Here is a 72,089-nt window from a genome sequence, read left to right as displayed (position 1 = left end):
TCATCTGTGGAACTTGCAGCTAATTCTGTGTTCTGTACATTGTGAAATTAGATTGATACAGAGTTTGAATCTAACATTGGTCAACTAATGTGACCATGTGTACTGTCACATACAATTGTTTCCATGACACAACCTGTTAATATAAGCTTTCAGTTAGGAGATGAATTTTCATTGGTAGACTACCCTATAAATCTGTATTACCCCATGCAGTTACAAGTTTTGGACATTCTTACATTATGCGATGATAAATGAACTACATCACAGTGCTATTATAAGTTATCCTGTGACACTGGCTGTTGATACTGTGTTTTATAGATTGGGTAAGTACAGAGGCAGAAGGTTTGAATCCAGCAATGATTGACTACTGTGTGTGTGTTTGTCTGTTATGCCGTGTAAAAAAGGCTTCTAATTCATGTGGTATGTGTAGCTGTGTAGTGTTCAGTGCACTTCTACCACCTTCATGCATTTTTATAAGAATATCTATGTATGAAAGAATGCTGATGTCATCCATTCAAATGTGCACTGTCACAATTGTAAAACATCTTTTGTGGTGTTTTGAGACAGTGTTTCATACCTTGTGACTACCTTAGGTACCTTAGGTCTGTTCAAATCCAGCCATTACTCCTTAGACTCAGTTTTGTCAGTATGTCTGTGAATGTGCAGGTAGGTAACAACATTGCAGCCAGCTATTTGCTGTGTGCATGTATTGCTGGGGATTTATGAAACTTATGCTCATTTTTCACACAGAAATGCTTTATTGCATGAAGATAATGTCATGGGATGGCATTTTTCTTTCCAAATAGAAATACTAAGGCTTTTCCTGTGGTGTAAGGACATGAGGCAATGTTCTGTATTCTGTTGCCTTAGAAGGACATGGGATCGAATCCAAGATTATCCACACATTGTGCATGTGTGCCATTCTCACATCACAGTTATGAATGCATTAAACATCATGTGTGTTTGGGTATACCTAGCAACAGACAATGTTGTGTGAGAAAGACATGTATGGAAATAGTCTTTTAAAGAAATTACAGGCACACATACCCCTTGCAGCAATAACATGATGTCATAGTTTCAAAGACCTAAATATCTCACAACTGTTGTAGCACATGCACAGTGGTGCTTTCATTCTTCCCAATATCATGTCACTTCTGTCATCACACAGTCGAGTGTTCAAAATCCACATTGACTAAATATAAGCATTGTGTGTCTTAATGCTGTTATACATGAATGACATCCATAAATGCTATGATGTGTACAATTACAGTGGGAGAAACTTCCTCAGTCCTTTTATCTCATACAAATTGCAACACTATCATATGATCTAATGACTGCACATAAGTGAAGTCTCACAGCTTTGTTAAGACTTTCAGTAAGGTGTATGTAATTTGTGCACTTCAGTAGTCAGAGGGCTTACCTAGCTTGCTGTTCAATTCCAACAAAGGCAACATTCTGTGAATGTGCTGACATTACACAAACAACACTGAATGAAGTATTATTCTCAATGTGTACTTTGTGGAAAGTTTAATAAGTCATTTTGTAATATCCTGCCAGTGAAACAGTTATTTTGCGAATGTCGTAGTGAGTGCTCCTGCATCACATGCATTCATTAATGACTTGTAAAGCATTATCTATACAAATACAGTGGGTTTCAATTCTAGGACAATGTTGTTGATAAAAACAACAGGAACAGCTTTCTTGGGTATGAAACATCAATATTGTGCTAATCACAATTGTGTGAGCATTAACATTGTTACCTCCTTGTCATCATTCTGACAAAATTATATCGTCCAAATTATCCTCAAATGTCCTTTATTACTTTATACATAAATTTCATTTATTTGTGGCAAGATCCATTGCTATGTTGTGTGGCAGACACAGTCAATACAGAGCTCTATAGTGTGTAGTATCACAGGCATGGGTTTGAATCTGGTAATATTTGTCTGTCACTTACCTGTGTCACACAGGAGTGGCTTGGGGAAATAGAGTACTTATGGCCCAGTTAGATGGCAAAGTTTTTAGGCATCACCCTCCACAGAAGGGGATCCATACCCATTACAATAGGGAAGTGCTGTAAGCCCTTCAAATCTGCTCATCATGACACACACAATATGCCTTTTTCTGTGGTGTCACAGGTTGATACACAACTTTCTGATATCTCTTCTGGCATGTGCTCAAGTCTGGAAAGATGCAAATGTTGAATATATCATTGACTGTTCACAAGCAAATTTTAATTTCCAAATAAAAATGCACTGTATTGCATGTCTTCCTCCAAACAGGTATGTATTATTGTAATTTTTTTCTTCACACTGTGCAGCTTTATAGTATATGATTACTTACACAGCATGTCATCCTGTATGGCATGATACCACATCATCATAAAGTGGGATTAGGCCTACATTCGGACACTTTATTGTGTGTTAGTGTTGTTTACATGGTAGTGTTCACTGTAACATCTTCTGAGCACATCCAGTATAGTCACGTAGTAGATGTGTTGATTTATGATCGGAGACCTTGAACTGTTGCAAAATCATCAGATCTGTGTTGCCATTTGTCATGTGTATTTTGAGTACTATTTATTATATTGGTGTTTATGATGCCACATCATCATAAAGTGTGATTAGGCCTATGTTTGGAGACTTTCTTGTGTGTTTGTGTTGTTTACATGCTGTTATGGTAGTGTTCAGTCTAATTTCTTCTGAGCATGCCCAGTATAATCATGTAGTAGATATGCTCGATTTACAAATGGAAACCTTGAACTATTGCAAAGTCATCAGATCTGTGTTGTCATTTGTCATGTGTATTTTGAGTACTATTTATTAAATTGATTTTTATGATAAACATGAATGTAAAACACATTCTTGCCTAATAAATGTGTTAAAGAAATATATCCCACCATCTATGGTTGTCCAATGAAAAGGGATGGTAAAACATGACCCATTCTGTTGTGCATGACACAACAGCTATATGGCTCATGTCTTGTTTATATAGGAATAATTGAAGGATACAGCACAACAGTTAGTTATCACACATACATTTCTAGGATATAAATGTCACATTCAATAACTACAGTGTATGCAAATGGACACTAATGGAGCCACCTCCCTTGCTGTTTCTCCACTTGGCATGTTATGAACATTTATATCACATTTACTCCTTTTTTTTACAATGTTGCATTGTGTCCCTCTCATAACCATTGTTAGCGTGTGCGTATTTAGTTATGTACATGGGTAAAAAATTAGAAACAGGATTATTTATTATTACTGTAAATATGGATGTCTTTCTGTTGAAAAAAATTCTATGTGATTTCATCACATCTGAATGCATTAACCAAGTCAATTTTTTCCATTTACCATCCTTTCCGACTTGCTTCTGTACTATTAACATTGTATTCTGTGTGCATTCCCCCAGTTTCATGTCCCCTGCATCTAACTTTTATAATCTACTTGCATTACTTCATATAAGCTGTCTGCACACGTTTGCACAGTACGTTTGCTTGTAGGCAGGGAGTTTTGTTTACACTATGTGCTCATGCTTCCCATTGCTATTTCATGGCCGCCAACATTGCTGCTGGTCATGATAACTCACCGTAATCATGTAGGCTTTGTTAATGAATCCCAGGGATTATAAAATATCAGGGTGCCCCAATAACAAATCAAATATCATCAGCAGAAAAATGTTAAAAGACAAATACCTATATACAAAATGATATCACTACATCATTTAAGTGATAAAATTATTCAACCTCCCATTTCTTTGTATAATAACCACTTTCTAATACAATTTAATATATCAAATATATTCTACTTCTTATTAAAAATATTTTCTTTATTTTTTGCTTTCAATATTTGACAAATAATTCCCATACATAATATATCTCTGCATTCAATACCAGTCAGATAAATACCTGGATAATATCCATATAATCCATTCTCCACAGTTAAATTCTCCATTGTTGTAATGTAGTTCATAACAACAGAACTTTAAACATACAAAACAAACAGACAAACAAAAACATGTTCAATCATTTCCAGTGCATTACAATCATTACAATTTCTGGATTCTACAGCTTTATACTTTATATCACCCTTAACAGGTCATTTTTAAGCATTAAGTTCCATAAAAATTCTATCTTCTTTCCAAAGTTTAAAACATTTTTGTCGATATATAATTGCTAGTAATATTTCATCAAATACTTTTTCCCCAAGGATAAATGTAGAAAAAAACTCATCATTATGTTTGTGTAACACATTTATCTGCTATGCTCAAAATAATATATATATATTCATTTTCCAACTTTTTATCTTTTGTCCCAATTCTTTAATTTCATAACTAGAAGTACTTTGCATATGCTTCCTTTGTTGTAATTTAATCCACCAATCCCGATATTTACATTGCACTAACTGCAAAAATATACTTTAGTTTGTTTCAATCATAACATTCAAAACCCAATATAAATAGAAAGGTGCCAAATAAACTACTAGGTTCTTTAAATTCAGTCCCAGTTTTTCTTTCTTATTCTAAATAATCTCTCTTCTAATAGGAGTTTAATCTAGATTCCTAGAAATCAGACACATTCTTTGTATAAGTTCTTCATCCATTTTACTTGGAAAAGCTAAAATTCCCCAAGACAGCTAAGTTTACCTAAAGCCATTGAATTTAAGAAATTGACTTTTTTCTGATAACTCAAAGGAAAGTTTTACTTACATTAGTTTTACATTGTATCTGATCTAATAAAATTATCCATTTTTGTTTCATTCTTTTAAAATCACCTATTTATATGAAACATATCTCCATCATAGATAAGATATTCAACAAATCCTCTACTTTTACATCTATCTATATTTCAGCTCACCTCAGATACTTCTCCAATGTCATTATAACTAATCGCATCATATGTATTCTTTCACAATAAGCATGTCATCATCATAAGACATGATTAAAGGTAATTGGATTTTATCTTGATATATATATATATAAGTAGCCACAGATGACTGCTGTGTAACTTCCCCTATAACAGCATTCATTACTAATGCAAATAATCTACCACTTAAAGGGACAATCTGTCCAAAACCTTTTTGAACATAAACAGTTGCTATCACCCATGCATTTATTAAAACTAACATTTTTTAACATTAACATTTTTTTGGACTCCCTCCTGCTGGGGCTTACTCTGCAACCAGTTCCATCCGCCAAATCTCATATTGCTGTTTGCTACCTCCTCCTCCTCCACCTGAGCTATTCTCATAGGAGGCTATATCAATACCCACTCCTCAGGTAGTAATCTTTAAAATGTAGTGTAGTCCTCACCTGCAGAAACTTCCCTTAGTCTGCTGTCTGTGCTCACTACAAGCCTTTTTTTCTTTTTATATGAATATGCCTTTTTAGTGTTTTCTGTTTGATGTCATAATTCACAGGGATTTTTATACTGTTCTATGTTAGTGCTACATTTATTATTGCTATTTAGAGTGCATAGTGTGAAAAATATGTGATGCTTTTTTTACTGCTCATCGTATATGTAGAGCTTAGTGGTTACTACAGTGTGAATATGTGTACTTGCATATCTAAACTTACCTAGGAAGCTAGAGTGGCTTTATAGACAGTTTCTTTATTGATATTTGATCCACATTATTCTATATTTAGTATTTGTAAGCAGAAACATATAGTTGCTGTTTATTTTGTATATAAATAGCAGAAACACAGCATTTGTTACAAATTCTAATCAGTAACTTACTTAACTACAGTTCTAATTGGTATTAGTTAGCACAAAGATACCTGCTATAGTAAGGAGAAACATACAGTGTATTTATTTATCTGAAAAGCAGGAACAGCATTTGTTGCAAACTCTAACCTGCATCTTACCTAACTACAGTGCTAATTGAGTTTAGTAAGCAGAAACATATGTGGTGTTAGTAAACAGAAACCTACAGTTTGTTTATTTGGTATTTGAAAAGCAGAAACACAGTGTTTGTTACACATTCTAACCAGTATCTTACCTAACTACGGTGCTGCTTTAACCTATTACACTTAGTACATTGTTAAGTATGTCTATTATGATCTGCCTAGACCCGGTTTCCTATTCTTTGGGATTCTTTACTCTTCCCTGGACAGTGACCACTGTAGCTACTTACTGTACTATTTCTTGTATTCACTTCTGTGTTCTGATAATCCTTCCCTCACTCTTTGACTAATATCCTCTAGTCTCTCCCAGTTTATCTCCATTTCTCCTAAAATTGTAATATTCACTTTCTGCTCACACTCTTGTCTCTTTTTTCTTTTTTGCAGTGTGCTCGGGCCATCCACAAGCCTTGGGATTCATGCCCCCCACCTCCAGTTCTGAAGCAAAGTTTCAGCAAAAGCTCAAATCAGCCCTGTGAAATCTTAACTTATTTTTATATACAAGCCTTCTTTTACAATTAATCATTAGGTGAATGCCACTGAATTGTTTTAACAATTTTCTTTTACTTTGTGACTATCATTGAGGTGAGCACAGCTGCATGGCATGAAGTTGGCCACTAAGTGGCGACATACTCTGCTAATTGTATAAGATCTCCTATTCCGCCTGTATGCAAACAGGTTAGCTCTAGAGTCTAAGATCAAAACTATTCCAAAACTAAACTTTAGTTCAGTCGCAATTCCCCTAGCTCTACTCATCCTTAAAGAGCTTGCTAGCAGCATCTGTTTTCTGTAAGATTAAAAGCTCTAACATAGTGCATTGTCTTACTTACATTTCCTGGCTCCTGATTTTTTTTTTTGGACTCTCTCCTGCTGGGACTTGCTCTGCCTGCTCCATTCACCCTTCCAGCTCACTCCGTTCCCCTACCCTGCCCCCCATATCCCACCCATCCCTGTGCTTCTACTGTTATTCACTAGGCTGACACCCCCTCACCCTATCCATCCAATTACACACACTTCCTGTTATCCTGGTTACACCTCCTAGACCTATAACATGCTTATTCTTCACCTATCACTTCTTACTCCACTTGTATTACTGTCTCACCTCACTACCTATCACCACAAGACATTCCAGACACCCGCATTTCATCACACCACTAACCCACCTTACCATACAACTCCATGTACATATTTTACCACCTCTCCTACACTTATCAATATTACTAGCCTCCAATATTTTCCATGTAAAATAATACCTATTAAAGATAGTCACTAAAAACACTCAGTTATCCAACAATGAGCTTATCAAATGATTGAAATTACTTACCAACATTGCCTCTAGGGTACTGCTTAGTGGTAACATCCACCCAAACCCTAAACCACTCTCAAATAACACCCAGTCCTCTTAGTCACGCTAGTCTCAACACCCCTACACTTCCAGTCCTAAACAGAAAAAAAAATCAGACCTATTGCTAAAGAACATTAATATTAGAAGTATAACTGATGACTGCAAACTAGGAGCCATAATCAAATCTCCTAACGATGTGGACATCCTACAAAAGGTCCTCACTGAGACAGATGCCTGGTGTCAAAGCCATGGCCTCAAGCTCAATGCCAAAACAAACTCTGTAACCATGAACTACCACATAGGCAGTAGTCTATTTAACACCAAAAGTGTGATAAGAGACCTTGGGACACAGGTGGACAGTAGTCTCTCCTTTGATAATGACATCACCACAGTAGTCAGGAAATCCTTCTACGTGGCACACCTCATCACAAAAGGTTTCTCATCCAGGAAAAAAGAGGTCATTGTTCCCCACTACTCATCACTCATTAGACCCATTATAGAGTACAATGCCCCTTTTGGTATGTACCTCACAAGACATCTACAACAACTGGAAAGGCCACAGAAATACCTCACAAAAAGGATTACTGATCTCGAACAGATGCCCTACGCAGACCGTCTCAAAAAACTCCAGCTTTACTGTGTCACATATCGCCTACTCAGAGGCAATCTCTGCCTAACATACAAAGCTATGTCAAACCCAGAGCTGTTGGATATGCTCCACGTAAAGAAATCCCAATCCATCCGAGCTACACGCTATAGGGACCTAAACCTTGTCACCACAATAAACAGAACATGCATCACCCTGACAACCCATATAAAGCTTCTTGGATTGGAAATAGACAATTACCTAAAATTTGACTTACATGTCTCCCTAACAGTTAAAAAGTCCATAAGAAACTTGGAAGTCTATATAGGCACAAATAGTTCCTGACCAAAATGGCCAAAAGTACATTAGCACAAACCCATCTACTCTTCGCTCTATTATATGCCTCTCCAATTTTAACTAATCTTAGGAAAACTGACCTATCTAAGCTAGAAGCATGTTATAATAAAAATTGCTAAGTTTGTATCTTACTGCCCATATAAAACGCATCACTGTACAGCTTTAAGGTTACTAGACTGGCTTGAACTTCCCAACATTATTCTTTACAACCAACTCTCTCTAACTCACAAAATTGTAACACAATCAACCAGAATCCCTGCACTAAAATCTCATCCTTACTTACAGTTCCAGCAGACAACTTCGCTCTAACAATAAGAACTTACTCACCGTCTCCAAGGCAGGAGAATCTTTATTTTCCAGTTATATATCTCATATATGGAACTCCCTTCCTAACTCCATTCTCTCAATCTTATCCACTAACCACTTTAAGCCATCACTTAAAGCTGATCTAAAAATTAAGTGGCTATGTTCCTGTACTAACCCCTCATGAATCCTCTGATACATCACAGTATACCCCAGCCATATCCAACTTCTTCCCCCTCTGTTTAATCTTTTATTCCTACTGGCCTGTCTTAACCTTATATCTTGACATAAGTCATACTTTACAAATTGTACTAGCTAAGTTCAAAGCCTAGGTTTTGCTGTCATGATGTAACAAATTTGTATTTTCTTATGTATACTACATTTTGTTTACTTTGTTGATTATTGTAATTCATGCATTAAAATTTACTGTTACTCATGGAGCTTTTCTCCCCGGGCCTCTGCTGAAAAAGAACCTGTGTCCAGTTGGACTTTCCCGGTAAACAAATGTTAAACAAATAAATTATTATTGTTATACACTGACTTATTTGTATTAATAATCCTAACTGGAATATTATCTGCCTTCAAAATGTTCTACAACAGTCTTCTATTTACATTATCAGAAGTTTTTTCTATACTGCATCCAACAATTCTAACTTCTGCCTTGTCTTCTAAAATAATATATATAATTTTTTAATAATCATCAGCAATTCTTTATCTGCCTTGTTCTCTATACCATATATATCAACATGCCATGTTTTTTAAAAAAATTTACTTAAACATACTTGTATAATTTTCATAAACAATTTATAATCAACATTCATCAACGTTATTGGTCTCCAGTTATGCAAACCTTCCTTGGTATTTCTTTTCCATATAAATTTAATAACTCCATCATAAATATCTTTGTGCAATCCCAACTCCTTCCATTTATTGAACACCATACCCAAAAAATGGTAATGGTCATCCTTCAAACTTTTATACTAGGAATAATCTAAGCCATCTAATCATGGAACTATATTTTATGTATTTTACATAAAACATCTTTTTTTCCAGTTATAATAATACTTTCAATTATTATTTTTTATCAGTATCTGTCAGACATAGTACATTCTAATTTATTGGACCATATATCCTATTCTTTTTCAATATCAGAGCATTTACTAATAATCATATCACATTCTGGAATTATAGCTGAACTCACTAAACTAGGTATAAATCCCTACATCACAAGATGGGTTGCCAACTGACTCACTGACAGAACCCACGGTGTAAAAGTTGCAGACTCCAAATCTGACCTCAAAGCAGTGACAAGTGGAGTACCACAGGGTTCCGTCCTGGGACCTCTCCGGTTTGGTATCTACTTCTCTGAAGTACAAGCTAACATGGAAGACATCTGGCTAACGAAGTTCGCAGATGACTGCAAGCTAGGAGCCTTAGTCAAGTCCCCAAATGATGTGGACATCCTACAGAAGGGCCTCACTGAGACAGATGCCTGGTGTCAGATCCATGGCCTCAAGCTCAATGCCAAAAAGTGCAGTGTCATCCCCTTTGGTAAAAACTCTGTACCCATGAACTACCACATAGGCAGCAATCTACTTAACACTGAATGCATGGTGAGAGACCTTCGGACCCAGGTGGACAGTAGTCTCTCCTTTGATAGTCACATTGCCGCAGTAGTCAGGATGTCCTTCTATGTGGCACACCTCATCATAAAAGGGTTCTCATCCAGGAAAAAAGAGGTCATTGTTCCCCTCTACTCGTCACTCATTAGACCCATTATAGAGTACAATGCCCCTTTTGGAATGTACCTCACAAGACATCTGCAGCAGCTGGAAAGGCCACAGAAGTACCTCACAAAGAGGATTACTGGCCGTAAACAAATGCCCTACACTGACTGCCTCAAAAAACTCCAGCTTTACTCCTTAGCATATCGCGTACTCTGAGGTGATCTCTGCCTAACATGTAAAGCTATGTCAAGCCCAGAGCTGTTGGACATACTACACCTAAAGTAATCCCAATCCCTCCGAGCTACACGCTCTAGGGACCTAAACCTTGTCACCACAATAAACAGGACATGCTGGAGGGATAGATTCTTGTCCCAGAGACTTCCTATACTCTGGAACAAGCTACCCATCTATGTCAAGCAAAGTTCTTCATTAGCACTGTTCAAGAAAAATCTTGATGAGTGGATGGGAAATAGGAAATACACCCCGGGGATCACTTCTGTGTCTCTGCTGAACAGTGGCATAGTAAAATAACTTTCTTGGGTGGTGTAAGCTATGGAACCTTGCTGGCTAGGCTTACATAGGCCCTTGGGCCGATAGCCTAGTACCTACCTATAAACCTATGTTTATAGATAAGTACTAGGCTAGCTGCCCTTGAGAGCCATTTTACGGCTAGCCAAATTCTCTTTTTGAATTAACCTATCCCATTTGGTTAGAGAGGGGTCTATATTAGAACATCTTAGTTTAAGAACTTCGAATGTTCTAATATCAATCCCTAGTCAGCAAATGCTGAAAATAGTGAAGCTGCAGAATACCAAATTTCTTCCTAGGAAAGGAATTTGGTTGGTCGTTCCTGTGGCTTCGCTATTTTCAGCACCGCGGTGGAAAGTTATGGGTTGGGATCAGCTAAGTGTGCGATTGTGTGGACGTGAGGTTTAGGGCAGGTTAGGTGAGTTAGAGTTAAGGCGCGGATCAGGTAAGCATGCAGTTGTGTGGACTTGAGGGTTAGGGTGGGGTAGGTGAGTTAGGATTAGGGCACGGTTGGGGTGACAGTGCGATAGTGATGGACCTTAGGGTTAGTGTTTGAGTTAAGGTAAGTGGATAGCTAGTGGTGTATGTACAGTTTATTGTAGGGTTATATGTAGGATTTTAGGTGTATGTGTGTGGATTGCTGTTTGTTTGGTGTGCTTGTGTTGTGTGTATGTGTGTCGGAACAGCAAATTTTTTTCCCTGGGAAAAAATTTGCTGTTCTGCATGTTTGATATTGTCAGCATTCGCTGAATAGGGTTCGATATTAGAACAGTCGGCATTTTAAAAAGTCAATGTTCTAATATAGACCCGGTTAGAGACTGGTCTTAACCATCCATTATTTGATTATTACATATTACTGCTAATAAGAATAACTGGGATCATACCATAGATAATTGGAGGGGACCCATGCATGGGATAAAGCATTCAGGAGCTGCCTTTTTCCATTAGTAGTACAGGGAGCAGTCTTGAGATAATTTTTTCTGTTTTTCATCCATAGATCCAAGTTGTGCATGAATATGGACAGGGATAAACTTTGATGTATGTAGATGGAGAGTATGTTTCAGCAGTATCCTCTGTGGGATACACCTGTCCCTCCAAACTGTTATACTGATGTTACAGAATGGGTCTATATTAGAACACCGAACATTCAAAATGTCGAATGTTCTAATATTGAACCCTACCAATCGAAAATACTAAACATCAAACATTAAGAACAGCAAATTTTTTCCTATGGAAAAAATTTGCTGTTCCAAAACACATACACACAACACAAGCACACCAAACAAACAGCAATCCACACACATACACCTAAAGTCTTACACCTAAGCCCACACTAAACTATACATACACCACTAACTATCCACTTACCTTAACCCTAACCCTAAGGTCCATCACTATCGCACAGTCACCTCACCTGCGCCCTAACCCTAACTCACCTACCCTGCCCTAACCCTCACGTCCACACAATCGCACACTTACCTGACCCGGGCCCTAACCCTTACTCACCTAACCCGCCCTAACCCTCATGTCCACACAATCGCACAGTTACCTGAACCCGACCCATAACTTTCCACGAGAGCGCTGAAAATACTAAAGCAACAAAAACGGACAACCAAATTCTTTCCCTAGGAAAAAAATTGGTTTTCTGTTTCCTTGATTTTTTCAGCTGAAAACGGGTCGATATTAGAACACTCGACATTTTACATGTTTGGTGTTCTAATATAGACCCTACAGAATATGTATATATCCCTAGACAGAGTATTTCTGATGCCATTTGACTTGGTGATGTGCAGTAAATCCATCCGTAATGGGCAGGAGGATGCCCTGTATGTCAGGCATAGGTCACCTGTTAGCAGTCTGTAGGATAAAAAGTATAGTGAAAGAGCTTTGAGTTGGTCCATGTAAGACATGTTGTTTAGGCCTTGTATCCTTTTAGTAAGGTGTTTCTGTTGTCCTTCCAGTTGTTGTATGTGTCTGGACAGATACATGCCAAAGGGGGCATTATATTCAATGACTGGCCTAATGATGGCTGTGTAAAGGTGGGGATAATGACATCCCTAGATCTAGACACAATCCCTTTGTTTATAAGCTGTAAATATAGAAGGACTTTCTTACAACAGTGGACACATGTAAATCAAAAGTTAGGTCACTGTCTACATAAATTCGCAAAATCCCAAACAACTGGGTCAACTCTCAAGGATGTATTGTTAAAGTGGTAGTTCCCTGGGTTAGATGACTTCCAAAAAATACAATAGTTTCAGTGCATGATTTTGGCACCAGTTATTTATTTGGGCCAAACCTTCCAGCAGGATGGCAGTCATTCAAGGATTCAGTGACTGCTCTTAGCTTGCAGTCATCTCCAGACTTAGCCAGAACCCTTTGATATTTGCTTTTATTTCAGAAAAATAGATGTCAAGCAGGTGAGGTCCCAGCACAGAACCCTGGGGGACACCATTGGTGACTGGTCTCTTTGTGGTCACTTATTTTAATTTCCTGCATCATATCTATGAGCTACTTGGCAATTCAGCAAGGTGACATAGGGGTTTAGTCACAGTTTATTTAGCTTTTTTTTACTATGCCTGAATGGGGAATTGTGTCAAAAGCTTTGGCCAGGTTGAGGAATGCAGTGTGTACCATTCTGCCTTCATCCATTGTTTTTATGACCCCTTTTCAAAAAATTCCATCAGGTTGAGTAGGCATGGCCTGCCCTTGATGAATTCAAACTAAAATGGGTCCATTGTTCAGAGGTTCCCTATATCCTGATTGATTAAGTCCATTGTAAGTCTTTCCATGGCTTTGGATATGAAGCTGGTCAGACTTATGGGACTGTAATTGCCTGGATCTGTGGAAGGTCCTTCCTTAAGCAGGGGAATGACTATAGCTGCTCTCCATTTGCTTGGCAGAAAACCTGTATGGAGACTGAGATTGAACAATATTGGTAGGGGTGTGGCTAAATTGTGCTTCTTATTACTTAAAATGTATCCAGAGTCTACTGTGATAGTTAGGGGCAAGCCAGTTTCAGGCATATCTTGAGACACAGATGGAGGGCAGAGATGGGTAAAGTTGGAGCTAAATTTATTGGCCAGTAGGTTTGCTATATCTTCAGTGTCAGTGTAGGTAACATCACTGACAATCAGTACAATATATTTTCTATGTAAAGAAACAGAAATACTTCCACAAGACAAGGTTTTTGTGCCACAACACTTGCTTAAGATTTTGCAACCAGTAAAATACTCTGACTTTCAGAAATATTTGTGGCATCATCTTACATTTGTGACTCCCCAACTCACTGAATTTTATTCATAATGCCTCCCAGGAAAAAAATAGTGTCATCTGCAGGTTCTGCTGCTACTAACATACCATAAAATAATACATCCTGGAACTCTCCCTATTGCTCAACTCAGAAGCAAAGAAATTTCTCTGAAAAATCACCTCAGAATCTACAACAGTCACATCTGCATGACTTTCTTCCTCTTGTACTCCATTATCTGCCATGATGCACTTCACCTCCCAGCCTCCTTCATGCCAGGAGACATTCACATTCTCGCAAAAAAACAGTTGGTGAAATTCCCTGGTATCCTATCCTAACTTCCCCTAGTCAGTAGGAATACCACCTCAGGTCTCTTCTGAAGAGAGGCCATTGGCCTAGTGGGGTTAACCTAGTGCCATAGCCTATTATTGTGTGCTTTCAGTCCTATGCATGGAAAAAAAAGACTACTTTCCCTTCTTTAGAAACGTGTAAAGAAGCAGACATGAGAAGAGGTAAGGGTATGAGGTACAAGACTTTTACAGAAAGACAAATCAAAAGAGATTAGCTTTCATACCAGCAATTCAGCTATTAGCTATGTAGGCCTCTTCTTCAGACTGGCTTACCTGGCAGTACTGAGAGTCAGAATTAATGGCACTTATTATACACCGGAAGTGATGAAAGGCTCTGAGAAGATAACACTGTTTCTGCCAGTGATTCTGGTGAGTGTTGCTGCTCAGTAACAAGGGATCTTGAAACACATCAGGAGAAACAAGTGCTGACAGGTGTAACTTCAGGGAATCCTTTCCATTGTTTAAGAGGCAAGCAGTGCTGTGAGAAAGGACAGCCTTGATTACAGCAGCAAATAAAACTTTAGAATTCTTCTGCAGTGGTGATGCATCGCTGATCAGATGCTGTTAATTTTTTACTCTAATGCGATGTAATGCTCAGGAAATGTACTGCCTTCCTATTGTGAGACTCCTGTGCTGTTGCTCTCAGGCCTTGTTGTGGAAGGCCTATGTGAATTATTGAGTGGGTACTAGACAATACCAGACGTTTGCTCTGTGCTCATACTTTATTCAAGAGTAATATTAAAACTATCAGAGACTGCATGCATGCATGAGAGCTGAAAGTATATATTATTAGATAAATTCTGGTGCTTTTCATTTTTTTTTTTTACTTTTTTTGCTAACTTTTTAATGGAATTACCCCTGGGCTTTTGAAGTCCACATGAATATTAGATCAGTTGAAAACCTGGAGTCCGCTGTCTAAACCATGGATGAGCAAGCACTTTGTTTTGGATCTAACACTCAGACAGCTACATAGTGATTTTTAGTATTTGATTGACTTGCCTAGATATCTTTGAATCTTGGACTAGCAGTATGAAAAGGTTTCTAATTGTATTTTCATTAAGTTCAAGACTACACATTTAAATTAATGTATCACATTTGTTTAGGATCGTTTGTGGGTTAGTATTGCTGAACAATGGACACTCTTTGCAGTATATTTTTGAAGGAATACTTCATGGGGGAATGTCCCTTGTTTTTTGGATGGGTCTGACAAGACTGGGGAGGATCCTGGGGTTCATTGCTATCTTTTTCTGATGGAATATCACAGTTACCAGTGCTATGGTAAACAGAGACAGGGAAGGACCACTAAACTAGGAACTTTGGATTCTTACTTAGAAGGACGATTCTTTTATTTAACAAAAAAATCTTTATTAAATTATCACATATGACATAGGCAATCTTACATTTATATAAATAAAAAACAAACACTGACACCACTTTAGTTGCAAATATTATGCATCACAGACATCATTGAAACAACTGTAGTCGCAAACATTATACATCACTTATAATCTAACCAGTCATTGCCAGTTAAGCATTATACAGCTCATTGAAACCCTGACTTCTTTTAAACTTCGTTCCTTCTCTGCATATATTGTTCCCACAATTCCCATTTCCTATGTAGTTTGCTCCTTCCCATTTTTAAAGATCCAAATTCCAGTTGTTTTATCTCTGTTACTATATTCACTACTTCTAATAAAGTTAATTTAGAATTTGATTTCCATTTTCTAGTAATTGCTTATTTGGCAGCCACCATAATTAGACTCAGTAAAGCTTTACTATGTCTAGACAATTCTAATTCTGTATAATGGCTCAAAAATTATCTCCTCAGTCAATTCAATCCACTCACCCAGCATCCCTGACAGAGGATTCTGCAGGGAATCTTTAAACTCTGTCAACTTATTACACTCCCAAAAATGTTTTCCCAAGTGCCTCTTTCTTCCCTGTCACACCTCCAACATTTGCTATCCACCTAAGAAAAAATTCTTTGGAGTCTACTTGGGGTATAAAAATACCTATGTAAACACTCAGAAGGAAGATTCTTGTGCAAATTGTTTGTGTAGGACCTGTTAAGGGATGGGCAGAACTGGGGATATGCTCAGCACAAGAACAGTAAGGCTGTTTTTTTTAACAAGTGTATTACAAGATTGTGCAGCAAGAACCATATCATACATCCAAGAGGAAAAGCTATTTCTATGTGTGAGTTAGGCTTTCCTGGGAGATGTCGTATGATGATGGGTATTCAAAGTGGAGGAAGAGAGGTAATTATTAATCATCAGTCATGGATGGTAATCTCTCATTTTTAAGATGGAATATCTGTGGGCTGCCTAACCCTGTTAAATGGGATAGAGTTTTCTCAGCTGTTAATTAGTATAAGACCAAGATCTGCCTTTTCTAGGAAACATGTTTACTACAAGTGGAGGAAACCAAACTGAGCAGAAATGGTTACAATATCATATCTTTAGACTGTAATCTAAGTGATATGAGACAGCAGTAACACTCCATCTTAAACAGTTGAGGTTAGATGTAGAAGAGACTTTAACAGACCCTACAGAATGATTTGCAAGGGTGAAGGCAACTATTGGGGATTAAAATCACTATAGTATCTGTTTATCTGCCACATATATCTAAGATTAAGGATTTAAAGGTTATTACCACAGAGATAGTGGCTTTTGCACATTGGGGTAATGATTGTGGTGGGTGATTGTAATAAGATTTTGATCTCAGAAAGTGAGTCAGGATATCAAGGAAATCCAGAGAACTGCTGTGGAGAAGTTTAGCAAGAACTATTTTAGAGACTTAGTTTTTGTTGATACGTGGAAGGTGATAATGAAAGATGCCCAGGCCCCACATTTTACCTATTTTTTTTTTTTACCAAAATTAAAGAATTGGTTCAGAACAGATAAAGATTGGATTTATAAAGAACACACCGCTCATTAGAGGCTAATGTAGAGACTGGACCCCTCCTATATTCCGTTCACCCTCCACTGTTAATTTACTAAAGCCTAAAGGAGCCTAGGCCTGAACAAAAGCATTGGGGATTTCCCCTTTATTTATTGGAGATACCATAATTTAAAAAGTATCTGTATTAAACTTAGCAGTGTTCCAGATAATATGGTTTAGGGATGCCCATATAGTTGGAATCAAGATAAAATGCAAATTAAGCAGGGGATCTTTAAAATATACATTTGATAAAAGAAGGGAAGGGATTAAGAATTATGGGTTGAAATTATAGGAGATCAGAGTACTGCAGCTGAGATGGGTTACTCTCACTGAGATCGGGCAAGACCAATTAAATGGGCTGAAAAGGGAAGTGCAAGGGTTTGCAGATCGCAGAATGGATTTTTGACAGAGGCTGTACAAAGGCTTATATTTAGCACAATCCTCTAGGGGACCTAAAGAACATGGCAGTGAAACTCAGACAAGAAACAGCAAAGTGGAAGGTCTTTAAACTGAGAAGGACCAACAATATAGGACAGGCAGAGAAGCAAGATGAAATTGTGAATACATTTAAAGATTTTTATGATTCTCTGTATACAGGTGATAGTGTTGAACATAGAGATCTGTTGCTTGTGAGGAAAGTTTTACAGGAGGTTCATCTCCCTAAATTGAGGGCCCATCAGAAAGAGTTTTTATATAGGCCCATTGCCTCTGAGGATATAGAAGTTGCCTCAGCAAGCTTGGGGGAATCTGAATCTGTCAGACAGCCTTCCAGTTTGGATTACAGAAATTAAGGAAGCAGGGCTTTGTAAGAATAATGAAAGCCCTAATGAATAGAGTCCTGATGGATGGGACAGTTTCAAGGTCTGGGAAGTAAGCAATCACAGTGTGTATATTAAATGAAATCAAAGATCCCTCCCTGCTCTCATCTTACTTATTTATATGCATAATCACAAGTACAACATTTTGATAGCTATATTGTCAAAAAAAATGGCTGCCCCAGTTGATACACGAGGATCAGTGTACATTTGTTGGTCTGGATAAAGATTTTTCTACTCCACATTCTAGGGACTATGAGAGTTCTTGTTACCCACAAATATTGGTGGTTTGTAAACTATGCCAACCTGATTAGATTACAGTCTCCAAGATATTACACAATATGGGAAACTATGTTAAATTTAGGAGTTGGAATGCTTGAGTGGAGAATTGACTATAAAGTTTTTTTTTGAAGGAGAAGATAGAGTAAATAGGCTTAGCTTAGGCCTAGAAGCAGTAAAACAAGATATCTTTTAGATGTTTAAAAATTTAGATACATTGTTATATGAACTCCAGCTAGTTGGAATTGCAATGGCAGAACAAAGTGGTCACAATTATAACTGGAAGTAGAAATAACATGGATCTGAATTACATGCCTGGTACCAAATAAAGAAGGGTGAGGGACTCCTAGAAAGGAAGGAGGCAGAAAGTAAGTTTGGTTTGTTAGATGGCCAGGAATTTGAATATGCAGTATTAAATATTATTATTTTAACTTTCCTCATAAACTTCATAGGGGTGCACAGGAGATTACTATAGCTTGTACAGAAGCACTATACTGAATTTACATAACATGCTGGAAACATTATTGTAATATATTTTTTAAATTCTCCTTGTAGTCAAGTACTTGATGCATATACAGGTGAAAGTGCTTTGGGGTAAGTAAAGCAGCATGCCATTTATATATGTCTAACAGTAAAAATATGTTCTGTTCTTTTTTTTTTCAGTTTTGTCCCAGTCTAACATATGAATGGTACACAAAAGGTGACTGTATTTTGAAGTTAGAGGATGAGGAGGCATGCTGCATATTCATATGACAGGTTGAAATGTACGACTGTGGGTATTTGTGCCTTAATTTCATTCCATTTTAACACCAGAAAGGGATACACAGAAAGTGCATACATATTTTGAGAGGGGTAGGGAACAAGTACTATACCCAGATATGACTTGTATCTTCACAAACATTTGTCTTCTAAGTTTATTGTAAACTATTGTTTGGTTACCTGTGAGCATCAAAACCTGGATATAATTTATTTTTCATTGAAATAAAAAATACATAAGTTTGAATTTCTTTTTCATATGCATGCTTTTTTCAGACCATCATTGGATCAAAAGGTTGAAAAAAAAAGCTGTAGAATGAACATCAGAGGGACTTCCAAGATGGCTGTGCACTAATTAGCAGGACAATTAGAGATCTCACAGTATGAAAACAGAAAATTTGGAAATCAGCTAGTAAAACCTATTTATGTGGACAAAATTCAGTTACTGGTTAGTCTCTATGTTATCTGGGTGTCAGCAGCAAAGACATCTGGAGAAAGTAAAGGAAAATTATCTAGAAAAGCAGAAGAAAAAAAACAATCTTTTGTGGAAGAGCCTTGCAACTGTTCAACAAAAAATAGATCAGGTTTCAGCCTCAGTACAGGAGATGGCTTCCAGTAATTTAGAGGTGAAATAAATCAAATGCATTCCAAGGTGTTTTAAATAAGTCAGACATTGGAGAGATATGTACAGTCAAATAAGAAAAGTATGGCAAGAATAGAAAAAGCATTAAGTAGCTATTCAGATCAGCTGGTAAAACTGTAGAAATCAGACACTGAAATATTGTAAAGACTGGCACAATATGGGGCTTCTCATGAAGAAGTGTTTCAAAAAACAGTACAGCTAGAAGATAAGAGCATACAAAGAAAACCTGATATTTTCTGCAGTACCAGAAAAACTGGAAGGAACAGACTGCATTCATTTTGTGAAGCAACTAGACTGGTATTCTATGGCAGGACTTGTTAACTGAAAGGACACATTATGTGTATGCTGCAAACCTGGTCACGAGAAAGCAGCCAAGGCCTGTATTAGTAAAGATGAACAGTATTAAAAATTCAAGACAGCAGAGTGCTCATGGAAAATGAGTATTCACTGTACATCAGGCAGAAGAAAAGCGAGTTCTTCAGTGCAGTCAGAGAGTGTCAAGAGACAGGGTTGAGATTCAAATTAGTATATCCAGGTGTCCTCTGGATTTTTTTTTTTCAGAAGGAGCAAAGACATTCTCATCTGATGAACAGGCAAAGGAGGAAATAAATACAGTGAGCCAGCGAGTAGAAAGGGATTCTGCTTCTCATTCATCTAACAATGGCACAGCCTATAGACATAACTTTTCAGTAAAACCTTTTCCAGTGTTCCAAAGGAAAATGATTGAGTGACAAAAAATTAAACAAACACAGGACCTGACAAGAAAAATAAGGAGTATGCTGGATTTGAAAAAGAGACAGGTGTTGAGTGATAGAGTACATAAAGAACAGGAAAAGCAAGAATCTGAAATTGGGAAATAAAGAGGCAAACTGTAAATGGATATTTCTGTAAGATGCATTTTGGACATGAGAACCACACTTCTGCAAGAAGTACAGGGGAAAAAGACTGGGAGTTTTTGGATTATTTTAAACACATGGAATGCAAAGTATATTTTTCTACATTGTCATTAACTTTTCTTAGTAATATGTGTATAAACTGTAAGTAAAAAGTTACATTTGTTTCCTTAGCAACATGTGTATAACACATTTCATGAAGTCAACTGCATGTTACATTTTAAAGCAGTAATATACAGTATGCGCATGTATTCTAAATGTGAGGTGGGGAAGCCCTATCAGTGGCTGCTGTTAATATCAGTGATGTTAAAATATTAATATACTGTATTTTATATGTTTTTCTTATCTGCCAGAAGATCTGTGGAAAAGGCAGACACACTGTCTGCAGATATAGGTAATAAATCAAGAAATGACTTCACTGTGAACAGTAAGGTACTTGTATGAAGAAACACTAAAATGAGAAGTGCAAGTGAAAATAAATGAAGTATGTTACATTGAACAGAATACAAGCAGATATATTCCTAGTAGTAACAACCATCTCAGTATAAATCATTTCAATGCAAAACATATTCATTTAATGACAGCCAGGGGACTTTTCTTAAAATTATAATTTAGTTACTCATTAGTATGCAAGTTGTTTATCATATCTTGGAGGGAAGTTAAGATGGGATAAGAAAGGATGGTGTTGGTACAGAAGGGATCACAGGCTCTAATTTGCATTGTTGCATGATTAAACTTTACTTTAGAACAGGTGAAGGCTGTGAGTGCAGCAGTCTATCTTGAGCATCTGTCCATATATGGAGGGGTAATTTATTAGAGTATCAAAGTCAAAGGAAAATAGGAGTAATACTAGTTTTTGCAAGAAGGGCTTCAGTAGTGACAGAGGAAGAGACAAAGGAAATCAAGGTAAGATTTGTGGTAATAAGAGGTTATTAGCAAGGAAGGAGCAGAGATGTAGCTGGCTCAACCAATGTCCTGTCCCAGTCTGATAAAATAATGCCCTACCCCCTCAGCTTTTCAGGTGAAGAGCAAAAAAAATAAAATTGAATTCCAGCAGATAATACCCAATCTATGCACCCTTCCCTCTCAGCTCTTTAAGTGAACAGCCAAAAAAAAAATGGTCTACTACTAGGAACCTGGGCTACTGAAATGCAAGACCCAGTTAGTCCCCATCTCTGTGCCCTGCCCTGACACTCCTTACTCTCATTTTACTTAAGAAACATTTTTTGTTTTTAAACTGTAGAAGATTGCTTGCTACAAATGTGATAGGAAGGATGAGATAAGACTGGAGGCGTATAATAAATAAACATGGAAGTCTCCAGGAGCAGATGATATCCCTGTGGAAATTTGGAAGTTAGGTAAGAAAAATTCATAAAGATCTAGTAGGTTTTGTTTAACAATAGTATCATAGAAGAAAACTGTGGTGGCTGTACTACTCAAAAAAGACAAAGACCATTTAAATCCAACTTCATATATGCCAGTTAAAATTTAGAACCACAATTAGAAAGCATTTATGTCTATACTAGCTAAAAAGAAAACTGATGGATATAGCTCAATGTGGTTTTGTGGAGGGATGACAAACATGAGACAGACAGGGGTGTCCTCACTCTCAGTTGTTATCTGTCTTATACCTTGATCCATTGTGAAATAAAATAAGGGACTCACAAATTCAAGGGTTTAACTGGTACTCAAGAAAAAAATGGCCTGATTTACAGATGATATTCTGTATTTGATAATTTTGGAAAATGATATTTCAGTGTTGTAAAACAAATGAGGATAAAACAAAGGTTATAGCAGTAATCTTTGTTCCTATGAATTGGTTCAGCTGTAAGCATATTTATGGGTGTGACAATGGGAAAAACTGCCAGCCCAGCTATCTGGAATTTTGTAAATAATTATAGGTTCATAGTTCATATGTAGGTATTAGGCTATTGGCCCTGGGGCCTATATAGCCTAGCCAAATATTTCCCTGGTTTTTGCCACCCAAGAAAGTTATTTTCCTGCTCCCCTGTCTAGCAGAGCCACAGAAGTGATCCCTGGGGCAAATTTCCTATTTCCCATCCAATTGTCGAGATTTTTCTTAAAGAGGGCTAATGAGGAGCTTTGCTTGGAAGTCTCTGGGACAGGAATCTATCTCTCCAGCATGTTCTGTTTATTGTGGTGGCAAGATTTAGATCCCTGGAGCATGTGGCTTGGAGGGATTGGGGTTTCTTTAAGTGTAGAATGTCCAACAGATCTGGGTTTGACATTGCTTTGTATGTTAGGCATAGGTCGCCTATGAGTAGGCGATAAGCGACGGAGTAGAGCTGGAGTTTTTTGAGATGGTCTGCATATCTCTATAATGGGTCTGATGAGGGATGAGTAGAGAGGAACAATGATCTCTTTTTTGTCTGGAGGTGAACCCTTTGTGATGAGATGTGCCACGTTGAAGGATTTACTGGCTACTGTGGTGATGTGATTGTCAAAGGAGAGACTATTGTCCACCTGTGCCCCAAGGTATCTTATCACACTTTCAGTGTTTAGTAGGCTACCACCTATGTGGTAGTTCATGGGTACAGTGTTTTTCCCAAAGGGGATGACAATGCACATCTTGGCATTGAGCTTAAGGCCATGACTTTGACACCAGGCATCAGTCTCAGTGAGGCCCCTTTGTAGACTGTCCACATCATTAGGCAATTCTATTATGGAACCTAGTTTGCAGTTGTCTGCAAACTTCATTAGCTACAAGACCTGCTGTATTAGCCTGGAATTCTGAGAAGTAGTTGCCAAACAGGAGAGGACCCAGGACTGAGCCATGTGGTACTCCACTTGTCATTGTTTTGAAGTTGGATTTGGAGTCGGCTACTTTCACTGTGTGAGTTCTGACAGTGAGCCAGTTGGCCACCCATCTTGTGACATAGGGATTTATGCCCAGTCTAGTGAGTTTATCTATAATTCCAGAGTGGGGGATGGTGTTGAATGCCTTGGCGAGGTCAAGATAGTCTGTGTGCACCACCTTACCCTTGTCCACGGCACTGGTGACTACTTCAAAGAAGTCAGTCAGGTTTAGGAGACCTACATTTTACAAACCCAAACTGACTGGGGTCTAGAGTTTGGAGGTTACCTATGTTCTTGTTTATAAGCTCCAAGATGATACATTCCATGTCCTTGCAGACCAGGCTCATCAGGCTAATGGGATGGTAGTTCCCAAGGTCCATGGTGACACCCCTTTTGTGGACTGGGATAACCATCACTGTACGCCATTCAGTAGGCACAAAGCCTGAAGTGAGGCTATGACTGAACATGGTACTTAGGTGGGGTGGCAGTTCGTTCTTTAGTCATGTAGAATGCAGCCTGGGATGTTGTCAGGTCCCATGGATGGTGTGTTCTTGGCTTTGGAGAGTGCAGTCTTTACTTGTGCAACTGTGATTACAGGGGCTTTGCATTCTTCCAGTATAGCGATGGACCCTTTGGGGGGTGAGGGAGGGTGAAGTTTGCACTGAAGGATGCTAGGATGTTGGCAATATCAGTTGGTTCTTTATATCTAATGCCATTGTACTATAGCTCAGAGTAGATCTGAGGGTCACCATTGAGACTCTTGACATAGCTGTAGAATGCTTTGTGGTTGTCTTTAGAATGAGTGGTGATTTTTATATGTCATTTGTGAATATTAAAAATGATTTATATAGAAGTGTGACAAAAGGAGATACTGCCAGCACAGCTATCTGGAATTTTGTAAATAATCATATGTCATTTGTGAATATCAACATGATTCATATGCTTTTCTTACAAATGTATTAGAACTGTATGTTATGTGTATATTAAACTGCTGGTACAGAAGTGTGTGTTGAACAGAGTTTGTACAGTGCTGAGCCTGGATGTGTGACCACAGTGTACCCTGCTAGATTAGAGCAGAAATGTATATAAACAATTGCATATGTGTAAATGTATATGTTTTAACAGTGGTAACTAGAACATAGAGGGTTAACTTGCAAAACTTCAAGAAAATAGTTGAAATTAAATTATTTTATGATTGTGCTATAAAAGTTAGTTTAAATGCAGCAAGGAGTCAGGATATCTAGAACTTGGGTGCATTCTGCATTGTTTTGTAAGTGTTTTATTGTTTTATGTCTTCCAGCAGTTGCAAAGATCTAAGAGATATGTACTTTTCACAGGGAGATGCTAAAATGTTGGTAGTTTCTGACAATGGGGGTTTAGCTTGGGAACTAAAGTCAGGTGACAAAAAGTGATGTTATTCAAGCTAACCCAGCAGTAATATTTGATATTAATTTAAAAACTCTGAGAGAGAGGGTGTATTTTGTATTTTGTCTTTGACCTAACAAAAACATCCACTCACCACTTCTGCGTGTATTTTGTATTTTGTCTTTGACCTAACAAAAACATCCACTCACCACTTCTGCCTGCTTGTTGTTCTGCAAGTTTGTTTTTAGGGCATAGTAACTCTTTAGATTCAAATAGGAATATAGTAAAGTATAGCTTAAATGTTTTCTTTATTTATTTAAGACTGTCCTGCAAGGTTGTTTTAAATATTTCCTGCAATTTTGAACTCTGATGTAACTGATTACTGAGTATTGTCTTGTTCTTTTATTTATTATTAAATATATTTAGTCCTTTTGATTGTGGCTAGTTTGTTTAGAGATATTTAAGCTCTTAAAATACTTACATCTCTATTTGGTGACACTGTACAGGCCACTCCTAATAGCCTGGCCCTTGGTCAAACTACCATTTGGATTAATAGTAACATTACACAGTAGGATTGGACACCCTTTATTAAGGGCCATAAAGTAGCTGATAAAGAATGACTGGTGGCAGTCAGAACTACCTTATAGGCTGGGCAGAGGGGGGCATAGCTAGTAAACCTGTGCCAGCCTTTCCCAGGAGTGTGTGTGTGTGTTTGTATATAAATCAAATCTCAAAGACTGTGTGTGTCAGCTACTTGGGTAGGATCATGAAGCACTGGTTAGACAGAGAGGGTACTGGAGATCTTGGTATGGCCACTCAGCTGAGATCTCAATCCTATAGCTGTGCCAGTGGGGAATCTTATTGGGGATCTGGAAAAAGAGGGAGAAACTAGCCCCAGACTGACTGTTATCTCGTTGTGCTCTTAAGGGAAATTGCATTTTAATGTGTGTGTACTTGTCATCCTCCCAGTGGGTACATTCCCCACTGTTGCCAATGTTGAGGATTGAGGCTTCTTGATTAATGGGCCAGTGCAAGGGCGTCACAATGGGGACATGATAAGATGAAGTATTTAGGCATTTGGATTAAAAAGGATTATGTTATAACAAAGGCTATGGGCAAGTGACTAATGAAAATATAATACAAAGGTGAGAACTTGGAAACACCTGCCAGTGGGTGTGGGCAGTAAGATGCAAGCAATGACAATTCTTTTCATTATTTTACTATTGTATACAGGTAAGACATATTTCTAGCAGAGAAGAGAAGGGATCGTTCATTATAAAGAATTGAAGGGATTTATTTGGTGGGGGGAGATGGCAAGAATTAAATGGGGTAAGTTGTTTCTCCCCACAGAACAAGTTGACTTGGAATTATTAGATTTGAAGGAATACTTTAGAACTACACAGTTAAGGTTCATATGCATAGCACAAGTAGAAGGCAACAAATCAAAGTGAAAGGAAATTATGTTGAAAAGAGGGAGGGGAGAGTTCACAAATAAGGAAAGAGGACTTGTGATGTAGGCATTGAACAGTAACAACCATATAGCATATTATTTGTACAAGGTAGCAAAAATATTTTGAGAACTAAGCCAAGACAGGAATGGAGAAAAGAGATTTTACCAATAAGGATGAATGTAACTAGGGAAACAGAAAATAGGCAAGAAGGAGCTAGAATTTACTAACAAAAATTAACAAATGAACCAAGGTACTGGAAGAAAATAACTAGGGAGGGGTAAGTCACAGAGTGCAATGAAATCAATGGAAGTTTAGATGAGAAAGAGATGGATAACTGGGAACATATATTTTTGGGAATGTAATGAGTTGATAGATTTTAGAAATTCATTCCTTAGAAGGCTTGTGAAACTGAGGTACCAGATGACAAAGTGGAAATAAAGAATTTGCAGCTATAGCAGTGCTTCCAGATTGATTGTTTGTTCCATTTGAGGAGAATTCCTGGTTCCCTTTGGGGAGCATGCGGTGTGTTTTTTGAACAAGATTTTAGAAATTCCCCATACAGTAGTTTGTTCAGAAATGTTAGGAGAGCAAATTATTCTAATTCAGGAGATAATGCTTTTCAGCTGGGATACAGAAACTGAATTGCTTAGACAGAGTAAGGACCTATTAAGTATTATGTTCTTGTCTGTTAAAAAAAACACAATTACTAAGAAGTCAAAAGCAAAACTTAACCAGCTGTATCCAAATTACTGAATTTTGTAAAGGAGATAAAAGAGGTCAAGTCTTTAGAAAAAGGAAGGGATAAACTACATATAAATAAATGAAATCTGTGGGAGCAATACATACAGAATAATGTTCAAGATATAAAGATAGGCAGCAAGCTGTAGAATTTCAACCAGTTTATTGTTAGCGCTTTTGTTCAGGAAATACATGAACTTCTTCAGACAAAAAAACCCCAAGAGTCCTCAGTTAAAATAAAACTGCCAATTAAGATGAGATAATTAATTATAAAACCAATTAACATAACTTGAGAAATTTAAAGAGCCAGTGTTGTACAAGGTAAAATGTATATGCAAATAACTACAAATGCTTTTTTTTAAATCAGCAACAATTTTAAAATCACAACACATCAGTCTTATTACTTAATTGTCTTGTGTAAATAAATTAATCTAAATACTGTTAAATGCTAGATAACAACTTGAACAACTCAAACAAATGGAAATATAAAATTCGTATAAATGTATAAAGATAGATATGTATAAATAAATCTATAAATTCATTCAAGTATTAGAAAAGTTGTTATACAACTGAATTTCACCTGTGTATGGCTTTTAATTTCAAAATACATTTTATCAAGCAGTATTCATTAAGCCCTGGTGGAACATGTGCATATGTTTTAATTTGCCAAACAAGTTCCTGTTCTTCAAGTTTTAATTCCCAGGGCCCACTTCTAATGTTCCTATTTGTTGTAATATTGTAAACTGAAATTTATGTGTGGGGTATTCTAGAATGTGTCTAGCCAAAGCATTTGTGGTATTACCCCTACTAATTTGGTATTGGTGTTCATAAATTCTCTGCTTAAACATTCTTTCAGTTTTACCAATGTAGTAGCTTTGGCAACATTGGCATAAAGCAGCATATACTACTCCTGCTGTTTCACAGTTAAATTTTCCATTGATGGTGTAGATTTTGTTACATATGCAAACTTTATTAGTTACCATAATGTGCTGGCACTGCTGACATCTCCCACACTTTCTCATCCCCCGGTTGTTGGGGCATTTTTGATTGTTCCTTTCCAACAAATCTTTAAAATTTAGGCCTCTTCTATAGGTAATATGTGGTCTATCTCCCAGTTTCATATTAATAGCACTGTCCTCTGATATTATGGCCCAATTTTTAATCATAATATTCTTAATGGCATGTGCATCAATAGAGAAAGTAGTAAGAAAGCTTATTCTGCCATCATAATTCCTAATACTATTCTCCCTATGCTCATCAGGGGGAGTATCACTTATTGTTTCTCCATAACCCCAGCATAGAATAGGTTTAAAATGGCCAGTAGTCCTTTTAGTAGCCACTTCATCAAACAATTGTTGAAAAAGCTGCTCTGGGTAGCCCCTTTCACAAAACATGACTTTCAATTTGTTACATTCAAACAGAAAGTCAGTCTCTGATGAGACCATTCTGGCTGCCCTTACCAGTTGGCCCTTAATAACTGCCCTTTTCTGGTGGAATGGGTGGCTAGTACTAAAGTGTAGAAAAGTGTTTGAGTAAGTAGGCTTCTTGAAAATACTAGCCTTAAATCTATTATTGGGTCTATCTTTAGATAGTGACATGTCCAGAAAATTAATGGAGTCTGTGTTAAACTCAAAAGTGAAATCTAGGAAGTCTGTGAATTTGGAGATTTCATTAATAAAAGTTGTTACTAAATCAAGACTTCCTTTCCACATAAAAAACATGTTGTCCTGATATCTAGTGTACCATTTTACATTTAGCTAGAAAATGGAGTTCTGAAATAGGAAATGTCTTTCCCAAAATGTCATGACTGAATTTGCAAAACTGCCTCCGCATGCATCTAATTTCAATACCTTTTTTGTTGACTGCATAGCCAAACTAACCGCAAACTTCCTCATCTTCTCTGCCTCTTTTAATCTCTGATCCACAGATTTTCCCTCTAACAATCCACCTTTCAGTCTTAAACCTATCCCCACCAGCAGCATAAAAAAACTCCTCCTTAAACTAAAGCCTCACTCCTACGCTCCTAATAATCGGCCTCTGTCCTTCCTTAAGATGGCTGCAGACAGCATTGCCCTCCCCATTTCCATTCTTGTCAACAGGTCCATCCAAGAAGCCTATGTCCCCACAGTCTGGAAGAAAGCATTTGTCACCCCCTCCACAAAGTTGGCAACAACATAGACACTACTAACTTCCATCCTATAGTTATTCTCTCACCGCTTTCTAAAATCATCAAAAAGTGCATTCATCACCAATTCTTGCCATTCCTAACACACAATCATCATCTTACCCCAACACAACATGGTTTCAGGCCTGGCCACAACACTACCACTGCTCTTCTGTCCTTCCTTGACACCTTTAATTGTGCTTGTGACTCTCAAAAAATCATATCCACCCTCTACTTAGATCTCTCCAAAGCCTTTGACACTGACTCATATCCTCTACTCTTATCTCAACTTTCCTCCCTCAGTTTCTCCCCATCCTCCATAGCCTGGTTTACAAGCTATCTCTCCAATAGACAACAAGCTGTTAAATGGAAAAATGCCATTTCATCCTTTCTCAACAATCCCTCCGGCATCCCCCAAGGCTCTATTCTCGGCCTCTTACTTTTCAATATTTTCATTAACAACTTTCACAAATCCATAGATAATTCTATACTGATACAATATGCTGATGGTTACACAATCATCTGTACAGCATACTCTCCCTCCAAACTCCTAAAGAAAACCCAAACACCCATCTCCAATACCGAAACTTGAATGCTAAACAACCATCTCGCTCTCAGTGCAAACAAAACAAAAGGCATGATATTCTCTCCTTTGAGAAATTTCACCATAAACAAAACTTCCTTTAAAATAAAAAAACACAATTACTTCTATCACACTCCTTAACTAAACTATGGAATCCCCCCCCCCACTGTCCTCACAACCACTCTAATTTCAAATCTGTCCTCCATTCTTACCTTACCTCAAACTGGGACTGTTCCTGCTCCCTTCCCACCTAAATTACAGTGTCGTCTCTTTCAAACCTCCCTTCAATCTCATCTACTATCACCTCTGATCACTAACATTATTGTTAGAACAAACACTAAACTTGTATAAACACTTTATGACTTGTACTTTTAATTATATTATCTGTATTACTTTTGACTTTATCTATATTTTAACATTTGTGTTTTTTAAACATATACTCCCTGATTTTGTATTTGTATTTTAAATTGTATATTTATGCTTTTGTATACTGCATATTCCATACTTTACTTATGTTATACTCTATTAACTGCTTTTGGAACTTTTCTCCCTGGGCCTCCACTGAAAATGGGCTCTACTTGGCCCAGTGGACTTCCCTGGTCATCAAACTGGAAATAAATAAATAAATAAATAAATCAGTCCCTCTATTTCAAAGCTTACTGGGTTCTGTGTACAGAGAGTTTGACTTGCCTGTCTGACTGTGTTCTGCATAGCAGTCAGGAAACCAGAAAAAATGCTTTCTGAACACTTTACCCTGTTTTTTTTCTCAGTAGCTACTCCTTTTACTAGCTTAACTTTACACAAGACAGCAAAATATTCCATCTTTTTGCACATCTTTCACCTTCTGCAACATGCAGGACACTGCTCTTATCCAGTATGTGAATGGTTAAATTTTGTGCATTTGGCAAACTTTCACTAATTCTGTTTCTCAGGCACGTGTTTATTTTGGCTAGTCCCATGCCTTTTACTGAATTTGCCATTTTCTTGCCGTTTACCTGCACACATAATTTCTGTACATATATCAATCATCATTTCTTCTCTTTACTAATTCTGCTTCTCTAGCAATCTGAATAGCTTTTTTACAAAGTTAAACTCACTTACAGCTGTAGTGTTTCAGTTGCTTCAGCATCAGTCATTCCAATCACTATTTAATCTCTAATTTATTCATCTTTTGTCTGATTAACCCCACAATAACAAGATAGTTTATATAAGCATCTTTCAAATATTTTTACCGACTCTCTCACTTAGCTTGAATACATCTTTGAAAGCATGCCCTTTCATGAATAACATTTTTTTTTGTCACAAGGTGTTCATTAATTACTAAGTTACTTAGTTACATTCCACTTACTAAGATGACCACTGTCCTTTCTTTTGACCAATAGGTTACACTGTGTATGTCAGTTAGGTAGCTGTCCTGGATGGCAGGTTTCTGCATTGAGGAAATGAAAGAAAACCTGTTCTACTTTTTACCTCTCTCTTAATTGCCTTGTATTGGATATAAACTGATTAGTCTCTGTTATAATTTGACCTGAGGATGGAAGGGTCACTGTATTAGAATGTATTGTTAAATATTCTCTCATTATTCTCTCCTCTTTCGCTCAGTCACCAACTTCCTCACAGTGCGGGTATGTGTCATATGTTATTACATTTCTATTTGTTCTAAGACTGGGTAGAACAATGAATATACCTTGGTAGGATGTTGTATTTGTATCAGTTTCATTCAAATCATATAAGATTCATGTATGTTGAGCCTGTGCCTTTTAGCATATATGTAATGTCAGTTTCTGGTGTATATATCTATATCTGTATATCATACCTCTCAACCTCTTAGAGTAAGAAATCGGGACACAGCCATAAATAATGGTAGGACAAAGGCCCAAAATAGGGACAATTTTTAAATATCTATTTTACAAGCTTAGAAAGTTGATAGAATAACAAGTTATCCATTAGCATGAATTTTCTGAAAGGGTATAAAGTCTGAAACTCAAATGCCCGTCATTATTTTGTGACTTCCATTCTCAATGATTTGCCAATAATTTGCCAAAGAACCAACATTTTATTGAGGAACACACCAAAAATATGAGTCAAAAATCTGGACAGTTGAGAGGTATGCTATATATATATATATATATATATATATATATATATATATATATATATATATATATATACACACACACACACACACACACACACACACACACACACACACACACACTCTTAACACTCTTTTGATATACTGGTTAATCCCATGACTGCTACTAAGTGATGGCTTTATATGATACACTTTACTGTTACTATGTTGGGGGTGGCCACGGTGGTGGAATAGTTAGCGATGTCGCCTCACAGCAAGAGGTTCTCTGATTCGCTTCTTGGCTGGGATGCCTTCTGTGTGGAGTCTGCATGTCCTCCCTGTGGTCACATGGGCTCCTCCAGGTGCTCTGGTTTCCTCCCACATTCTAAAGACATGCAGTAGGTGGACTGGACACTCTAAATTGGCCATAGGTGAGAATGTGTGTGCAAGTGAGTGGTATGAAAGAACCACCACAGCAGGGTTAGCCACATGGCAGAATAAACCTTGGCTCAAGATGATTGTCACTGCTGAAGTGACACCCCGACCCCATGTGCAAAATGGGAAAAACGGATTGATGATGGATGGATGGATCAGTGTAATACTATGCTATGATAACCTGTTCTATACAGCTTTCTGTATAAACTGTATTACTGTGGATCTCTATCCGGGAAAAGCCGAAAGTCACAACAACAACAACTGTGGTTCTCTATCAGTATACCTCCTGCTAACCTACCTTTAGCTTACATTTATAATGTTTTTTTACTAACTATTCTTATACTTTACTCATATTATCTTGCTCTGACTTACTGTGGCCCTTCCTTCATCACTTTTATAATAAGTATGAACTTTATTGCCTCAATATAATATGACAGTTTAGTAGTTTTTCCTCTTTTTTTTTTCCTTTCCTTTCAGAGCCTGTGGTCACTACAATGAACCCGGAAACTACAGAGAAGCTCAGCCACAAGGGCAAACTCCCAACCATTTTCACTGAGAAATTTGTCTTTGTACAATGTAAGCAAATTTATTTTGAAGACCCTTGCTGTGTATTAGCATCATCTAGTCAAATACATGCCTGCCTTTGCTGCTAAGTAGTCTTTAACACCCACCCCAGCAGGGTTGTCCTTGTATTCTAAGGATCATTTCCTAAGTTGGCCACTGTCCTTTCTCTTGACCAATAGAGTACACTGCATATGCAAGTTACTTGGTCTTCTTGGCTGATTGGTTTCTGCATTCAGGAAATGAAAGAAGACTTGTTCTACATTGTAACTCTCTTGTATTGGCTATAAAATGATTATAGGTTCATAGGTTAGTACTAAGCTAACTGCCCTTGTGAGCCATTTTAAGCCTAGCCAATTATCCTTTGTGAGGTTCAAACCCTGCACCTTGTGCTTGCAAGGCAAACACCTTAACCATTAGGCCACCCGATTATTCTCTGCAATAATTTGACTAGGGTTGCTTTACAGAGCCAGAAAACGTTCTCACTGACTCAACTAAAGCTACACTTGCTACTACTTATCTCCTCCCCACACTTCGTTATGGCACTTCCATCCTTACTGACCTTCAGGCATCACAAAAAATCACAACTTGAACAATGTTATGGCAAAGTTGTTAAACTTGCAGCAGATATCCCTTATAAAACCCATCATTCTATAGCACTAAAAAGTCTAAATTGGTTAGAACTACCCCATCAGCTAACATATATACAGCTTCTTACCACCCATAAAATTATCTAAAATCCATATGTTTGTCTGGCATTAAATAACATTCTACACAACTGTGTTCCCAGTCAGTCATTATGATCCAGTAACCAAAAACTCCTGTCTGTCTACAAACCTATCAAATCTGCTGGGCATTGTCTGTACTCGTATCATGTTGCTAAGGCCTGGAACTCCTTATCTCTATCCATCAGGTCAATACCCTCCCTCCCATACTTCAAAACCATTCCAAAAGACTTCTTAGACAAAAGCTGTATCTGTTTTTGCTCAACACCAGGATAAACTATATCCCTAAATGTGAACAAATACCTATTCATACCTTATATCTCCTTACTCTCCCTTCTTCACCAACGTCCTTATTTCCATCAATTTTTCTTCCCTAGCACTCTCTCTCCATAAGTCTTCTTTTCTCTCACTTCATACTGCAATTCCTGTTTGTATTATACTAATTTACCTTAAATTTCTCTATAAACTGGTTAAAATTTCTCAAACTATAAAGTCTTCATATAACTTGTATCTATTCTTAACCAATGTTTTTCACATTATGTCTAACTTGGCATAATTAGTTAAACTGTATTTGTTTTGTACTTTTTTAAAGACTGTAAAATTATTGTTCCTAAAATATTTTGTAATACTTAGGAACTTTTCTCACTGGGGCTCCTCTGAAAATGGGCTCTTACGCAGTCAGACTTTCCTGGTAATCAAATGTCAATAAATGAATAAATAAATAGGTAGATACAATGCCGGCCTTAGCTGAAAGAGTGCCCTAGGCAAAGTACTGCTCTGGCGCCCCTTAAGCCCCACCCACACCGAACTCAAGGAACACCCCTATTTGTGCCACGCCCACAGATGGGTCACTAGGCTACTGGCACAGAGGCCCTAAAGCCTAGACAAGAATTTCACCCATGCACACACAAAGTCAGCACCTGTTTTCCCTGTCCAGCAGCAGGGACACAGGTGGGATCCCACGGGCGTATTTTCAGTCTCCCATCCAGTTGTCCAGGTTCCTCTTAAAGAGGGCTAGTGAGGATAAGGAACATGTTTTAGAGGCTATCAACTGTCATTTCAAAAGATTGAGATACCCCTGTACTCTCCTCACATGCAGTGTCTTTGCAGTTAGTACTTAGATTTAAAGTAGAGAAAAGTCTGTCAACTAAGCCTCCACTAAAACAAGACCATCAAGAAAGACTTTGCAATTAGAATGATCCCTATATTTGTTTGAAGAAAACTGACAGAGCAAGGCAAACAGGAACCATCACAGAGTTTGTTGAACAGCAAGGTATTGTCATTGCAGGGAGATGGTGTGACTCTGACAATCACCCAACTAAACATAGAAGTGGTAACAAATGTGACTGTAAAAGAACATTGCGAATCACTGTTTTGAACCTTTTACAACAAAACATTTTAATGTAGTATACCCAAGTTTTAAAACATGATAAACAGAATAACTGAAGCCTCTATCCAGAAAATATCCCATGGCATACCCATCCATAAAGGTGGCAGCTCCATTGAACTGAAAAAACTACAGACCAATAGCTATCCTTTCCCCTCTGGCTAAAATTATGGAAAAGTGTATCCATAAACTCTTACACTAACTTATTCAAAATAATCTTCTGACCAACTCCCAGCATGGATTTAGACCACAGCACAGTACCACCTCAGCCATCCTCTCCTTTTCTAAATGTTATAAATTCCAACCATAACAATCGGTTTCTGTTTCTCGATCTTTCCAAGGCCTTTGACATTGTTAACCACCAGTTACTCTTACTTACCCTAATTCAGTAGGCAAAACCAGGAATTCACTCCCATCTGACCTTACTGTGATCCCCTCCCTTAATCAGTTCAAAAAAATCTAAACAGTATTTTAAAACTCACTGGTTATGTCCTTGCTCTAACCCTGAGTAAAGCCTCAACCACTTCAATAATCCTGCAATTTTATTTATAGCAACTACCCTCTTACACTAAGGTTTGAAAAGAGAAACTAATTTCTTTGCAGATACTCTGCATACAAGTTACAACTATAGGTTTGATAAAAGACCAACATATTTATATACACTTCTGTATATAAACTGTATTCATACGCTTGAAATGTGAGACTAACTTGTACGTTAATACCATGTTTGCGCATATACTGTAACTTGCTTGTCTTTAAGTTTGGAGTTTTTCTCCCGGGGCCTCTGCTGAAAATGGATATGTAGCCAGTCGGACTATCACAGTCAAATTTAAAATAAAATAAAAATCAAAATGAGCAGAATATTTACATTTTGCCACAGCCAAGAACAAGACTGCTAAACCAGGGGTCAATTTGCAGCTACCCCTACATTCAGATAATGTTTGAAAAGTGCAAGATCATTCTCTTTCTCTATTTTATTTGTATAGAACCACACCACTATGATATATTGCTTTTTATTCTGTGTTACTTCATGTGAAAAATCAGTAACTCCATACACAGGAATCAAAATAATCATAGCATTAGGAAATTTAAAACTTTTCATTATTAAGTCTCACTTCACTTAGTAAGTACCCCAGGTAAGTACCAATTTTGTGTGATACAAGACTGTAGGGCTAAGAAAGTCAAAAACTACTCATACATCCCAATGCACAACAATGATAACTAAAGGAATTAGAAAAAACATGGTAGTACTCTGTCCAAGTAATGTTTACAAATTAAATTACAACAGAAAGAATAATAACACAGTAGTAGACCCCTATATAATGCTGTCAAAGGAAAAATATACTTTAAAAATGATCAATACACGGTAGGTTCAGGTTAAGGCACTTTAATCTTGCAGCAAGGAGACAAAAAATTGCTAATACAGAGTTTGTCTAACTAAAATCAGGAATTAAATTCATCTTTATACACTTTCTAACAAGACATTGCCTACCAAGCTGACGTAGCAGATCACAAGTTTTAACATCATCATTACATAGCAGCTATTTATCCATAATTTTCTGCTTGCACTATCAATTTTATGAAAAACTTCCTAAGAAAAACAACGTGGTCTTGGTGACCACTGGTTAGATACAGTTTCCCACTATGTTATGTTTCTGTTCAAGGTACTACAGTTAATTAGAGCACAAAGCAAGTACAGATTCTTCAAGCAGGCCTTTGTCTTATGTATCTCTTATTCTTCCACAGCTGTGCATGTTCTCATAACACAAACAGAGCTGATTGTTCAAAATCATAACATTATAGAATATAGTATTATTTCATTTATTACTTCCTGACCTAGCAGATAATCACCTGCTTCTCAGTACATTTCCAAAAGGCATAAACATGAATTTTGCTGTGCTAGCAATTACTAGGTCAGGGGGCATCTTGCAAGTTTTCAGAAAGCATACTGCAGTTTCAAAAAGCATCTTATAATTTCACACAGAATTAAGCTGTATATAAAATAGAATGAAAACGTGTTAATTCTTTTAGCTTCTAATAAGCATTAGACATATACATAAATGCATATTTCTCTGACAAATGCCCATAAGAAACAGATCATGTGTAAGCAGAAAATCACTGGTATCAGCCCATCAGCTTAACAGATTGTCTGACTCTGATACAGTGCATAAAGGGACATCACCTCCAGTGGTTAAACACACTCAGCAAAGCCCTCTGTATATTTACTATACAAGAAAGCATATAACAAGATTCCTGGTGCACTGAGCTACGTTTTTTTTTCCTTTACTACATGGATTTTTTTAAGCTTCCTGAAAAAAATAAAACATTTTGACAGCTGCTCGTTTATCAACATTCTGCATATAATTAGGAAAAACATTAAACAAAGAATGCAGTTCTTAACACTGACATTATGCAGCAGTTCTGATATCAGAATTGTCTTTGTTCTAACATAGCTGTTAATTTCAGACTCCAGTAGGCACATTTAGCTGCACAACCTTTAAAGATACTGCATGCAACGTTTGCAGACCATCAAAGCATTCTAATAAGAAACAACTTAGTTGATAATCTAGATTGTCTTAGTGTGCATTTTCTGTAGGATATTCAAATATCTGTCACCACTCAGTACAAGTTAGTCAGACTGTGCAGGTGATTTGTAAAAAAAAAAAAATATGACAGACAATGAAAAACAAACTGCTGCAAAAAACAGGAAAGATAGTTTACATAACTAAACGCTATGCTAAGCTAACCCAGCTAACCCAGAGCAGGAACACAGCATTTCTCATTCACTTGACAAATGGTTCCCACTTCTCTCACTCACTTCTATTTCTTGTACGACTTAAATTTATGGAAGTCTGTCCTTATATTCACTTTTTCATGCACACTGCTTTCACAATTAAAGATTGTGGTTCTACATGCTTTCACAATTTCTTTGAGCTAAGTAGCTTGCCTTTTTGACAAACTACTCTCAGACACCTTGTCCCTGCATTTTATAATACCACCACACATTCACAAAAACACATTGAAACTCTTATCTGCAATGTTTATCATTCTCTTTTACTCATCTAAATAATTATAGGTTCATAGGTTCATAGGTTGGTACTAGGCTATCAACAATTCCCTGCTATTTCTTCCCACATTATTTACTTTCCCTGACCCCTGTCTAGAATCTATTCCAGAGTCTGGGAGTCTCTGGGTCAGGAACCTATCCCTCCAGCATGTTTGTTTTGTATGTGATGACATTTTAGAGATCCTGGTCCGTAGCTCGAGGGATTGGGATTTCTTTTTATGTGTAGCATCCAGCTCTGCTCTGGGGCTGACATGGCCTTGTATTAAGCAGAGATCGCCTCGAGATATGCGTAGATGCGACGATAGGAGTTTTTTTATTTAAAGTCATTAGGCATGCATCCGTTTAGTGGCCTTGATTCTTGGATATTTTAGTGAGGTATTTCTTCCAGTTGTGTTGTTGTTGCAGATGTCTTGAGAGGGGGTATTGTATTATGGCGTTGTATTCTATAATGGGTCTAAATGAGGATGAGTACAGGGACAATGACCTCCTTTTTCTGGATGAAAAAGGCCTTCGTGATGAGGTGTGCCACACAGAATGATTTCCTGACTTGTATGGCGACTGTGGTTATCGAAGGTGAGACCACCCACCTGTGTCCCTAAGCCTAAGTACACTTTTTGGCTCCAGTTTGCAGTCATCTGCAAACTTTGTTCTGACATAGGGATTAATGCCCACCTTAGTAAGTTTATCTATGATTCCAGAGTGGGGGATGGTGTCGAACATCAGCTGTTCTACATTGCATTAGTCTTACATTTTATACACCATCACCTTCCTTCAGCTTTTTCCCAGTTAAGGGTCCCCACAGCGGATCACCTGTCCACTCGTGATTGGCAGTGGAGTTTTACAGTGTCGAGTTGCCAGCCCGGCGCCCAACCTTCCACAGAAGGCACACATGCACACACACACCTGGGGCCAATTTAGAGTGTCCAATCCACCTACAGCATGTCTTTGGGTAGTGGGAGGAAACTGGAGCACCCGGAGGAAACCCACACGAGCACAGGGAGGACATGCAGACTCCACACAAAAGGCACCCCAGCCAAGGATCAAACCAGAGAACCTCTTGTACACCATCACCAAGAGAGAGAGAAAAAAACAAAAGGGAAAAGAATTCAATGATCAGGAGGTCAACTGTCTCCAAACCATTCTCCTCACTGTACATCAGAGTCTCTCTAAACATGATCCACATGCAGAAACACATCCCAAACAATTCACATATCAGCAAATGAGTCCAAAAGGAGACTCAATGTTCATGCAGCACACATGGAACTCCACCACATATCACTTCTCCACCCCACAAAAATAAAAAACAAAGCAGCTTTATGAAATTTCACAACACAAACCCCTCCATGGACTCCCAACAAAGGACAATGCATTCAAGACAGATCATCACAGCAGCTCCAAATAGAACCACACAATGGATGAGGTTTTAAAAACCAAGAAACTGGTGCTAACAGTCACAAAACTGAATTATTGTCTTCCCCTCACCTTCCTTCAACACCATGATGAAGTTTGCACTGAGCAAGCAAACATTACTCAACAAAACATGTAATAATAAAAAAAAGTTAAATATGCAAATATCTACTGATATTTAACAAAATGTTATATGAGATTAAAGTACATTTAGAATTTTAATCAGACAGTTGTCCTTGCAGGTTTAGGAATTTAGAAATCATGCATAAACAAAGAAGACTATCCTCCCCCATCCCTAGTAATTCAGAAAAAAAAACACCTCTTATGTTCATGTATGTGTGTGCTAGTTACTAAAGCAATGTTTTACAGTCAGATGGTTAAAAAAGTTATAATGTTTTAGCTACCGTGCAGACCTAGCAAGCATGGAGTACTGGGCCTTAACATTCTGAACCTTCCCAATCCCAACACACTGAAAGAATGTGCACGCTGTCTTTACTGGTTTCTCTGCCATCTTCTATTCATAATTATTAAATTAATCCATTAGAAATCCAAAGCTATTGGTTAACGTTTTCCTGCCGGCACCATTATTGGCTGTTGCATGTGCCTAAACAAATGCTAAATGGTGAATGAATGCCCTTAAGAGCAGCTTTCATTTACTACAGGACAAGCAACCAAACATAGTCAATGTACTTTTAAACATCAGATTACAAGAGTATTTCAATCACCCACATTTCAGACTCAAATGTTTCTACTCTCATCTGCGCTACATTCCCTTACGTTCACTCCCCGGTTATTCAAACTTTGCCTAAAACAGGACATTTACAGTTTTCCTGTTAGACTGTTCATTCGCGTTATCCCTACATTATTTCATCGATTACCATTTATATGCAGCATCAGACGACTGCATCTTACACAGCATGGAAATATGCTTGAAAACTTAAGGGCTTATAAAATTACTAAAATGCTTTACCGATATATTTTTAAACTGGCTATGAGGCTATCAGTACAGTTTCCATATTTTTATTCAATTGCTGTAGCCTGTACGCTGTACTAACAAAATATTCGGCTGCCTGAAAATTTGAAGTGAAATGAATGAATGATGAATCGACTTACCTCTTCAAAAGCCAAGCCGGGAAGCAAAAAAAGGGACAGGAGTCATGCAGGCAGCAGGAAAAAAATCGCACTTGTAGCCCGGGTGTTATACAGAGAGCCAGTCCGCTGATGATCCACGCGGTCCAGACAGTCCACAGATCAGGAACAGGAAGTAATGACAGCCAATAGATACGCCCACCTCTTATTCCTTTCTTCATTAGAGGCAGGCAGGAGCTGCATTATATACTCGGGATTGGAGCAGTAGTCAGGGATGTCAGTGTTACGAAAGCATCACTGATTGGATGCTTTAAATAATGCTGAACAAGAGCTGCCACTGAAACTCGTCACGGGGAGGGAGGGACGCCGCCATTCTGTTCTATGTGCTGTGACTGTCAGTGCATTACAGAAGTGGGGGAGGGTGCAAGGCTACAATGGGGCCGGGTGCAATGCTGACAAGTGAAGACATTGGGGCCGGGCGCAATGCTGACAAGTGATACAAGTGAAAAGTGAAAATGCACCCTTTCTCATGCCGGCCTTTACGGCGCCCAAGGCGGTCGCCTAGTTCGCCTATGCCTAAGGCCGGCCCTGGGTAGACAGATAAATTCAGCTTACTTATTGCTAACTCATATGCAATACCGTATCCCTTAAAAATGAAACTGAACTGTAAATGTCTTCCACTTTTTTCCTCAGGAAATAATGTAAAGAGTATTTAGCTTTATCTCTTCACTTTTCTTCTTAAGCTTTGAATGTGCTTGAAAGGATGTAAATCTGTGCCTCCATGATTGCCAGAGAAGTGACTCCATTTGGTTATTGTGGGCTTTATGGTCATTCTAAACCAAAACCATTCCACAGAATAGACATTATGTCACACCATTAGTCTGAGGTATTCAATAATGATATGTCTTGAAATTGTAAGGTTATGATGTAGCTTTAATTCTACAAAAATGTTAGCATGCTGAGAACACAGTTACCAACACAGCTTCTTCTTACCTGACAGATGGACTATAAGCATTGTAGGTACTCAGTAATCTTAAAGGTACAAGCCCATTTAAAAATGACAAATGCAAATGCATATATAGGTTACAAAATTGTAACCATCTAGCTCCCCAGCATACCTCTCAACCTCTCAGTGCAAGAAATCTGGGCAAAAACAGAAATAATGGGGGTCAAAGGCCCAAAAATGGGGACAGATTTTAAATACTGATTCTATAAACTTAGAAAGTTGCTAGTATAACAGGTTTTGAATTATTATGTATTTTCTGAAGGACTTGAAGTCTGAAACTCAAATGGTCTGTCATTATTTAATATTATTTAGTTACCTAAATACTCAATAATTTCCCAGAAAACCACATATTTTATGTGGAACAGACCAAAAATGTGAGGCAAAAATCTGAACATTCTGCGCAAATCTGTACAGTTGGGAGGTATGCTCCCCAGGGACCCTACTGTGGATTACCCAGGTAATCAGAGAATGACAGGATGTATGAATGCATGTAAATAACATGCAATAACAAGGTCAAAGCACTTGGATCTCTGAAGATCAAGATGGACTTGTGAATAATCTGACAGTGCTTATCAGATGATAGGAAATATATATGTGTATGTGTGTGCACACGTGCATGTGCATGCATGCATGTGTATCCAAAGTCTGCAAGCTGTCTTTATATTGACTGACATATAATCAAGCACAATGCACTGAACTTCATCATCATAAAATTCAGACTCCCATTCTAACAAGGGTCCAGAGAAGACGAATACACCATTCTGTCACAGACATAGCACCTTGTAACTTCCAAACAAGCTTTAACATTGATCCTGCAGAGGGCAAATACACCAGTCTCCTACCAAAAAGGTTTTTGCATATGGGAGTCGATCACTTACATTCAATTATCCATAGGTCAGCAAAAACACTATTCAACCACATTGAGTGTTCCATAAATACACATTAGAAAGCTGTACATAAAACTACTATTATTGCATATGGTCATTGTGGAAACAAATGCGTTACAGGCTTACACAGAATATATCATAGTACCAGAGTTACATTCAAACAGTTTATTTTTTGTATCACCATAAACTGAACAGGAAAAGACACCATATCCTCAACATTTAGAGTAAATCCTACCCTATGGATAATTCTTGTGGATACTGCATACACAAAGAAACACACACACACACACACACACACACACACACACACACACACACACACACACACACACACACACACACACACACACACACACGCTAAAGCTTCCAGTATGTGTTGTTAGCAAAAGTAACTCCCTGAATGCAACAAACCAAAAATCAATCTAGTGTAAAAAATATTGTAAGCAATTTTGCACACCCCATATTTATATCAACTTCATACTTGCACAAAGTCAAATAAAAGAACAAGCTTGCAGAAAAAAAGATCACTGTTGATGCACACATAGAAACTTCATAAGCAGTGATTTCCAGTGGGAAACAGTGATCTGGGAGATGAACATCACCGAGTCCTGACTGGTGCATTGATCCCTTTGTGAGTCCACCCCAGACAGTAGTAGAGCAGCCTGTGCAGAACTACTGAAGGCTTGACTTACATCAGTCACCACTCTGATGTGCACTAGTATATCAGTGACATGAGCTGCACAGTGGTGCAGTGATGAGCACTGCTGCCTCACAAAGCTTGGATATTCAGTTCAGTTCTCTCCTGGGTATCCTTGTGTGCAGTGTGTGCACATCATCCCAGTGTCTGCATGGCTTATGCCACTGTGGGTGTGTGTGTTTGTATACACACATGCATGCTTGTGTGAATGTGTTTCTGTGTCTACATGTGTGTGTTCATGGCTGTTTGTATACATGTCCATATGTGTCTGTGTCTGTATGTGTGTGTGTGTATACATACATGGATGCATGTGTAAATGTGTTTCCTGTGAAGGCTTGGCCCTTTTCATGATAAGCTTCTATACCTTGTATCCAATGAGTACAGGGATAGGCTTCACCTTGCAGTGGATTACATGGGTAATCAGAGAATGAGTGAATGTACAAATGCATGTAAGTAACATGCAATAACAAGGCCAAAGCTCTTTGATCTCTGAAGAGAAGGCACTTAATGTACTGTATACTGTTCTGTGCCAGTAAGGTTATGTCTCTGAAACACCTAAGACAGTTGTAGTGGACAATTAAACCACATTTTTGTTTGTTTATTTTCTAACAGAAAACATACAATTTTATTTTATTTTATTTTATTTTGAATTTGGCAACCATGATAGAACACTGATCACAATGGACCTGTTTCAGTCTCAGCGTGGGTAACAATGATCTAAAACTGATTAGTTTTATTTTTTAATGATAGCAATCCAATTTTACATTACAGTTTTTCTATATGAGGAATTATATTTTTTCAACAATTATTTAAAATAGTTTTAACAATACTTTTTTCTTTCTTACAAAACATCTGTGCTTGACCTGACTTGAGGAGAACATTATAGATGCTTATGATTTTATCAAGCTACTTTCAAAACTTAGCTTAACACAGACACAGCATCCATAGAGAAGCTGTGGCTTGCATTTGAGCCCTTCTGGTCATTACTAATGAAGATTCTTGTGAATAATTTGACAGTGCTTATCAGGTGATAGGAAAACATGGTCACACCAGGGATAACAGTAAGACATTATGTCCTATGAAAGGGAAATGTAATTTTACAAAGGCCACCTCAAGATTTCCAGTGGCTCAAAACAGTAGGGACACTTGGTGGCACACCAGCATTAGCTTTATACAACCTTTAATTCTCCAGCTAATCTATATTAGGAAGCATGCTTTGCAAATGTTCAGATTTTTGCAGAAAGTACAGATTTCTGCCTTATTTTTAGTATGTTTCTTAAACTTTTGGGTTTTCTGACAAATCTCTGAGGAACAGAGTGACTAAACAATGATATACATTTGAGTTTCAAACTTTATATCCTTCAGAAAATGCATGCTAACACATATTCTGTTGTTCTAGTCACTTTCTAAGTTTATAAGAGGAGCCTTTAAAATCTATCCCTATTTTGAGCTGTTGTTATCCTATTATTTTAGGCTTTGTCCAAGTTTTCTTGTGCTAAGAGGTACAGAGGTATGTTAGGAAGCACCAACAAGATGGTCATTAATGTAACTTTATAACTTTAAAAACACATCTGTAACCTGAGGAAATAACAAGTATTCTGTCAGATAAGTTTAGTAACAATTTTAAAAGGGCAAAAAGCATAACAGATACTATTTTGACTATAGATAGGGACTATGTCACCAGACATCTTGCAGGATATGATTATAATAGTGATAAACAAAATAAAAAGCACTTGTTCTGTAGATAATAATCCTACACAGGGCAAAAGATCACCTGACTAAATATTTATTGATTACCTTTACAGAAGTAGCACAGAGGTCAGGATTACTGACTTGCAAAATTCAGCGTCTCACAGTACTTGGTTCAACAGGTGAATTATCAGCTGAGGTGCTTTTGTGATTGACTCTGAACATCATCCCTGCATACCTCTCAGTCCTTTAGCACAAGAAATCTGGACAAAGCCTAAATAACATGGAGTGGGGACAAAGCCCCCAAAACAAAGCTACAGATTTTAAATATTGCTGTTAATTCATATTTTTGTGGCATCATCTTTGGAGAAGGTAAAATGCTGCTCAGTGCTTGGTTCATACCAACCTGGGACACATTCTGACAGCTCCATGATGTCTTTCTTCAAATAATATAGGGAAGTACATCTCAGGTCATTTACACCACATGGACTATGACTGAGTCATACTGATACTTGTGGTCCAGTGACCTGAGTGCATGCATAATGTGGTGGATCCTAGCCCCTGATAAACAACTGACTGTAACTTTCTCCTTACACAGCCTGGTGAGAGGGACATTAGTGCATCTCACAATGACTATAATGTTGGATTTTGTGGTGGCTTGCCTTATGGGCTTAGAAGTAGAGGCTCCATGAGATGTGGCTTTACATATTGATGTGGGTGTTGTTTTGAAAGTGTGCATTCAGGGTTGCTGAGGGTGTTTGTTATGTGTACTTCATCTAGGAGATCTTTAGGGTTTAGGAAGGTTACATTAAAGGCCTCAACATATGTGGGTCTACGTGTTTCCTTTGCATTGTGTCTAATGGGTGCAGTATGTGTAGTACTGGCAACATTATTGACATTAGGAGTGTTTTTATGTGAGAGATTTGCCTCCAGTAACATTTTGTAAATACATCTCTCACATACAATATCAGTTTGAGAATTAACTGATTGTCAGTAAATATGAGGCAACTTCTACATTGCTTCAGGATGCCCATATCCACCAAGCTGGTAACATAGATATCAATGGCAACAGACCATTTTTTACTGATTGGACAGCTGAAGTGAGAATATAAAGTAATGTCAGGAATATCTGGTTTGTAACTCTGGGGGCATTGCTTGTCACTGCAAACTAGTTGTCCTGTGTGTAGCTAGGTATTGCTGAAATTTCAATGGTGCTTTTACAGGAACAATGATATCTCAAGGCATCTGTGGCTATACAGGGCACTGCCAAACTCTTGAGGGGAAACTAATAAGTAGATCCTGATGATTTATGGATAAAGTATTTAAGCAGATATTCTAAAGTTAGAAGCAAATCAAGCAGTACTTACTGAAAAGAAAAAAAATAGCTTCTCAAGAATGATGAAAAGAGAGGAGTCATCTGATTGGCTACTGCCTGGCTACTACTAGAGTTGGTCTCACCACAGTTTCACTCTACTGGGATACAATGCTCCTTTGCTTCTTCTCTCACCAGAAGCAAAACAGTGGCACCAATCCTGAAATGAGAAGCAGGCCACAGCCTGTTTGGTGACCCACAGTCTTGTCCCAGATGATGTAAGGGTCTGTAGTCTTATTGTAGCATTTTCCTGGTAGATGCCTTGAACAGCAAACAGACCAATCAGGAAGGTCAAACACAGACACACTTCCTAATCAGAAAGAGTCAGGAATCTATGCAGTTTGCTCATTTTCTCACCAGGAGCAAAACATAAGCACAAATTCCAAACTAATGCCTATGAAACACTTATTAGGCTTTCTAGTGATTGACAGTCTGCAGGAAACAATGTTTTTATGCTCCTTCTCTCATCAGGGCAAAACAGAAGCACTAATCCCAAGATAACGATTGAGAGGCAGAATGGTGACTCTCCAGTAATTGGTGGTCTTAGAGTAGATGTTGCAGATTTTAAAGGTAAGATGGAAAAACTAGTTAATATCCTAAGAGATGAAGCATGCACTAAGCAGTAAGCTATGAAAGAGGGGGTAACTTAAGCTTTAACTAAGTGGACAGCCACTAATTTTAAAATAGCAAGATTGGAAGGGGTGGACACTTTGTATTCTGGTTCTATGGAATACAGTGGGATGGCAAATACATTTAAAGAGTTGAAGGAGAGTGATTTCATAAAAGGATAATGTTGTACTTATAATAGCCAATGAAATAGGAGAGGAAATTAGGTATGTGGTCAAATTAATATAAGGGGCAGGGAACTAGAAAGACAGTTGAGTTTAAAAACAAAGCAGTAGGGCAGAGGGTGGAAACTTAACTTCTGTGTGACTCATAAGAGACACAGCTGTGGTCTCTTTCATAGTTTAACTGTGCAGTCAAAATCAGATTACAATTAAAACACAGTATAAAGAAAAGGCATTACAATATACAAAATAGAAGGTGACAATAAAGTAACACAAAATGCAAGAAAGCAAAAACTAACCTTTCCCTCACAGCATGTTATGGTGAGTCTGGGTGATCTTTTCTAGTAATGCTTAGTTACAAACTTAGAAAGTTGCTAGAATGACTGAATTTGTGTTAGCATGCACTTTCTGAAGGATTTGAAGTTTGAAACTCAAATGTCTAATTGTTTAGTGACTTTAATCCACAGCGATATGACAGAAAACCACAAATTAGGCTCTAGAGTCATCTAAGAGCACTCATCTATTTAGGGGAAAGTCATACACCCTGTCACCAAAACAAACATCCAAACTCCTATTAAAACAGTCCAGCCCCTTAAGTGACTACTCTGTACAGACTGACTGTTCCAAAAATGGGTCATCTTGACAGTAAAAAACAAATGTCTAACACTATGTTTATCTGTTTTGGTAAAAAATTTAAAATTGATGTATTTAAGCCCAGGACGTCCTCTCGGTCACTCTAACTGCAGTAGGCGTTGCCAACAGAACCTGGTATGGTCCCTCCCACTTTGGACTCACCCAATTCTTCCTTTTCGTCACTTTCAGCCAAACCCACGATCCTGGGGCCAAGGCTGCTTTCACCGGTCTGGTCTGTTCCTTATCTGAAAAAGAGTTAAACTGCAAAACAGATTTATTTGTTAACAGTTTCCTCATATAACTAGCTAATGAACTGTCAGCCTCTTGTTCTGCAGGCATGAGAGCTTTCCACTGAGGCACATAATATGCTCTCCCAAAAACCATTTCAAAGGGAGTCATACCCTTTACATTTGGAACCGTTCTCCTACTCAGCACTGCTAAAGGCAGACAGTATATCCAATTCTTTTGGGTCTCCTCTACTAGCTTCCTAAGCTTACTTTTTAGGGTACCATTGTACCTTTCCACCAGTCCTGCTGACTGTGGGTGGTAGGCACAATGGTTCTTTAAGGAGATACCAAAAAATCTACCAAGTTGGTGGATTGTCTGGTTTACAAAATGTGTGCCATTGTCACTATAAATCCTTTCCAGAATGCCAAATCTAGGGATTACTTCTTTTATCAGGGCTTTCGCCACTGTTGCTGCATCCGGGTTTTTGGTTGGAAAAGCTTCTACCCATTTGGAAAACATGTCTACAATAACTAAACAAAACTTTTTCCCTTCACATTTATTCAATTCTATGAAATCCATACAAATAGTATGGAACGGGTATGGTGGTATAGGAAAACTTCCTTGCTTGGTTTTAAATGCTCCTTGTGCATGGTGCTTGTTACAAGTATGACAAGCTGCACAAAATTTTTTTGTGTAGTTTGTCTGTGTGTTTGGAATATTCGGTTTACTAACTGTACCATCCCCCCTGTTGAGACATGGCACTGCCCATGGCTCAACAAAGCTGCATATCTAAATAAATTAGACGGCAATATCGGTTTTCTTTCTTTGGAAATGTACAGTCTATTCTCAAGAATTGCACCTCGTTTTACCCATTTTTGTTTCTCTGCTTTTGTAGTAAGCATCTGCATTGTTTTTAACATGTCTAAATCTAAAATCTCAGAGGGTTGTAATTCCTCATTTAAAAGTAAAGTTTCTGAGTCTGAGGCTGCTTGTTTTGCAGCTGCATCAGCTCGTGCATTGCCTTTCGAAATCTTATCCTGTTGTTTTGTATGAGCTACACATTTACAAATAGCTACTTTGGTAGGTAACTGAATAGATTCTAATAATTCCAAAATAAATTGTGCATGATTAATAGGTTTTCCACTAGATGTTATCATTCCTCTATTTTTCCATTGTTGTGCAAATACATGTACTGTAGAAAAAGCATACTGACTGTCAGTATATATGTTCACACACTTGTTTTTTGCTAAAGTACATGCCCTCGTCAAAGCTATCAATTCTGCTGCTTGTGCAGATATGTTGTGTGGTAAGGATTGAGCTTCTAAAATTTCAGTGTCTGTAACTACTGCATACCCTACCAGATTCTTCCCTGTAGGACCCTTTCTGCATGAGCCGTCCACGTAATATGTCACCTTGGCATTATCCAAGGGCATATCTGTGAGATCTTGTCTAGGTAAAGCTAACTGTTCAATTTCCTGCAGGCAGCTGTGTGGTGTGCCATCCGCAGGAGTTGGGAGTAGTGTTGATGGATTTAATGTCGTACATCGTTCAGTTGTCATATGAGGTTGGCTCAGCAGTATAGTCATACATGAAAGGTGTCTAGCAGGAGAAAGGTGTGCCACTTTTTCTTGCAATAAAATTATTGCAACCGCATGAGGCACTCTCAATGTGAGAGGGTGAAACAACACCACTGAGGCTGAAGCCTGTACTGCCATTGCGGCTGCAACTACTGCTTGTACACAGTGAGGCAAAGATCGTGCCACTGGGTCTAACTGTGATGAATAATAGGCTATGGGGCGTTGCTTATCCCCATGTTGTTGCATCAATACTGACGTCATATATCCTTGCTTACAATCTATGGTCTGAAAAAAACGTTTGTGATAATTTGGAAGTCCTAAAACTAATGAAGAAGCTATCAACTGCTTCAACCTGCAGAAAGCCGTTTCTGCTTCTGTTGTCCATTGTAAAATATCTTGTGCTGCCATTGGTGTCTTATATATCAAGTCAGTCAGTGGAGCAGATTTCAAAGCATAATTTGGTATCCAGCTCCGACAAAAATTAGTTGTACCTAAGAAAGACATCATTTCCTTCTTGGTTGTTGGTTTAGGTGCTTGCAAAATTGCTGTTTTTCTTTCCTCATCTAGTATTCTACCTTCATTGGATATTACATATCCTAAGTATCTAACTTGTTTTCTCCGAAGTTGTAACTTACTTTTGTTTACTTTGTGTCCTTGTGTTGCTAAAAATTTCAATAATGCTACAGTATCCTCCCTGCACTGTTGCTGGGTGGGGGCTGCTAGCAAGATGCCATCTACGTAAAGCAGAATTTGACTACCTCCCGGTGGGGTAAACCCTGCCAGGTTGTTAGCCATTTCTTGTGCAAATATTGTTGGACTCTCACAATATCCCTGTGGTATTTGAGTATATGTATACCTTTTACCCTGAAATGTAAATGCAAACCAATATTGACTATCAGGATGTATAGGTATTGAAAAGAAAGCATTGCTAATATCTACCACAGAGAAATACTTCTGTTGCAGTTCTAAATCATTTAACAAAGTATGTGGGTCCGGCACCGTAGGTGCTCTAGGTATTACTGCATTATTTACAGCTTGTAAATCTTGTACCATCCGCCATTCCCCGTTTGCTTTTTTAGCAGGAAATAGGGGTGTATTACATGGTGAATAAGGAGATTCTACCAGTACTCCTTCTTTGAGTAATGCTGCTATTATAGGTTTAATTCCTATTTCTACATCCTTTCTCAAAAGGTATTGTCTTTTCTGTGGTCTAAAAGCTGACTTTGGGGTTATTGTAACTGGTCCTGCTGTTCGAATAAGTCCTACATCTGACTTGCCTGTTGACCAAAGGGTTGTTGGAATTTCACATAAGGCCTTTTCTTCTTCTTCTAATAAGAACGCTAATCAGCTGTCCTCGCTAGATTGCAAGTGTACAGCTGGATGTGTCTGTGTCAACCAGTTCAGTTTCTGTTTCTGTATCCCTTGTTCTGACAGTTCTAAATCAGTCTGTTTTTCCCATCCTGTTACTTTTTCTCCTAAGTCTGCCCATTTGACACTTTTGTTCTTTGTCAAGCTGACATGTGGTAACCGATTTGATCTATACAATGCAAGGAATTCTTGAGGTAACGAACAGCTAACTACACTGTTCCCCTCAGTATCCCAGTACAAAGTACGCAAAACCAATCTAGTTGCACGATTTCTAAACAATTCTTGCTCATACTCTCTATCAGGTCCTGGTATAGTACAGTAATATAGAGTACAGTGTAACAAATGCTGTTGATCAGTGTCAAGGGAGGGGGCTTTACTGATGGCTACATTCATCAGTTCCTCGGTTACTGCCCCTGGACCAGTTGTGACTAGGTCCTGGCTGTACCAGTAAAAAGTTTCACCCTCCGATCGCACCACAAAGGTATCCATTTGTCTCTGTGCCTCCATACCTTGTACAGTTGGAACTACTGCTATGCCAAATATCTGCATAAGGTCTCTGCCCAATAGGTTTACTGGACACTTTGCAGAAACAACAATTTTACTTATCTGGGTCATACCTGAAACAGGGTCAGTTATTGCTATATCACGGGAAAGTGGTTCCCTGTATAGCTGTCCATTTGCGGCTTTTACTAGTATATAATCAGGTGATTCTGAATGTTCTGGTAACTTGGAGGGGTGTATCAAAGTCCGTGACGCTCCTGAGTCACACAGGAATTTGACTTCCTTCCTCCACCAGAAGTGTAACTTCCGGTTTCAGTATCTGCTAAGTAGAGCTCTAAACTCAATAATGCTAAGTCCAAAATTTCACTTTCTTCATCCTCCATATCTACTTGCACTTCCTCTACTCCTTCTATCACATTTACATTTGTTTTTTGTTTATTAACTTTTCCTGATGATTTCTGACTTTCACATGATGTATCTTCACTATCATATAGTCAGTCCTCATCTCTCTTATCTTCTGTAATTACCTTTTTGTTTTGCCTACAATCCCTTGCTAGATGTCCCTTTTTCCCGCACTTGAAGCACTCACCTCTCTTTTTCATCTCTTCAAAATCTTCTGATCGTTTGTCAGACTGTTTGTTCCCCTGGGTATTTTTCTTGCCCTTTTTACCTGACTGCAATACAAATACTTCAGCTCCGTCTTCAGCAGTGAAGACTTGCGCCTTCTTTTTCTTTTTACTATTAAAATGTCTTTCAGCATGTCTAGCGTATTCAAGTAAGGCTTGTAGCCTCCCTGTTCGATGGTCTATCATATGCTTCGTAATGAAGCTACTAATAGGTGCAATGCAACCTTTCAAAAATGCATTTTTTAATTGTTGTTCATACGGGGAATCATTCGTTTGGTTCTCAGGAACCGACATACCGCTATGATTATTAAAACATTCTAATAATCTAGCATAATACCCATCTATTGTCTCATTTTCCTGTTGTATGCATTGATTAATGCAAGTCCAGTTTGCTCTAGGTTTCCATTTCTCAGAAATTCGGTCTGTCAGACCTTTCACTCTTTTGTCTAACTCTGCGTCACTATGTGGGAGTGGTCTAAACTCTGCATTACGAGGATTCCAGGTGCCACAAATCATGTGCCAATCTGGACCTATAATTTGTCTTACTACTTTTTCTACTTCTTCCCCATTCAAGTGGTAACTCAACCTCATGCCTTGTAAATCTTCTAAAAATTTCGTAAAATTAACTTTCGGATGGGGGATTCCCTCAGTAGCCTTCCGGATATCTTCCGGTGTCCATGGTCTATATACTAAGAGTGTTGGGTCCTGCCCTTCCTGTCCTGCCTGAGGATTTGGAACTTCTATAAGTGGGCAGATTTCTTCCTCATTCTCATCCTGTAGATTTCTCTCTATTTGGTATGATTCTGTGTCCCTATGTGTTTTTCGTGTTCGGGACTTAGTTTCAATAGGATCTCTAACAAATGGTTGTGGTCTTGCTGAAACTTCAGGATAATGCGGAGGCGGACCAGCCTGTCCACTCGCTTCATAACCTGAAAAGGGTAAGGGAAGGGGCAAGGGAGGAGGAGCTGTTGCTATTACCAAGTTATTATCCTCTTTGTCTAAAAATAATGTTTTTGCATTTTTCAGCTTTTGCTCTCTACGATTTGCTTCCTCAATCCACCTGTGTGCCTGAGGAATGCCTAATTGGCGTTGCTTTTTTGCCTGACCTCCCGCACCAGATTTAAGCTGTTTAAGGAGTTTAACTAGTGAAGTTTTATCTAGTTTACCATCAAATTCATATTTACTAACCCATTTCGTATAATACCTAACATTATCAGAACGTTGTAATTGCATGTATTTTGCGTCTTCGGTTAGAGGCGGATCTCGCGATGTTTTAGTGCACTGATTACCCATGTTAAAGAAAATGTTATGTAACCTTTTTTATCACGTGATATCAAGTTCTCAGTTCCTGTTCACAGTTTATCTAGAATAACTGCCTACCTTATTCTGTTACCCTGATCTATGACCAAATATACAGTACTTCCTTTTGTCCCTGATCTGTAAAACAAATCTTGACAACAATATACTGTAACCTAGTCCCTGATCTAAAACAGAAAAAAGGCAAATTCTTCCTACCTGAGCCTCCGGTATTGAGAAAGTCCAAGTTCCGCTTCTCGGCCACAGATCAGAAAGTGGCCAGCCACTTTACACGACAATTCAGTCGGAGGTCTTTTCACTCAAGAAGAACCATTTCGGTAACTTCTCCTGCGCAGTATTCGACCACTGATACGCTCTGATCTGCGGCTTACCAAGGGAATTCTGGATCGAAGGACCAAACTGTTAAATAAAATAAGATTTCAATACACAGGAGGTTCAGGATAAAAGTTTACTAGTGTACACCAGGAGGCAAAAAACGTACAAGTACAGAATTTTGTCTGATATGGAACAGGAAGCACACAATTTTATATAGGTTTAACATTTAAGCTATGCCCACCTTACTCAAATGATATGTCACAGGGCATCTACATCACTCTTAGCTTACAGTCTGTTATTCATAAAGCTGTTGATGCTGTATATTTAAAAAAAACTTTTCCTCTAGATACAATATGGCCTTGCTATCCAGCTGGTTAGACATAATGTCTTTCTGTAAAGTTACTTCTTCAAGGTTTTCATATCAGTTCGAATACAATAGCAGCTTCAGTCTTTTAATACACGTCTTTGTTCTCTGTTACACTTTCTCACACAGCTGCGTGCTATCTCAGTAACACATATACAAGGCCAAATCATTCCAACAGGAAAGAGCAGAAGATTTCATTATTTCACACATTTAATTTCCTGACCCAGCAGATAATCACTTGTGAAAAGCATAAACATTAAAACTTGCTAAGCTAGCATTCTGCCAGGGTCAAAGATCAGCTTTGCTTCAAGCCACACTGCAGTTTCAAAACTACTCACATTTACACATGAATTAATTCTTACTATTATATGATTAATAGAATAAAATGCATTATATACTACTTTGCTTTTAAAACTAGCATTTCTCATGTATTCAAATACACATTTTTCTAACACTAAACAATGATATATATTTGAGTTTCAAACTTTATATCCTTCAGAAAATGCATGCTAACACATATTCTGTTGTTCTGGTCACTTTCTAAGTTTATAAGAGGAGCCTTTAAAATCTATCCCTATTTTGAGCTGTTGTTACCCTATTATTTTAGGCTTTGTCCAAGTTTTCTTGTGCTAAGAGGTTCAGAGGTATGTTAGGAAGCACCAACAAGATGGTCATTAATGTAACTTTATAACTGTAAAAACACATCTGTAACCTGAGGAAATAACAAGTATTCTGTCAGATGAGTTTAGTAACAATTTTAAAAGGGCAAAAAGCATAACAGATACTATTTTGACTATAGATAGGGACTATGTCACCAGACATCTTGCAGGATATGATTATAATAGTGATAAACAAAATAAAAAGCACGTGTTCTGTAGATAATAATCCTACACAGGGCAAAAGATCACCTGACTAAATATTTATTGATTACCTTTACAGAAGTAGCATAGAGGTTAGGATTACTGACTTGCAAAATTCAGTGTCTCACAGTACTTGGTTCAACAGGTGAATTATCAGCTGAGGTGCTTTTGTGATTGACTCTGAACATCATCCCTGCATACCTCTCAGTCCTTTAGCACAAGAAATCTGGACAAAGCCTAAATAACATGGAGTGGGGACAAAGGCCCCAAAACAAAGCTACAGATTTTAAATATTTCTGTTAATTCATATTTTTGTGGCATCATCTTTGGAGAAGGTAAAATGCTGCTCAGTGCTTGGTTCATACCAACCTGGGACACATTCTGATAGCTCCATGATGTCTTTCTTCATATAATATAGGGAGGTACATCTCAGGTCATTTACACCACATGAACTATGACTGAGTCATACTGATACTTGTGGTCCAGTGACCTGAGTGCATGCATAATGTGGTGGATCCTAGCCCCTGATAAACAACTGACTGTAACTTTCTCCTTACACAGCCTGGTGAGAGGGACATTAGTGTATCTCACAATGACTATAATGTTGGATTTTGTGGTGGCTTGCCTTATGGGCTTAGAAGTAGAGGCTCCATGAGATGTGGCTTTACATATTGATGTGGGTGTTGTTTTGAAAGTGTGCATTCGGGGTTGCTGAGGGTGTTTGTTATGTGTACTTCATCTAGGAGATCTTTGGGGTTTAGGAAGGTTACATTAAAGGCCTCAACATATGTGGGTCTATGTGTTTCCTTTGCATTGTGTCTGATGGGTGCAGTATGTGCAGTACTGACAACATTATTGACATTAGGAGTGTTTTTATGTGAGAGATTTGCCTCCAGTGACATTTTGTAAATACATCTCTCACATACAATATCAGTTTGAGAATTAACTGATTGTCAGTAAATATGAGGCAATTTCTACATTGCTTCAGGATGCCCATATCCACCAAGCTGGTAACATAGATATCAATGGCAACAGACCATTTTTTACTGATTGGACAGCTAGAGTGAGAATATAAAGTAATGTCAGGAATATCTGGTTTGTAACTCTGGGGGCATTGCTTGTCACTGCAAACTAGTTGTCCTGTGTGTAGCTAGGTATTGCTGAAATTTCAATGGTGCTTTTACAGGAAAAATGCTATCTCAAGGCATCTGTGGCTATACAGGGCACTGCCAAACTCTTGAGGGGAAACTAATAAGTAGATCCTGATGATTTATGGATAAAGTATTTAAGCAGATATTCTAAAGTTAGAAGCAAATCAAGCAGTACTTACTGAAAAGAAAAAATTAGAATGATGAAAAGAGAGGCGTCATCTGAATGGCTACTGCCTGGCTACTACTAGAGCTTGTCTCACCACAGTTTCACTCTGCTGGGATACAATGCTCCTTTGCTTCTTCTCTCACCAGAAGCAAAACAGTGGCACCAATCCTGAAATGAGAAGCAGGCCACAGCCTGTTTGGTGACCCACAGTCTTGTCCCAGATGATGTAAGGGTCTGTAGTCTTATTGTAGCATTTTCCTGGTAGATGCCTTGAACAGCAAACAGACCAATCAGGAAGGTCAAACACAGACACACTTCCCAATCAGAAAGAGTCAGGAATCTATGCACTTTGCTCATTTTCTCACCAGGAGCAAAACATAAGCACAAATTCCAAACTGACGCCTATGAAACACTTATTAGGCTTTCTAGTGATTGACAGTCCCCAGGAAACAATGTTTTTATGCTCCTTCTCTCATCAGGGCAAAACAGAAGAACTAATCCCAAGATAACGATTGAGAGGCAGAATGGTGACTCTCCAGTAATTGGTGGTCTTAGAGTAGATGTTGCAGATTTTAAAGGTAAGATGGAAAAACTAGTTAATATCCTAAGAGATGCAGCATGCACTAAGCAGTAAGATATGAAAGAGGGGGTAACTTAAGCTTTAACTAAGTGGACAGCCACTAATTTTAAAATAGCAAGATTGGAAGGGGTGGACACTTTGTATTCTGGTTCTATGGAATACAGTGGGATGGCAAATACATTTAAAGAGTTGAAGGACAGTGATTTCATAAAAGGATAATGTTGTACTTATAATAGCCAATGAAATAGGAGAGGAAATGAGATATGTGGTCAAATTAATATAAGGGGCAGGGAACTAGAAAGACAGTTGAGTTTAAAAACAAAGCAGTAGGGCAGAGGGTGGAAACTTAACTTCTGTGTGACTCATAAGAGACACAGCTGTGGTCTCTTTCGTAGTTTAACTGTGCAGTCAAAATCAGATTACAATTAAAACACAGTATAAAGAAAAGGCATTACAATATACAAAATAGAAGGTGACAATAAAGTAACACAAAATGCAAGAAAGCAAAAACTAACCTTTCCCTCACAGCATGTTGTGGCAGAGTCTGGGTGATCTTTTCTAATAATGCTTAGTTACAAACTTAGAAAGTTGCTAGAATGACCGAATTTGTGTTAGCATGCACTTTCTGAAGGATTTGAAGTTTGAAACTCAAATGTCTAATTGTTTAGTGACTTTAATCCACAGGGATATGACAGAAAACCACAAATTAGGCTCTAGAGTCATCTAAGAGCACTCATCTATTTAGGGGAAAGTCATACACCCTGTCACCAAAACAAGCATCCAAACTCCTATTAAAACAGTCCATCCACTTAAGTGACTACTCTGTACAGACAGACTGTTCCAAAAATGGGTCATCTTGACAGTAAAAAACAAATGTCTAACACTATGTTTATCTGTTTTGGTAAAAAAATTAAAATTGTATTTAAGAGTTTTTGAACTATTATTAACTTCAATATCAAATACGATTTGGAAACTAGTATCATGAAATGTATTGAAAGCAAGTAGATGCTTTCCATATAAATAACTAACTAATAGAAAACAAATTCAGATGTTTACACCTGGAAGAATAAAATAAATGCTTCAAGGAGACTATCTTTTTTGTAAATCTCCTTTGAACCCTTTCTAGGCAATCTAGGTTTGCCTGTGTACATGTACAAAATGTAATACTATATTCAATAATGGGAAGTAGATATTTTTTAAATAATTCCAATAGTTAAGAATTAATTTCTTGTGGTGAGATTTTTCAACAAAAAAAAAACATATATTTAATAGCTTTGACAAAAATGTCTTCAGCATGTACTTTAAAGGACAAATTAAAAGAGACAAATACCCAAATCACGATAAGAATTTACTACCTGAAATTCAATAGATGCTAAATAGCGCACCTTTGAATCTTATTAGAAAAATATATTACTTTACATTTGTCCATACAAAATGTAAGACCTACATCAAGTGCCTAGTTGTTCAAACATGAGAGGTAGTTGTTAAGCTGATCAAAATCACATCTATTTTGAGTTACAATCATCTGATATTTAGATATCCAGAATTTATCATTCTTTGGTATGGTAGCAAATACTATGATAAATCCACAATATAGAACTGAGTTACACCCGATTTAACAAATGAGTAGTTGGAGTAAATATTATTTATCATAACTCTTTGTTTCCTGTAATGCAATCAGGACATTATCAATTTGATTATATAACATTTAATATTGGATTTTAAGAGGCACACCCTGATTAGGTAGGCTATCAAAAGCCTTAGCCAAATCTAGAAAAATGATTACTGCTGTTTAACCCATATCTAATGCCACAGTAACCTGATCGTAAAACCCTATTACGTTGCTCTGAGTAGATTTACATCTAATAAACCCATATTGATCCAAGTCTCTAATATCCATATTGGTACTAGTCTTATTCATTAACTCAGACATCTTTCCAATGGTTTCCCTTCAAAGAAGTTAAATTAATAGCCTTACAGTTTTTTATCATTTGTATCTCTATTTTTATAAACAGGGATACCACATGAAAGTTTGTAAGAGTTAGGAATGTATCCATTAACCAAAAATTTATTCAATATTTCATATAAAATAAATGATAAAACTTCCCTCATTTTGACTAATAAATGACCTGGAATTAAGTTAGGATCCATAAAGGCAGATCTCTTAATTTTGTTTAATGCTCAAATAATTACCAACTCAGGAATTGTTGGACATACCCCAGATACAAGATTGAATGAGTTACATTCATCTGAATCTCCATTTGAATTGAATTTTAAAAAGTAGTGACTAAATTCACTAACAATGATATTCTCATCATAAGTTATCCTGTTTCCTAGTTTGATAGAATTAATTAATTAAGCAGCTTTATTCTATACAAACACATCACTATTGAGGTTTATTGACTATGACTCTTATATACAAACTAACTACTATGATTATACATGCTCACTCTCTGGCTGCTTCTACAAAATGGAACTAGGGATTGCACGTGTCTGGAATTTATATGTGCATGTACAGCCTTGCTTGCTTCTTAAAGACATAGTACACACACGTTACCTCTGATCTACATCTTCCCTATTTGAGAAACAGATCATGCAATTTGTTATGAGATTATTTAGCATGCAGAAATCACAGATAATCTAACGACATACATTATACAATACTAAGTACACACACACACACACATATACATACACACACACCCATATATATATATATATATATATATATATACACACACACATACATATACAGTCGAGTCCATGTTGCTGTGTATTTCACACTAGGCTTAGAAACTTGTCCATATTGTATGACATAAAATTGGAAATCAAATTTAGCAACTGGGACAGTCTCTGCAAAATCGTTGAATGTTTGAATTACTTTCTGGAACAGAATTAGACTTTTGAACATTTTCTGGTCTGGAAACAATGTCTGACTCATTTTTTGACTTAGAGTTTGGATCACAGATACAATGTTGAGTTTGCAATTATGATGATTCTGGTACAGGAAAAAGATGTCTGCAATTTCTCCGCTTACCAAATCGGATCTCTGCTTGGCACAGATACCTGTAATCTGTCCTGCTCAATCAAAATCTTTCATTGTCTGAATTTGTACCATCTCTCCTTCCCTAAATGAATGAAGCAATCTGCTTGATCTGTAGTAACTAGATTTCTGGATATGATACTTCTTCAACAATTGAGCCTTGATGGTTTTATTGTTCTTAGAGTTAGGTGGCAACAAACTTGATGAAATAGGTAGCATAGTTCTAGTTTGTCTGGAAAGTAGTCTTAGAGCAGGTGAGCCATGAATATCACAAGGTATGTTTCTGAGATTAGGTAAATTCAAGAATACATCGATATTGTCATGCTTTGACTTTTCAAGTAATTGCTTTGCACTCTGTACTGATCATTCAGTTAGACCATTGGATTGAGGATATTCAGAACTACTAGTGACATGTATGAAGTCCAATTCTCTTACAAATTTCTGAAACAACTGGCTAGTAAATAGAGTACCATTGTCAGAATAAAGTTTGTGTGGACTACCATGAATTGAAAAATGATGTTTCAACTTAGCACTAACAGCTGTTGAGGTTAAATTTGGTAGCAGATCAATCTCAAATCAATTTGAATAAGAGTCTGCCAAAATCAAGTAGTGTTGATTGTTCCACTCAAAGATATCAGTTGGTACAGTAGACCAAGGTAATCAAGGTATTGGATTTAGCTGAAGCGGCTCTCTTTGCAAATGTGCTCTAGTACTAGTACATACTGAACAAGAAGAAAGAACTCTATCAACGTCTGGCTGACCATGATGCAAAATCTGAATATATTCTTGCTGTAAGGAAACAAGAACAACAATTTTAGGACCTTTGAAAATAATGCCATCTTCCATCAACAATTCATCTCTGTTAGAAAAATACGGTTGCTCCTCAGGTGATACACTAGATCGCTTTGATGGCCATCTGACACTTCTTCTTCTTCTTTCAGCTTTTCCCGGTTAGGGCACCACAGCGGATCATCTGTCCACTCATCTACATGTAATGATTAAGCTTTTGTGAAACTGGATCAGTCATAGTGTGATCTCTCAACTCATTAAGTCTAATTGTGGAAAAATTATGCACTGACATTACATCAAAGTCAAAAGTTTCAGCATCAAGCTGTTTTGTTGTATTTCTAGGCAATATGGATAAGGTATCAGCCAAACAGAGCAATTTACCTTTAGTGTAGACCATTTTGAAATTGTACTTTTGGAATTTGAGCATCATTCTTTGTAATCCCACTGGAGCAGAATGCATAGGACTCTTTAAAATGGTAACTAGAGGTTGATGATCAGTTTCAATCTGGATAGCTCGACCATAAATATAATTGTGAAACTTGGAACATGCGAAAACTATCGCAAAAGCTCTTTCTCAATTTGAGCATAATGCATCTCAGTTTGAGTAAGTATCCTAGATGCATAGGCTACTGGTCTGCCCTCTTGATGAATAACTGCCCCAAGACCAAAATTTGAAGCATCACAGGAAAGAACTGGTTTAATCACATCATAGTATCTTAACGTAGGTGGGGAGGCAATTTTCTGCTTAAGGTCAAACACCTTCTGATGAAGTTCCAACCATGACCATACAACATTTTTGCATGTTAGCTCTCTCAAAGGTGCTGTCAACTCACTGGTCTGGTATAAACTTGCCTAAATAGTTGACCATGCCCAGAAAATGCCCTAAACCTTGCACATTATCTGGTGCTGACATCTGTAAAATGGATGTTTGTTTGGCTGGTTCAGGTCTTAAGCCTGTACTTGTAAACAAATGACCTACTTACATAACTTCCAGAAGTCTGAATTTGCACTTCAGAAGATTGAGCTTCAAGATTACTTCATGTGCTCTGTCTAGAACTTTCTTGAGTTTCTGTCATGCTCTGCTTTACCATTGCCTCCAGGTAATAGATTGTCTACTATTATGGCACAAGGATAACCTGAAAAAATTTGTTCCATTGCATGCTGAAAGACATCACTTGCATAATTTATTCATAATGGCATCCTTAGGAATCTGTATCTGCCAAACAGAGTATGAAAAGTAGTTAGAAATGAGGATTTGTGATCAAGCATCACTTGCCAAAATGAACTCTTTGCATCCAAAACAGAAAATACAGTGGCATTTGGTATTAGAGCTGCAACTTCCTCTATTGTGCTCATTGGATGATATGGCCTTTTTAATGCATTGTTCAAATCTCTAGGATCAATGTATATTCTGATTTCATTTGAGCCTTTCTTATGAGCGGCTACCATGGATGACACACATTCAGCTGGTTCTGTGACTGGATAAATCACACCTTGCTGCACCATGTTATCCAACTGAGCTTTAACTTTATTTTGCATTGCTATTGGAATGCCTCTTACTGGTCTGACTACTGGAGTGATCTCAGGATCTATCTTCATAGAGTACACAACTGGGAAGTTTGCCCAATTTGTCATTGAAAACATCAGCATACATGAGAAAATGGCTTCAGAAAAAACCTTGAACTTGGAACTGCACTCACATGATGACTTTTTTTAGCAAAAGAAAGCAGATTCATTCTCAAACTATTTTTGAGACCTAGTAAAGATTGCACTGGTCATCAGACTATGTAAAATAATAAGTTGTAACAGTTCTCAGCCAAATAACATGAAAGTATTACTGAACCTTCGGCTTGAATTTCTTCACCTCCATACGCAACAAGTCTCGCATGTCTGGTTACATTGAGTTGTTCATTAATTCTCACTTTTGCAAAAGTGTCCGCTGATATAACATTACTACTTTGAGCTCTGTGGATTTTCCATTGATCTGAAACATACAAAATACTTCACTCCTTGTTAATAAGTTTACTGCATCAACTCTTTCTCCAAGTATTGCTCCACCATCCACATAGAAAGCCAACTGTTTCGGCTGTACTTTATCAACTTGCTTTTTTGTGCGACCTTTCTTTACAACCGAATGAGGCTTACTTGCTTTGCAAAACTTTTGGAAATGGTACCATTTTTTACACTTGTGGCATTGCTGACCATATGCTAAACACTTCTCTCTTTTAGACTCATGATTTGCACCACAATTGCGACAATTAACAAAGCTAGACTTGGATTTTGCTGACTTATGTTTGTGTTGCACCGAGCTGGCAGTGGAGCTTGCACTTTTTCTGGAACTTTCTGGAAAGCTTTGTACCTTCTTTGGAAACTCTGTGGCTGCCCCTTGCTTAGGCCTATTTCTGTTTGCCACATGTTGCATACTATCTATGTTTACTCTGGAGTTCACTGAAACCATGCTTTTGTCACTTGCAAGCCTAGTCGTATGTCTTTCGATCTGACAAATCTCTATTGCTTTGCTTGATGTCAAATCACTGTCACAAAGTAAAATCTTTCTCACTGCAGCACTAATAATACCACACACAAGTCTGTCCTTTATCAGCTCATCTTTCAAATCACTAAACCGATACGTTTTAGCTCTGTTTCTCAAGTCAGTTATATAAGCTGCACATGTTTCTCCTTGTTTCTGGTCTCTTATGTAAAACAAATGCCTGTCTAATGTAATGTTTATCTGGGGGTCACACATTTCTCTGAACTTACACTTCAAACACTCAGGGTCTTCCCTTGATTCAGCTTGCACAACAATATGGCAGTCTGCCCCTTCACCTTCATACACTGCTGATGCATATACAAATGAACGTTCTCTTTCTCTGGCCTCAGATCCTGCTAGATTTAGCAAAATGAATGCCTTGGTGCATGCCTTTTTCTCTACATAAGCTGCTTCTATGAAAATATCATACTCTGGTTCAAATATTCTTCAGTTCTCTGCAATATTCTGATCAAATACAAGTGGTTGAAGTTTTTGAAATCCATCTACATATTAGCACATACCAGAGAAGGGCTTGCAAATACACATGAACACACACACACACACACACACACACACACACACACACACACACACACACACACACACACACACACACACACACACACAGATGTGCATAAGTAATTGGCATAAACACAGTTTGTTCAAAGCTTTTGTTTTCTCTGTTTATACTTTCTCTCTTTAAACTTATCAAAATTGTGTGAATGAACAACCTCGTAGTAGTTTCAAATAATTGGACTTTGCGAATTAAACTTCTCAGGCTTCTCAATGCTTTATTGCACTTTGTGAAATAGTTTTTCAGATTTCTCAATGCTTTACTGTACTTTATGAAATAGTTTTTCAAATTTCTCAACACTATTATGCTTTGCGAAATAGCTTTTTAGATTTCTTGATGCTTTACTGTGCTTTGCGAAATAGCTTTTTAGATTTCTCAATTCTTTACTATGCTTTCTGAAATAACCTTTTTGGGCTATCAGTGCTTTACAAAACTTTGCATAATAGCTTTTCATACTTTTCGATGCTTTGTGGAGTTTTACAGAATAATTTTTCGGACTTTTCTATACCTTATAAAATCTTTGGTAAAGGCAGAAATGCTAAAGCCATTTATCATCACTCGCTATGCTTGCAGAATTGGTAATGGCAGAAATGCTACAATAATTGCTTGGAACTTTATCGATAAAGGCAGGAATGCTGCAGTCATAAGGCATTCAAAGTCAAAGTCATCACTTTAGGAAACATTCGAGAGCTTTACAATGCAACTGAGTAATTCACGAGCACTGTAATACTCTTGTAATCTTTTGTAAGGAACACCTTTTATCAATGCACAACACATATTAAGCAACTGTACAATGAGAATAAATCAGACTTCTGTTGCCCAAATTCAATATCTCTTGAAGTATTTGCACTTTGCAAATGACTACATGCAATACACTGAAATATCCCGAAAATGGTGGTACCTTGCCGGGAAACTTTACAGTACAAGAAGCACTCTGTAATGGCGGCATTTTGCGAATAGACACACCTAGCACAAGAATTTTTCTTCAAATAACCATGCTTTGACTGGATTACATGAAATAGTTGCACTTTGCACACAGTGAACTCTGAAATAGATGCATAGTAATAAGCGCACACTGTATGCACTTTTACACACTCTGTGATACTTCAAATAACTGTAATTATGCCTTTGTTACAATACAAAGTCATTGTTATGCCCAAACACAGCACTTTGCCCAAACACAAGCAGTCACCTTGCTTTATTTTTGCTTATTGCACCCTTTTCTCTTTTCTTGTATTCTTTTTGCTTGTTTAAGCCCTTTGTATGCCCAACGTAATTTTTCTTATGCTTGTTTTACTGTAAACATGCCCAATTCTGCCTTAAACACACTCATTCTGCCTTAAACATGCTTGTTTTACCTTAAACATGTTTGTTTTGTACTTTAAAGTCAATCATCCTGTCAAATCCTTTTATCTTAAACATTGTTCTTTGTTAACAAACTTTTTTGTACTTTCCGCTTGGGTTTGAGCCCTTGTAATGCCCTTTCTTGCCTCTTTTTACATTGAGTAAATAATTTGTATTATTTTTCATTACCTTTGATTCTTTCTGGTTGTGTTTATACTGTTTTCTCTTGGTTTCACCACCGCTCTTGTCTTTACATCTCATAACTCCAAATGTTCTTCTCTTTTCCAGCCCAGTTCTGACACCGTGTCGCTTTCTTGTTGGTACACAAATAAGCAAGTCTTCATGGGTTCTGTTTAAGCAGTTTTATTCTATACAAACACATCACTATAGAGGTTTATTGACTATGACTTAAGTTACATATATACAAACATAACTACTGCAATCATGCATGCTCACTGTCTGGCTGCTTCTACAAAATGGCACTAGGGATTGCACATGTCTGGAATTTATACATGCACACACAGCCTCGCATGCTTCTTAAAGACAGAGCACACAAACGTTACACTCTGATCTATAGTAATGTTGACCAAACAGCAAGAGTTTCAGGAATCGCCAGTGTTGTCACCAAATATATGCAGATACTCTCAAAACTTTAATATTTTGTAAAAGGACCAGCCACAATGAGATGTTTAAATATATTTAATAGTAAATGATAAAATAACATGAAAATACTAAATATCTATTTACAGTAAACACCAGAGTTTCAACCACAGGAAATATTAAAATAACACAGATGAATAGATTCACACAGTTACAGAAAAACAGTACTTAACTAATATCATTATATTTTGCTGACTAATCTAAAGAGAGAGTTAATATTTCCTGGTTCACTTACTCGAGCAAGGCAAGATGAAGTAGGTGAGGGATCCTTCTATGTCAGGTTCTAAGAAACAGACTGCCCAGTCTGACTGACAGGCTTCTCAATATAACATCTAAATATTATTTCTGGGATAGCTTACAGAATTACATCAAATCTGATCATCTGACTGTTTCCCACATTTTCATCAACACTAGAAGCTGCCAGGATTTTAGCACCTGTGTGTTACCACACACCGATACAGCTTTGCTCAGATCTGCTGCATCTCCTGGAAGTCATAAAACAAGTTCAAATCTCTACCCTTCCAGAGTAGCAATTATCTCCCCGCTAGAGACAATAAAGAAGGCTTCCTAATAATTGGTTTCTCCAGACATTTTGTCTTTGGCTGCAACCAGAACTGTAAGATACAGTCTTTATGGACTAATTTAATTTCAGTAATTTTCAAAGTTAGCTGGGACTGAGATTATGATTAACCTCTTCTCTTCCAGTATCCTCTGTTAAACATATACATTTAATTCAGTTACAATAATACAAGTACATTTCTTTTCTTTCCAGTAGAGCACTCTGTTGATAAATTTTTAACATAAGCAACTTTATAAATACATTTTCAACACAAGCATCTGTACAAAATCAGTTTGATATTCAAATAACATATAATTCTTTACTAAATTCCAGCTAGCTGTGCTGGCATATGTTACATATCCACTGCCCTACTTCTCCTGGCATAGCTGGCAGTACCTCCTATCATCACATCCATATTTCAAAAGTTTTACCTATTTTATTAAGTTTACTTCTGTTAACATCACTGGGAAAATTCATTACCACTCTGTGGACTCATTTTTTTTGTACATCTATATAGTCTATTAATTGATTTTGACCACTAAGGTGTCTTCTTAAAAAGGTTTACTAGTATCAGTAACTTACATAAAACAAGAACCTAATATGTTTCAAGCCAGTAATAGCCATACTCAAAACTAGAATTTGATAATGATATAAAGGTTGCCCAATTCAACTAATTTATTGGGTCATGAAAACAATTAAAGTCTATATTTTTGAAAGTATTCTTAGCCTTATTTCATAGACCTTGAGTAGCAGATAATAGTGTGAAAGCGAACATATTGTGATCAGATCCACCAAGAGGAGAAACAGCTTCTACTGGACAAATAATATTAGGAACATTAACTGCAATAATATCTATTATATTTGAACCTCTCACTATAGGTAACCAGTTGAGTCAACCAATAAAAAAATGTCAAGAAATTCTCTTTCATAAATAGAGTTAGAGAATAGTGGCAACTATTCAATATTTGGGTAACTAAAGTGATCAAGGAGAATAATATTAAGATTTTTTTTCACAACACAGTTATCCAAATTATTTTAAAAAATCCAGTGAACTTCACTAGACATATTCAGAGCTCTGTAGCTCAAAACAACCACAGATGGAACAGTATAAGGTTTAACAGATAACTAGACAGAAATGTTTCAAACTCAGCCTTAAAACTTAATTTGATAGAATAGAATTATGAACTCATAATGTTGCACATTCTCCATGAAAAATAGGTCTAAGGTATTTATATTTAGTAAAAACATTAAGCAGGAAGCTTAAAGAATTCCAGGATTCAGTAATAACTACAATATGATATTTATTGAAGAGATTAAGACCAAGTAGTTCATTAAACTTATTGCCTAAATGTATAGCATTACAGAAAAAAAACACTTTACTCCATTATTAGATACAATTCCCAATGGAGAATATCTGTCTGCTTGTACTCCTTCCTAAAAAAATTATGAAGACTTCATAAATTTTAACATCAACATATGATGCCCCATAGTCATTCAAGTGCAATAAATCTCTTAACAATATTCTGTTATCCTGGGTACAGTCTTCCCAAGAGGTTATCATCTTGATATTATAAACTAAATTCAGCTAACATTGCCAGGTATTATAAACATAAACTTTAGTAGACAAGTAATCAGACCAAGAAAGTGATGGAATAATTTCAGTAAATATGCAAGTAATATTATGAATCTCTAAAAATTCCAAGATTATAAGTAATGCATTTCTCATATTGTTAAGGGGGTACTTTTCAAATCATTTGTAGCATGAATGACCATAACCCCATATTTTGGTTTGACAAAACATAATTTAGATAAAAAATGAGGGATATCAATTAATTTCCATCCTGAAAATACCAAAATTGTCAAAATGTTCTTAACTAATTTATTCATATGTTTAATTAATGTTTGCAGCATAGAATTACTTAACACTAATTTGTGCTCATTTATATCAAAGTTTGATAGGCCATCACCTGCTAATTCAGTCTTTTGATTTTTACCAGGTAAATATTTTACCTCTACTTTGATGATTTCTTCCTGGAACTGAGTGATACTAAACTGATCTGATTCAGTGGGTTTCAGTGGTGGTAATAATGCTATTATTCAAGCCCAATGCTAAGTGTTGGGAATCTGTAACTGAGTCAGAGTTAGTCAAAGAATCAATAATGACACTCTTCTTTACTTCAGAAAAATGAGCTGCAACAACTGGACAAATGACAAACTTGTCATACACCTTACTATTAGCTTTCTTCCTAACAGTAACTTTATCCAAAAGTACATTTTGATCACTTACTGAATTAACTATTTTAGTCAAAGATTTTTCAGAAAGTTGAGCATTACACTATCTCGAACAATTCGGATTTTCAAAGGTCACCTATGGGTAAAGACTAAATGGGCTTTGATTAACTTCAGGTGAAGTAATAGCAGTCTTAGTGCTAGCAGGGGAATTAACTCCCAGAACAGCAAAGAAGTTGCATCACACTATTAAGTTAATATCATTTACTGTCAAGTTTTTGAACTTCTTGTTATCTCTCTGTCTAGAGAGTACATTTTTCCTTTTCCTGTTGGTATTGTTTGTCACTGACTAAGCCTTTCAGATTCACTGCTTAATTTCTTCACAGTACAGCCAGGTAATTTCAGACTAGAGGAGTCAGACAAAACAGTCATAAAGTTATGTAAATCATCAGACCAATCACTGAAATAGTCAGAAATAGATGCAAATGCCTTTCCCATATAGCAGGAACATACTAAAGGATAACTAACGTTTTTTACAAGTAACCGATAACTAATATTTTTACAACTAACCAGAGATAATAAATCATTCAAAAAAATAACAGAACATATATTGCTAAATAGATTTTCTGAATAAACACCACAACACAAAGACAGATTCAGTTAAAAATTTTGATTTAACAATGTCTTCTAAGTCATACAAGTTAAGAGAGTCTGTGTTACTCAATAGACAGACTAATAACTAAAACAAAATTATAAGAAGTCTCTCTAAGCAACTATAAAACAGTGAATCAGCTAATAATAATGTGTATTACAGTTGTACTAAACGTGCATTCCACTAACTATTTTAATAAATCTAAACCAACGCATTCAGTCTTTAAGAAAAAACAACTTCCCACTGACATTCATACACTCAGTCATTAAATAATGCAAATATGTGAAAAGCCTGTCTTTGCATTGCTGTGAAGAAGCTGGAAAGTGAATGAGAGCTCTACTCATGTCTACTTGTGAAGAGTTCCCTTTTAAGTAATCAAAGGGAAGTCAAGTACACACTCTTACCTTTAATCCTGCCAGAAAATCATACACAAAAATAAAATAAGAAGTTTGTTCCCACATCTTTAGAAAGATGAGAGAGAATACACAGAACAATAAAAGGGTAGAATAAAATGAGCCAGAGAAGCTAGAAAGTTAATGGGCACTCTACTGAATTGTATGAGGAACAGACCAAAAATATGAGACAAAAATCTGGACATTCTGTGAAAATCGGAACAGTTGAGAGTTATGCATCATTTTGTCTTTGCTAGTTTTCAGCTAGTGCATTCATTGCATCCTACATACCAAAGATGTGATATAGGTGACTTGACAATCTTCCAAATATTCCGTAGCTATAGATAATGTGTTTGTGTGTGTGTGTGTGTGTGTGTGTGTGTGTGTGTGTGTGTGCGTGCGTGCGTGCGTGTGTGCGTGTGTGTGTGTGTGTGTGTGTGTGTGTGTGTGTGTGTGTGCTCCATATACATAAGTCTAACTCATTACCCACTCGATAGGCCTAAATCTAATATGCGACATCAACAAAACCTGCTGGAGAGACAGGTTTGTCTCCCAGAGACTACCAGGTCTCTGGAATAGACTCCCCATAGTGTGTGTGTGTGTGTGTGTGTGTGTGTGTGTGTGTGTGTGTGTGTGTATGTGCATCCTGTGATGGATTGGTGCCCTATCCTGAATTAGTTTCTCTTCTTTATAACCACTACATATCGAGATATGCCCTGGCTACCCTGTAACCCAAAATTGGGCTAAGTGGGAAATCTGAATGAATGAATGAATGAATGAATGAATGAATGAATGAATGAATGAATGAATGAATGAAGTTCCAGATAAACCAAAACGTTGCTGAGAAATGTTAGTAATCCCAGTATATGAAGGAGGTGTACCTCACTGCATGACAACTGTGGTCCTATAAACTTCACCCGGATACTATGCAAAGCAAAAGGAACAATTATGGAGCTAACTCAAAGGTGTACTGATGGTTTGCTCCTCACTGGCTTTCTCCAAGGTGGTTTTATTAATCATATCTACCAAATCTAGTATCACTTTTCTAGGAAGTTATAGCTGCACTGGATGAAAGCCATTGAATACAAATAGACTGCCCAGGCTTGCATTTGACACTACACCACACAAAGTCATACCTCTCGATTTTATTTCTCAAGAATTCTGGACAAAGCCAAAAATAATGGGGGAACAAAGACCCAAAATCATGGACACGTATAAAATATTACCCTAATTCACTTTAAAAAACAGTAGAACAAAAGGCTTTGTATCAACAAACATGTTTTAAATGATTACAAGTATGAAACTCTCATGTCTGGCATTGATTGATTGCACTCATCTGTGATTAACCAGAAAATCAAAACAATTATGAGAATGGAACAAAAAATATAGGGCAAAACAAAGACATTCCGCAAAATCAGGGACAGTTGAGAAGTATGCACAAAGGTATCAGTGGCTCAAACAGTGTTCAATACAATTCACTATGATTGTGTCAAGGCCTTCTGTCAAACCCCGTTGAATTAATCACTGATGTTCTGTAGACCTCTTTACTGTTTTTGCTGATCTCAGGGCAATGAAGAAATTCTAGATTACTAATGGTGTAGAAAACTGAATCCAATCACATCGCATAGAAGCAGTAATGCTGTAAGAAGAATTCAAGAAAACACAACTGTGGCACGATAACAGTAACCTTTCTTTATATATTACACAATGCAGCAGTCAGTTTTGGAACCGTAACAATATAAAGCTATATCAAAGTTTTCTGAGTATAAGGAAAATAAGAATTGTGACCAATACTGCAAAAGCCCTGTTCCTTAAACAGAAACATGAAAGAAACTGACTGACCTAGTCTGTTTTGGAAAGAAATAAAATGCTTAAGGAATATTATATAATTCTCCAACTACTAAAAATAAGTCAGTAACACTGAATGACTCCACCTTTGCTAATGACCATGCTCATTTTCTGCAGTCCGCTATAATTGACATAACTAAAACCTTTTCAACAACTTACTTCCCCACCAATGAAGAGCAAAAACCTTCATCCATCCATCCTTTGATTTTTTACAATGTAGACTTTTAGGCAGCAACCTTTCAAGTCTCTGAAATTTCAGTAAAACAGACGAGGTCTCTACCACTCAAAACTTAATAATTCAGGATCCAAATCAGTCAAACTTCTTCTACCTTCTGAAGGCTTATAGCTGGAAAAACCCAATAAACCCCTTAATCATATCTTTGACTTCTTCCTTTTCTCAGGTGCTGTCCCACCAACATTTAAAAAAGCAGTTATAATGCCACTTCCTAATGTTACTTCTCCTAATGGGTTGAAGGATTATAGATCTATTTCTAACCTGTGCCTTATTAACAAAATATTTGAAAAACTCATACAAACAGCTACTTAACAACTGTAACAATTATGGCCTGTTATGTGAGGCACAGCATGGCTTTCACAATGCATTCAGTACACACCTTTCAACTGTTCAGATTTTCACAGAATGTCCAGATTTATGCTTCATGTTTTTGGACTGTTCCTTATAAAATTTTATTTTTCTTGCTAACCTTTGACAAATCATTGAGGACTGAAGTCATACAATATTGACAGACATTTGAGTTTTAGACTTCATACCCTTCAGAAAATTCATACTAATGGAAAACCTGTTATCCTA

Source organism: Protopterus annectens, chromosome 2.part0 (genome assembly GCF_019279795.1).
Source record: "Protopterus annectens isolate FY-2018-M chromosome 2.part0, PAN1.0, whole genome shotgun sequence".
NCBI classification, from domain to species: Eukaryota; Metazoa; Chordata; order Ceratodontiformes; family Protopteridae; genus Protopterus; species Protopterus annectens.
Note: the sequence above shows the minus strand (reverse complement) of the source record.